This window comes from Pteronotus mesoamericanus, unplaced genomic scaffold, assembly GCF_021234165.1.
Source record: "Pteronotus mesoamericanus isolate MK-2021 breed Mesoamerican mustached bat unplaced genomic scaffold, CSHL_Meso_final contig_1193, whole genome shotgun sequence".
Taxonomy (NCBI): Eukaryota; Metazoa; Chordata; class Mammalia; order Chiroptera; family Mormoopidae; genus Pteronotus; species Pteronotus mesoamericanus.
The window spans coordinates 2,357,980-2,424,142 of NW_026555039.1; the positions used below are offsets into that span (position 1 = coordinate 2,357,980).

At 71.3% G+C, this 66,163-nt stretch overlaps 3 protein-coding genes across 3 annotated transcripts; 2 read left to right on the top strand and 1 right to left on the bottom strand.

Moving 5' to 3' along the window:
* The first annotated feature begins 5,543 nt into the window (after positions 1 to 5,543).
* HES5 (hes family bHLH transcription factor 5) lies at positions 5,544 to 6,179 on the top strand. The gene is made up of 3 exons (XM_054583407.1): positions 5,544 to 5,597; positions 5,677 to 5,842; positions 5,926 to 6,179. The coding sequence occupies exons 1-3, from the start codon at positions 5,544 to 5,546 to the stop codon at positions 6,177 to 6,179; spliced, it is 474 nt and encodes a 157-aa protein (XP_054439382.1).
* Positions 6,180 to 8,986: 2,807 nt separating this feature from the next.
* On the top strand, positions 8,987 to 22,065 carry PANK4 (pantothenate kinase 4 (inactive)). Its single transcript, XM_054583421.1, has 19 exons — positions 8,987 to 9,127; positions 12,397 to 12,479; positions 12,849 to 13,063; positions 13,558 to 13,741; positions 14,062 to 14,154; positions 14,452 to 14,605; positions 14,693 to 14,874; positions 15,418 to 15,499; positions 15,722 to 15,822; positions 17,089 to 17,244; positions 17,701 to 17,813; positions 18,146 to 18,233; positions 19,257 to 19,408; positions 19,843 to 19,898; positions 20,050 to 20,099; positions 20,448 to 20,552; positions 20,780 to 20,880; positions 20,983 to 21,051; positions 21,629 to 22,065. Exons 1-19 carry the CDS (start codon positions 9,004 to 9,006, stop codon positions 21,840 to 21,842), a joined length of 2,322 nt encoding a protein of 773 aa, XP_054439396.1. The 5' UTR covers positions 8,987 to 9,003; the 3' UTR covers positions 21,843 to 22,065.
* A 1,300-nt stretch (positions 22,066 to 23,365) lies between these two features.
* On the bottom strand, positions 23,366 to 44,823 carry PLCH2 (phospholipase C eta 2). Its single transcript, XM_054583432.1, has 22 exons — positions 44,700 to 44,823; positions 43,493 to 43,639; positions 41,583 to 41,836; positions 41,284 to 41,412; positions 40,118 to 40,288; positions 39,524 to 39,617; positions 39,181 to 39,384; positions 38,855 to 38,975; positions 36,911 to 37,082; positions 36,559 to 36,666; positions 35,134 to 35,292; positions 31,753 to 31,839; positions 31,343 to 31,425; positions 30,899 to 30,996; positions 30,633 to 30,815; positions 30,272 to 30,379; positions 29,731 to 29,855; positions 29,572 to 29,656; positions 29,213 to 29,359; positions 28,717 to 28,796; positions 26,502 to 26,796; positions 23,366 to 25,097 (listed from the first exon to the last, which is right to left on the bottom strand). Exons 1-22 carry the CDS (start codon positions 44,821 to 44,823, stop codon positions 23,842 to 23,844), a joined length of 4,230 nt encoding a protein of 1,409 aa, XP_054439407.1. The 3' UTR covers positions 23,366 to 23,841.
* Between the last annotated feature and the right edge of the window lie 21,340 nt (positions 44,824 to 66,163).

Genomic DNA, 66,163 nt, shown 5'->3' on the forward strand with positions numbered 1-66,163 from the left:
AGGCTGCGCTCCGGGCCCAGGCCTGGCGTTCCCAGAGCCCGGGGCGCACGCGAGGGCGCACCACACCGCACACCACACTGCGCAGACACGCTTATGAGCACACGCAGGCACACGTGGACACACGCATGGGCGCTCGTTCAGGAGCACACAGGCACACGCCCGGCCAGACTAGGAGGCCCTGGTGCCCACGTCAGCTCGCGCCAGGCCCGCACCCCAGTGTCCTGTCTGCTCTGGGGGCACGCCCCCTCCGTGCGACGACCTCCTCGGGCACCACCTCCGCCGGGGAGCCTCCCGCGGCAGCGCCGCCTTCGCTGTCACCCCCCAAATCCATGCTCTTCTGAAAAAGCATCGGTGCGCCCAGCGCCGGCGAGCCCTCTGGAAATTCCCCGGGGAAATCGGGAAAATCCAGGCAGGAGAGAAATGAACCGAATTCGCGCCCCCGAGACTGCGGGCATTTGGGGGTCCCCCCAACCTCGCCTGCCGATGTCAGGGGGGCATCCTGGTTGGGGTGGCGCCCGTCTTCAACATAACTCCACGACGGGCTCAATCTGTACCCCCAAATTCTCTCCTGCGGGTCAGGGTCTCCCCAGCCCCTATGTCAGCCTTGTCCTCAGTCCCCTCTCAGCCCAGGCCTCTGCCCCCGGGGACAGGGTCCCACAGTGCGGCAAATGGAGGTACGAGAGCCCCAGGTCTGGCTGAGGGGGTGCCGGGAGCTGAGGCGGGAGCTGGGTGGGGGGCGGAGGCCGGGGCTCCTCCTGGCCTCGACGGGCCGCCCCCAGCACCCTGCACTCCGCGTTCCCAGCCGCGGAGGCCGCCGCGGAGGCCGCGTGGAGCCGCTGGGCCCCCTGTCCCGCCTGGGGCCACTCCCACCCGCAACGCCGCCCGGGCCCGCCCTGCTGGGGAGAAGCAGCCGCCCTCCCCAGGTGCCCCAGCCCCGCCGCGCAGCCCCTCACGGGAGCACGCCAGGCCCCCGCCGGGGCTCGGCACCCCCCGCTGCCCCTGCCCCCAGCCCGCCTCTCTCTGGCTGCTCCCGAAGGAGGAAGGCAACCTCTGAGCCAAGTCCCAGCTCCGACCCCCACCCACCTGCCTGTGGCTTCAGCAGCCTCGCAGTGCCCGGGGCCGCCAGGCCCAGGGGACAACAAGCACCGCCACTCCCGGAGCGCTTGGTCCTCAAGTCCGCACTGGGGGTGCGCCTCACGCCTCACAGACGCTCACGGACGCCCGCTCCTCCTCCTCCTCCGCGTCATCCTCCTCCTCCTCATCACAGCAGCCGCTGTCCCCGCTCACAGCACCCCGGGCACGTCCGCTCGCCTCCGTGGCCCTCCGGGTCCTGTGTGTCCTTGCAGGGCTGCTCAGAGAAGTCGGACCGCGGGTCCCCACCTGGCGCCGCGTAGACGCTCAGGCACTCTGACCCCGTCCAGCTGCTGGCCGGTCGGTCCCCGAGGAGACCCCAGCCCCGCCTCCCCCGGGGCCCACCCAGCAGCCCTCCAGGAGCCCCCGCGGGGCCTGGCCCTTCGCCTCCCTGCAGGCCGGGTGCAGGCTGAGGCCGCAGGGGGCGGCCGGGCAGGGGGAGGGCGGCCTGGCGCCCTGCCGGGAGCCGCGGGAGGCCAGGAGGGGGCAGCATTGTGTGGACAGGTGCCCGGCGAGGGCCGTGGTGCCGAACAGCTGCCGGGGGTGCCTGTCCCTGTGTCACACACAGTCCGCGGCCCTAGGGCGGCCCTGGACTTGGGGCAGTGTGCCACTGCGGGTCACCCTGTCCCACCTCCCCCAGGAGGCTGCCCTCACCCGCGATCCTCCGCAACCTGCCCGTGCTCTGTGCCGGGAACCCTCTTGAGACCAGAAGCAGCCAAACAGGGGCCAACGGTGCTTCCAGGCACCTGCCGAGGGCACAGCCTCTTCCGGAGAACCTACCCCAGCTCCGGGGGCGGGCTGGGCATGGCCGCGCGCCCTTCAGACCAGCCCTGCTGGCGGGGCGCTGGGCAGCCCAGTGCCGATGGCCGCCACAGGCTGGGGCTGCCTGGCTGGGGAGGGGGTGTGTGGCTCGTCTCGGGGACACTAAGCACGGTCTCACTGTCCAGCAGCCGCCACCACCATCCTCTCCAGAACTTTCCACCTTCCTGATCGGGACCTCTGTCCCGATCAAACACTCCCCCCGCCCCTCCCCCAGCCCCCGCACCGCCATCTGCTCTCCGACCCCGCGGGTCTGACCCCTCCGGGGACCTCCTGTGAGTGGAGTGGCACGGTCCCTGTCCTCCTGTGACTGGCTCATGTCACTCAGCAGGACGTCCTCCACGCGGCACAGCTCCCTTCCTTTTTTAGGGCTGCGTAACGCTCCCCTGTGTGGACGGACCCCGCGTGTGTCCGTCCTCCACGGACACGGGGCCGCTGCGCACGCGGGGGCCAGCGTCTGTTCAAGCCCGTTTTGATTCCTTGGGGGACACACCCAGCCATGGGATTGCTGGTCCCGTGGTTGCTCCAGGTCTAAGTTTTGAGGGACCTCCGGGCTGGGTCCACAGCGGCCACACCACACGCAACCCGAAGTCCCCCTTCGGCCCCCGGAACGAACGCTGTGCTCCGCAGACGGCCCGGGGCGGGCGGTGCCGGGCCTTAGGGTTGTGTAGAGTCGGGCTCTGGCCCTGAGTCCCTGGATTCTAGCTCAGCGATGCCTCCCCGGCCGTCTCTAGGGGAGCATTCGCCCCAGCAACCCCCTCCCCCCGCCCGCCTCTCAGGCCTACGGAGCAAGGCGGGGGTGGGGGTGGCGGTGGAGGGCAAGCTCCCCTGGTCCTCAGAGCCTCAGCCGGAGGAAGGACCCCTCCCCAGCTGCCGGGGTAGCGGGCAGAGATCGGACCCCTCCCCCCCATTCCAGGCGCTGGCGCGCAAAGCCTGGCAGCCTGGGGCCGGCCCCCAGCGCCCTGCCCCTCGGCAGCCCCTCCCCCCAGCCGGCAGCCACTCACCTTGGGCGGCGTGAGCCAGGAGCCCGCGAGTTTCCCACACCTCGGCCCCATTCACGGTGCTAAGCGGCCCACAAAGGCCAGGCGTGTGCCTTGGAGGCCCGAGCTGCCATCTGGCCCACACTCGGGGCGGGAGCCAGCCTTTCATCAGCCGGGCAGGGATTTAACACCATTCATTTCATATTTCCCACAACCGAAAATTGGATCAAAGCTGCTCCGGCCTGGGGGGGGGGGCTGGGGGAGGGAGGAGGCAGCCGCCAGGCCCAGCCTTGCCTCGGGCCGGCCGCCCTGGCCGTGGCAGGGGGGCGAGCACTTGGGGTGCGTGGGGGCTGGACCGGGGCTCCGGGCACGTGTCTCCTTCGGGCCGGGAGCTGGCTCGGAAGAGGGGCCGGCGCAGGGCACGAGCGCCCGCCCATCGCCCTCTCCGCAGCTGGGGTGGCCGGGTGGAGGGCCCACCTGGGTGCCGCCCTGGGCCCTGACCGCCAGCAGCCAGGCCGCCTGGCCCCAGGGGGGCTCCGGCGGGGCTTCCTATGGGCGGAGGCCAACCTGCCCCGTGCTGCGCCCCCGCAGCCCTTGAGGAAGCGCCTCCCGGGTGCTAGGCCCCCAGCTGGCAGGACATGGCCCATAGGGACACAGCCACCTGAGTGATCCTGCCCGCCCACCCCCGGGGACATGCTGCGCACATGCTCCACGTTGGCTGCAAAAACGCCCCCTTGGGCACCGCTGCATTGGGGCCGCAGTCAGCCCACACCGACGGGGCAGCCCTGGCACCTGCTGCCCATTGCACCACACGAGGGCCCGCACCTGAGGGGGGGTCCCCACCGCTCAGGGAAGGGCCCCGCCCAGAGCAAGGCCGCCTCGGCGCCCAGTGTCACCTGCCTCCCTGCAGCCCTTCTGGGAACGTGTCCCTTTCAAGTGAGGCACAAGCGAGGGGCAGGAGCAGGAGGACCAGCCACCCGAGGGTGGAAAGGGGCTGCCTCTCCTCCTCCCCCAAAGCCACCTGAAGGTCCCACCCTGGGACCCCCCAACTCACCCCAGTGGGGACCAGCTGGCCTGCGGGGCCATGCGGTGCTGTCCCCGAGCCAAGCCTGTGCTGGCTGTCCTGCCACCGTCCTGCCTGCTTCCCGGGTGGGCCCTTCCCTGGTAACCAGAGGCTCCTTGTGTGCAGTGGGGGGCGGACTTCTGCGCGCGCCTGGGTCGCTGCCAAGGCCCCGGGGAGGGAGGGTCTGCCGCCCAGGGGCCGGCGCTCCTGGGTCCTGGGTCCAGTCTGGCGACAGCGCCCCGCTGCCAGCCGCGACTCCTGAGGCCCTGCCTGCGCCCCCCGGCCCCGTGGAGGTGCCCAGCCCCGGCTCCGCCCCTCCCTCGGTCCCGACCGGACAGCTGGGTTCCTGGCTCCAGAATCAGAGCACGGGGCTGCTCCAGGCACAGGAGCCGCCCAGAGGCGCTCTCCTAGGGGCCCAGGGTGGGGCTGGCCAGGTACCAGGATTGTCAATCTTTCCATTGGGTCCCCAGGGGGCCCGTCGGAGCTGGCACGGCCCTCCTGCCCTGCTCCAACCTGCAGGCCTGCTGCCTGACACCCCGCCCTCGAAACGTCCAAGGAAAGCAAACCCTGCGGGTGCCCGCCCGGCCAGGCATGCGTGAGCAGTGACCAAGAACCGGTGACCAAGTGACCAAGAACCGGTGCCCACCCGTGTGCTGTGGCCTCCCCGGGGGCAGACGCCCCACCAGGTGGGCTGGGCCGGGCCGGGCCAGGGGCCCAGGGGCACCCGCTGGCTGGGCGCACCAGGCCTCCTGCGGCCTCCCCAGGTGCATGGTCTCGGGGTGCAGCCTAGGGGCCGGTCCTGCAAAGCTCCCCCGGCCCAGCCGGGGAGGCATGGCCGCCCATCTCCTAGCTCTGGAGAAGGCACGTGTCCCAGGTGATATCCTGGGGACATGCCACAGAGGCCAGGAGGTGCGAGCCTAAGAGCGTGGGTCCCTCGGCCACCCCTGCACAGGGAGGTGGAGGTGCCTGAGCAGAAGCATGGCCTCGTCTGGTCCCCTGCCCCCAGGGGGCAGCGGGTCTGCAAGGGAGGGTGCCCACCGCCCTGGAAGCCACTGCATTTGCTCATCCTAAAGCTCCCCCTCACCGGCACTGCGGCCTCTGCCAGCCAGCAGCAGGGCGTCGCTGGGGAGGGGGAGGAGGGCGGGGGCGGGAGAAGGGGAGGGGAGAGGTCGTTCCTTCCTGCCCCCCTGGTCTCCACAGCCTGGGAAAAGGCGGCATATTGAGGCGCGGGGCTCCCAGCGTCAGGCCCGGGATGCTAATGAGGGCGAGCGCGTTCCCACAGCCCGGACATTGTGCCGCGCGGCCCACCTGCTCCTCGGGGAGCTCCCATTGTGCCCGCGCCAATTCACAGGCAATTTAGCGTGCGCTAATGGGCCGGCGCCTTTGTGCGGCCCGCGCCCCCATTGGCCGCCGAGTGTGGGAACGGCCGTGGCGCCCGGGCCCCAGGCGCCAGCCCGCCGCCCGCGCCTATATAGGGGCTGGCTCGCGCCGCCCGGACGCGCCGCCCGCCCGCCGCTGCCCGCTCGCCGACCGCCTCTCTCCGCGCAGGCATGGCCCCCAGCACCGTGGCCGTGGAGCTGCTCAGCCCCAAAGAGAAGAACCGAGTAAGTGCGCACCCCGCCGCGCGCCGCCCCCCGCGCCCCGCGCCGCCCGCGGCCGCCCCTGACGCCCCTGCCCCCGCAGCTGCGGAAGCCCGTGGTGGAGAAGATGCGCCGCGACCGCATCAACAGCAGCATCGAGCAGCTGAAGCTGCTGCTGGAGCAGGAGTTCGCGCGGCACCAGCCCAACTCCAAGCTGGAGAAGGCCGACATCCTGGAGATGGCTGTCAGCTACCTGAAGCACAGCAAAGGTGAGCCCGCCCGCGCGCCCCGGCCGCGCCCCGCGCGCCCCCGCCGCGCCCCGCCGCGCTCACGGCCGCCGGTCTCCCCACAGCCTTCGCCGCCGCCGGCCCCCAGAGCCTGCACCAGGACTACAGCGAGGGCTACTCGTGGTGCCTGCAAGAGGCTGTGCAGTTCCTGACGCTGCACGCGGCCAGCGACACGCAGATGAAGCTGCTCTGCCACTTCCAGCGACCGCCAGCCGCACCTGGCGCCGCCGCCAAGGAGCCCAAGGTGCCGGCGCCCGCCCCGGCCAAGGCCAGCGCCGCCGCGCACCAGTCCTCCTGCGGCCTCTGGAGGCCCTGGTGACCCGGCGGGAGGCGCGGGCTGCCGCCCGGGACGGAAGGCTGGCGACTCCTCCGGCGCCTGGGAAGAGCCTTCCCGTCCGCCTGTGCCACCCGGGACTTGGACGGCCCCTTCTCGCAAAGGCTCGCTCCAGGCTGGCAGGCCAGCGGTAGGGTCATTCTCAAAGAATGTGCGTGCAGAGTCCTCGTCATGTAGGACAATCAGGGCCCACCTTCTGCCAAGCGTCTGACCCCATGGGGTTGTTCCGTGTTTGCATTTCAGCAAGTGACTTCTGGGAAGTCCCCGCCGCCGGGGGTTCTATGACATTCGTAGGCATCAGGGGCTCCCCGCCCCTGCTAGTAGAGGACTTTCTTCAGGGCCCTTCGCTGCTGGGCCGGCGGGCCTGGTGGGCGGGCGTGCTCGCCGGCACATTTGCCTTTTGTGAAGGCGGAACTCTAGGTGCATCCTCATAGGAAAGTGTCAGCCTGGATGGGCGCGAGGGGACCACGCAGAGCCACGACCCGCGGGCCGCGGGGCGGGCGGGGTTGTCCGGTCAGGGCTCACAGGGGGCTGTGGGGGAGGGCGGGGGTCTCCACCGCGATCCTTGAAGGGTCCCTCTGCGGGGGAGCACGCGCGGGCTTGACTTTGTACTCAGAATCTGAACTCGGCCACGTGGGAGCCACGGGGCTGTTCTGCAGACTTCCAATAAAATATGACTGGTCAGTCCTCTGCTGTCCGTCTCTTGTGCCACCAGGCATGCGGGGCTCCAGGGGTGAGGGGGAGGCAGCACCACGGGGTGTGCCACCATGGGTGGGACTCTCGGAAGGGCTGGGGGCTGGGCGGGGAGGCAGGGTGAAGCTGGGAGCAGAGTGGAGAGGCAGGCGGGAAGGAGACAGCCTCGCGGCCCATGTTGGTCACCCCGTGTGCGGGGGCCAGGGGGGAGAGAACACACCAGAGACCTGGATTCCTGCCCCTGGACTCTCCCTAGTTCCCTGTAGGTGGGGTGAGAGCAAGGGGACAGCCACATGCCCTCCCAGTTCTGTCCTGCTGAGGGGACCTGAAGGCCACAGGCAGCCCTGGAGCTGTTGCAGCAACAAAAGGGGTCTAGCTGGGCCAAACACCCAGTAGAAAACGTCTGCCCCCACCCTGACCCTTCCCACATGGCCAGCAGCACTGACCCCTGGACGCGCCCGGGGGGCACCTGCTGGGCGAGCCCGCAGGCGGTTTCCTCGCCCTCCCTGCAGGCGGACCGCACGCCCGGGCTGGGGCCGGCAGTGCCGGCGCTGGACCTGCCAAGGGCGGCCCCTTGTCTCAGAAAGGGCGACTATTTTTAGGCAGGCTGCCGGGTGTTGGTCGAGTCTGCCAGGATCTAGAGGCACCCTGGCTTGCCAAGGGGCCGAGTCCACCCCACGGGGAGCGGAAAGAGGCGGACGTGGGGCCAGAAGGCGCTGTTTTCAGAGACGCGGGCCCCGCCGGCCCTTCCTCCTTCCTGCTCTGGCACTTCTCCCCGTCCTCTGTCCCTTTCCATCTGCTCGGGAAGGGCGTGTCCACTGGCGCCCCCTCCAGGCCAGCCCAGTGCCTGTCAGTGGTCTCTGGGGTGAGGCTGAGCAGAGCCCCCAGGGCAGGCGTGGTGAGCAAGGGGGCAGGAGCCTCCTCCTCCACCCCCAGCCTTTACTGCGTTCGGGACAGGAAGACAGACCAGTGGGGTCGGGTGTGCCTCCCGGCGAGGCTGGCCCACAGGTGTCCCACTGTCCAGGGTCCTGGATGTCTGGGAACCTCTAGGGAGCAGACCCTCTGCATACTTGCACCCCAGTTCCCCCCCCCACGCCCCCGCCCAGGGCCGCACACACCTCCACCCCCTTAGAAGGTGCCTACAAGGCTGCCTCCACCCCGCCTGATGCCCAGACGCACCGGCCCCTCCTGCGCACGGCCCCGGAGCTCTCTGCGCAGCTCCTGGGCCCCGGCTCCGGCAGCCCTGCCAGGCGCCTGGAAGCAGGCTCAGGAGGTGGCTGAGGTCCCGAGAAGGGACCTTACCGGCCTAGGGTCACCTAGGCGACAGGTGCCAAAGCCACTGATGGGCCCTCTGTCTCCTCCCAACACTGGGTTCCTTCCCAAAGCACCCAGTGTGGCTCAGGGGGACACATCTCTTTAGGGTCCCCAGGCCAGGGAGGGCGTCCCAGCAATGGGCCCGGGAACGCCGGCCGCACAGCCGCATGTGTCCCTGCTGCGGCTCTGGGAGCTTTCTCAGCTTGCTCCTTGCAGACTGCGTAGATTCCCCTGCTTGCCGGCAGGCAGCCTCCTCCAGGCGGGCTCCCCTGAACTCTCTGCGAACTGGCCACCAAAGCACACATCCTCCCCAGCTGCAGGTGCACCTCCCACCCTGGACTGGGGGCACCAGGAGGGCAGGGTCCCCAGTTCCCCGTCTGGCACGGACGACTCAGCATCCCTGGAGCCCCCGGCGATGGGTCACGTGTGCCTTCCCTCCCGTGCAGGCGCTGGGTTTACAGCCGTACTCGCAGGCGGAGGCAGGTCTCTGGTAGTCTGCAAGCCCCAGGTGCCCCCTCGGCCCTGCCTCAGAGCACTTGAGGTCAGTCCCGGCCAGCTCGGCGAAAAAACAAAAACAACAGTGCAGAGGCTCAGACGACAACAGTGCAGAGGGTTAGCGTTGGTTTCCCTTCCCGGCCGGGCAGGCCGCAATCGCCCTCCAGCCGCCCAGACCACGTAGGCGGGCGGGGCGGGGGGCGGGCCCGGCGCCTTATTAGCATAATTTATGCGCGGGAGGCGTTTATCAGTCAAATATATGCGCATATATCTCCATGGCTGATGAGGCTGGCCGGGCACATTCAAAATGGCGGAGCGTGGAGCGAGCGGCAGCGGGAGCAGCGGGGACAGCCTGGACAAGAGCATCACGCTGCCCCCCGACGAGATCTTCCGCAACCTGGAGAACGCCAAGCGCTTCGCCATAGACATCGGTAGTCGCGGGCGGACGCGGGGAGCGCGGCGGCGCGCCGCGGGCGTGGGCGCGGGCGGCGGGGTCGGCGGGCCGGGGGCGGTGGCAAGGACGAAGGGCGGGGCGCGGACCGCCGGCGCGCAGGGCCTGACGGGCTTCGTAGTCCGCGGGCCGCCGGCTCGCGCGCCCGCCGCGGAGACCGGACTACAGCTCCCGGCAGGCGCCGCGCGGCCGGAGCGAGGCAGGCCGGGCCTCGTAGTCCCGCCTGGGGAGGGTCGGCGGCGCCGTGGGGCCTCTCGGGGCGCGGGGGTGGCGGTCCCGGCCGGCAGCAGGGCCGGGCCCGATGGCCGGGGCCGTGAGACAGGCGGCGGCAGCCCCAGCAGTGGCCGCGGGAGTCCCCGGCGGCCGCCCGGAGCCCAGCCCAGCAGGCCCTGCTCTCGGGCGCTGGCCTTTTGGCGGGAGTTTCGACGGCCTGGACGTGGGACCTCGGAACCTCTGCCGGCCTCCAGTCAAAGCCTCCGGATCTGCGGCGGCCTGCGGGGGAGCCCCCAGGGACCGCTCTTGCCGCCCCGTTCCCCGCCGCTCTCAGGCCCTGCCCTGCTGCTTGCACCGGGCGCCTTCCCCGCACGCAGTCCGCCCCCTGTCACATATGAGGACACGAAGCGGGAGAGGTCACCTAGCTGGTAGGCGGCCAGCCCTCGGCCGCGCCGCCGCCCTGCCCGCGTACCAGGACGGAGGGCTTCCTGGGGGCGGGCTGCGTGCGGGGAGACCCGCTGTGTTGGCCGCAGCGACTCGGCACCTTCCCCTCGGCGGGACCTGGGCTGCAGCCCGAGCTGAGTCTGTGATTGTCCCCCTCCGCGCGGGCAGTGTCCGCTGTCCGGCCCTAGCACCCGCACCGCACCTGACTCATGGCTGCTGCTCAGTAGTTGCTGGACTGGACCTTCACGCCCAGAGAAGCTGGGCCATCGGGTAGAGCCAGCCGGGTTCTTGGAGGTCACTTGAGTCACAGGCCTGGGGGAAGATGCTCTCAAGGAAGCGGGGAGCGGCCAGTGGAAATGCGGCTGGGGCCAGCGCTCCCATCTTGCAAACCAGGGGGGGCTCCCAGGGGCCTGGGGGACTGGCCTGGTGGCAGGTGTGAGACTGCCTGGTGGGGGGGCGGGGGCGGGTGTCGGCGGCCAGCGCCGATCAGGGCGGAGGATCCGTCCGTGGAAACCTGGCAGAATGCCGCGCCCGCCTGGAGGGGGCGCTGGAGATGGTGGACGTGGGAGCCCCGCGGAGGGGGTCATCCAGGACGAGAGCTCTCCAAGGTTCCGGTCAGCCCCTCGGGGCCACGCTGGGACCTGACAGGTGGCCAGGCGGGAGTGAGTTGTGAGGTCTGGACTTTGCTCTGCCTCCCCGGGGGGTTCTGCTGCGAGGGAGCAAGTCAGCCTGTCTTGCTCCTGAGGCGCAGCTGAAAGGGCACTTGCCACGGGGCCCACCTGGGCCTTCGGTGTGACCCCCAGAGGAAGGCATGGCCCGGGAGGCCTGGAGCGGCCGTCGTCCGGGGCCAAGCCCAGGTGGGGTTCCTTGGCAGAGGACGCGCAAAGGGATATTTTTAGCGTCAGTGTTTATTTCCTCTCCTGGAGGTTTCTGTCCGGTCTGGGTCCCATGTCCTGTTCTTCAAAGGCGTGTCATCGTCAGCAAGGACGGGCCCCTTGTTTGTCAGTGCCACTCAGCCCGGTGTCCCGCGGCCTGTGCATGTGTCTGCAGTTTGGCTCCCAGACAGGCTCCTCTGCTTGCTCTGCCCCTGCCCGCGCCGCTCCACTGGGAACGCTCAGGGCCCTGTGCTCTCGGCCGGCCCTCGCCTCCCGACGGCCCCGGGGCAGTGGGATGCCAGGGACTCTCGCCCGTCCACACACACCTGACAGGCAGCAGAAGCGTCCCTCTGGTGAAGTGGCAGGGCCTGCTGGGCAGCGACGTGCGTCCCACGCCCCCCGTCAGAGAGGCGGCAGGCTGGACGGCGGTCTGCGGGAACCAGAGGTGCTGGCTCAGGCGCTGCAGCGAGCTGCGGGCAGGCCTGGCCTCGGTCGGAAGGCGGGCCCAGGGCGCAGGCTGGTGCCGGCACCGGTGGGCGTGTTGGCCCGGTACGGTCGGCACTCGCTCTGCTTGCCGGGGACCCCCAGCACCACTGAGCTCCTGCCCCCCAAAGGCCCCCAGAGCTCCCCCTGCCCCAGCCGAGTGGCCTGTGCCGCACGTCCCCGCTCGCACTCCGGCCCCATCTGCGCGCTCCTGGGGAGCGGGACGCAGTCGTGGCAGAGCCCGTGGTCGGGGCCGCACTGCTGGGCGCATCGTGGGCAGAAAGGGCGGCGCGTCTTGCGACCGGGAAGAGCGTGGCCCTCGCCGGCCTCGGTGTCCCCACGTCCGCGCGCTGGCTTGGGCGCTTCTCGCACCCTCACAGACAGCTGTCCGTCGGCCACGTCTGTCCGCCTCGCCTCATCACGGCAGCGTCTGCGTTACCTTTGCTGGGCCCCCAAAAACCCTCTGCTTCGAGTCATTTTGTGGCTGTGAGCGGTCGCTTCCCCTCGGGCCTGCCCCCTGCGGGCCGTCACAGCCGCGGCTGTCCCTGGAGCCCCGCGGGCGCCTCTGTCTGACCCAGAGGGTCCCCCAGAGCTGGGCCCTGGAAACAGTGCTGTGGGAGTGAGCCCTCTCCACCTGGTCTCTGGCTGTGTCCCAGGCCCGGCCGTGGGGACAAGGCCATGCTGCCCTCACTCGCCCGTGGCCCGGGCCCGTGGAGGGTGGTCCTGCCGCTCTCGGGCCGAGGCCGTGGGTGGTCCTGGCGGAAGCTGCCTGTTTGCACTGGGAAAGCCCTCCTGCCCTTCCCCGCGCGTGACCGCGGGCAGGTGAGCATGTGCTGACCCGCGGCAGCAGTGACTCCATCAGCTTTTCCTTCGGGTCATTTTCAAGATCAGAGCTTGAAACAGAATTTTCCTAAACTGCTACTGTGCACAGAGGCTGACACAGGACGGGTTGTCTCCTGTCTCCCCAGGATGCTCCGCGGTGGGCAGGCGAGCAGACAGCCTCCAGCCCAGCCTGGCCCGGGACTGGGAAGGGCGGGCCTGCTCAGAGGAGCGGAGCGTGCGGCCTTGGGGCCGTGCCTCCTCCACCTGGGCCCGCAGGGTCTCTCAGGGCCAGTGGCAGCAGGTGCCTTGGGCCCACCGCCCAGGTCTGGGGAAGGAGGGCCTGTGGAGGGCTGAGCTCCAGTCCCGTCCACCTGCTTCTCAACGGATGCCTTTGTGTCCCACCCACCCGCAGGTGGCTCGCTGACCAAGCTGGCCTACTACTCCACCGTCCAGCACAAAGTCGCCAGGGTGAGGTCCTTCGACCTCTCGGGCCAGGTGAGCCTCCCGGGCATCCAGGTTGGTGGGCTCCGGGGTCAGCCCCAGGGCGGCCACCGGTGCCAGCGGCCTGGGGTCTGGGCCTGGCACCCGTCTCGTCTCCAGCTGCTGACCCTATGCTGCCCTCACGGCAGCTCAGGTCCCAGCAGCCTCTGGTGCCGGCACCGCTGCCGCCCTCCTGGCACCCCCCAGGCCGCGTCCTCAGACACCCACCCGGCAGGAGCACCTCCCCCGCTGGCACGCGCTCCTTGCTGCTGCCCATCTCGGGGCGGAGAAGGTTGGCGCTGCTGGGTGGGTGCGTAGCGACCTCCTCTCAGCACCGCCCCCGCCCAGCGTGTGCCCACGCAGACCCCGTCGCTCTGACCCCAGGATGCGGAGCAGGACCGCGAGTCGCCCTATGAGATCTCCGTGCAGGAGGAGGTGACCGCCCGGCTGCACTTCGTCAAGTTTGAGAACACCTACATGGAAGCCTGCCTGGACTTCATCAAAGACCACCTCGTCAACACGGAGACCAAGGTCATCCAGGCGACCGGGGGCGGGGCGTACAAGTTCAAGGACCTCATCGAAGAGAAGCTGCGGCTGAAGTGAGCGGGGCCGCAGGCCCAGGGCTCTCAGTTCTCGGGGTCGGGCTCTGAAGCTGCATTAGCCGAGGGAGACCCCGCTCCTGCACCCGTCCACTCTGGGGGCTGCTGATACCCCACAACTGTAGTGAGGTTTTGGGAGGCTGGTGCACCCGGCCACAGCAGGATCCCGGTGGTGGGTACGTGGGAAGAGGCAAGGAAGGAAGTGAGCCCCAAGAAGTCACGTGCCTGCTGTGCCAGCGATGCCCCCCATCCCACTGGGCAGAGGTTCCCAAGGCCACAGCCCGCCGTGGGGGCGGAGCCATGTGTAGGGGGAAGTGCCGGGGCTTCAGGAGGCTGGAGGTGCTGGCCCAGCCACCATGAGTCTCCGTGAGTGCACAGGGGCCTCGGCGCTTCAGCCTGTGCATCTTTGGGGTCAGGAGCGGAGCGTGGCCCGGCAGAGCGGCGGGGCCCTCCCTGTGGCCTGCTGGTCCAGCGCCCGGCTCCTCCCCTCACAGAGTCGACAAGGAGGACGTGATGACATGCTTGATAAAGGGCTGCAACTTTGTGTTAAAGAACATCCCACACGAGGCCTTCGTGTATCAGAAGGATTCCGACCCCGAATTCCGATTTCAGACGAATCACCCCAACATTTTCCCGTATCTTTTAGTCAACATCGGCTCTGGGGTGTCTATCGTGAAGGTGAGGCGGGGCTTTGTGGCGCCAGGCGGTTCAGCGCAGGCTTGTCCGGCACTCGCTGTGCGTCTGAGCGGGGCTGGGCGCGGGGACATGGAGACCGGACGCTGGCCTGGCTCCAGCGCTCACGGCAGGAGCCGCGCACAGAACGCCCCGTGGGCCGTCCATGGGGAGGGGCCCTGGCTCCCAACATCAGCTTCTGCCAAGCCCGTTCAGACGTGGCCTTCAGAGCATTGTCACAGGTCTGGGGAGACCCCTGGGCATCGTGTGCCCAGGAGGGCCCTGCGGGGGGGTGGCCGGTGCACCCGCCTGCCTTCTGTCCCCAGGTGGAGACTGAGGACAGGTTCGAGTGGATCGGCGGCAGCTCCATCGGAGGCGGCACCTTCTGGGGACTCGGGGCTCTGCTCACCAAAACGAAGGTACCCGGCGGCGTCCCTGACTCCTCTCAGGGAAGCGTTGCCGCTTGGGGGACGCTAGGCTGCGCTGGGCTGGGGCTGTCATGAAAGGGGCTCCTTCGTAGCTCGCTGACTCTCTCCGGGGTCCCTGAAGGACAGCGCCTGGCCGGCTGAGCACAGCTCGGCCGCGATCCCAGCGCGCTGCCTGCCCACCGCCCCTGCCCCCCCCCCCCCCCCGCACGGCTCCTCCCTCCATGGGCTTGGCGTCGGCACGGGGTCCGCTCCCTCGCCTCACCTGCCCCTGCCTGGCCGCCCCTGCAGAAGTTCGACGAGCTGCTGCTCCTGGCCTCCAGGGGCCAGCACGCCAACGTGGACATGCTGGTGCAGGACATCTACGGCGGGGCCCACCAGACCCTGGGGCTCAGCGGCAACCTCATCGCCAGCAGCTTCGGGAAGTCGGCCACCACTGACCAAGGTACTGTCCCTTCCCGGCTCCCTCCCGTCGCCCACCGCTGCTCAGGCGGCTCCTGGCCCAGCAGCCCGGCCTCTGCCCCTCCCCCAGAGTTCTCCCAGGAGGACATGGCCAAGAGCTTGCTGCACATGATCAGCAACGACATCGGGCAGCTCGCCTGCCTCTACGCCAGGCTGCACGGCCTGGACCGCGTGTACTTCGGCGGCTTCTTCATCCGCGGCCACCCCGTCACCATGCGCACCATCACCTACAGCATCAACTTCTTCTCCAAGGTACCAGACGCGCTGCCGCCGCCCGCCGCCACCAAGGCTCTGCGCCTCCCGGGCGCTCCAGTGTGGACCCGCGGTGTCCTCAAAACCCACCCACCCACGGGGCGGGGGCCTGAAGGCGGGCGGACGGGCCGCAGGCCGCTGGCCGCCTGGCCTCTGCCCCTGCCCTCTGGCGAGGTCCTGCACTTGCAGCACATGGCGGTGTCTGAGTTTGGGCCACAGTGAGCCTTCTGGGGACCGCCTGCCGCTGTGGGAGCGCTCCACAGGAGCTTGGGGGGCCGTCCTGTGGGGCCGGGCCGTGGGCCCCACCCCTGGCAGGCGGGGGCAGACGTGCAGGTGTTCATTTTGTCAAAGTTGTTCACCTCAGTCATTTCCAAATGACAGGCTTCTAAACCCTGCACTTGAGTGCACCTGTGCTGAGCAGTCACAGGGGACCCCAGGGGACCCTCCAGCCACCAGGGGAGCTGCTGTGGGGAGACGGGAGAGCTGGTCGGCCGGAGCCGTGCACATGGTCAGGCCGCTTCAGCTGCAGTTTCGTGGCCACAGGGGGAGGTCCAGGCGCTGTTCCTGAGGCACGAGGGCTACCTGGGAGCCATTGGCGCGTTCCTGAAAGGGGCGGAGCAGGACAGTGAGTGGGCGGGGCCCGGGGCGGGAGGCGGGGAGGGGGGCCTGGAGGTCACGGGGTGGGTGCTGACCACTGAACCATCGAGCCCGCCCCCTCAGCTTCCGCAGGGGGACACAGTGGCCCTGCTGGGTCCTGCCCTCGGCCGGGACTCGCCCCCGGGGTGGGGAAGAGGGCGTGTGTGAGGCGCCCGTTCGGGGTCCTTGCTGACGGCAGCCCCGTCTGCAGACCCGAACCAGTACAGCTGGGGGGAGAACTACGCAGGCAGCTCCGGGCTGAGGGGCTCGTCCCCCGAGCTCTGCCCCGCACAGCGGACGACGAGCGGCACCGTGAGTACGGGGTCTGGGCCTGCCGGTCCCGCGCGGGCGCCCGCGGCCTGGCTCCCTCCCGTGGTCCCCGAGGGGTGGCCCCCGTTGCCGGGGTGGACCGGCCTGCTGGGCGGCAGCAGCGGCGCCTCACGCACAGACGCCGACGCCGCCGCCGCCGCGCCGTCCTGGCCAACACCGTGTCACGGGCCGTTGCGGGCTCACTGGCAACAGACCCCAAAGGGCACGTCGCCTGTGACCCCATGAGTGATGCGGGCGAACAGGGCGCACAGTTCAGGCGGCGGGTCTGGGCACCAGACAGGGCACCGCGTCCCGAGCAGCCTGCTGGCCTTGGCCGTGGACAGGGGCACCCCGAGGCAGCGCGCCCGCTCGGCCGGCTCCCGGGAGGCAGAGCCCCGTGCAGTGCCCTCCAGCTCGCGGCCCCGCCGGGCTTTCCCAAGGGCAGGCGGCCCCGGGCCGGCTCAGCAACAACGGCGCACGGTGCTGACCTGTCGGAGGTGGTACTAGTCCTGCTCCACGGGCTCCCGCATGGGGACCAGACTGGAGTGCGGGCCCAGCCACCGGAATGGGGCACCCAGGCGGGCGCTGCCGTCTGGCAGGGCAGCGGGAGCCCCAGAGCCTGTGGAGAGAGCGGCCACTCATTCCAAACACGCGGAGCCCAGTGGGGGCCCGCAGCACAGGAGGCACGTCGGGTACGGGGGCCCGGCCCTCTCTGCGTGTGGCAGGGGGAGGCGGTGTCGGACGCCGGTGTGTGGTCAGCAAACGTGCTGTGGAGAGAAAGGAGTCAGGGCTGCCTGGCCCCACAGGGCCGCTGTGGCCCTGCCCTGGACCTGACACAGGGCAGGGACCGCGGGACGAGGGCTGAGTGTGGACAGCGTGGGGGGAGCCCTGCAGCGGAGGACACCCAGGGAAGCCACCGGCACGTCTGGGGCCGTGAGTGCGGGGGAGGGGCCCGGGCTGGCCGGACGGCAGTGCTGGTGTGGGGCAGGCAACGCTGGAGCCGGCGGGGGTGTGCCCTTGCGTGGGTGCAGACCCCAGACCCAGGCGTGTGCCGGGCCACCAGACGTGACAGCTGGGCTCCGCGGGCCAGGCGGGGCGCAGCGGGGCGAGGCCCCGAGACAGGAAGGGTGGCACACCCGTTCTCTGCAAGACCAACCTCTGACCAACCTCTCAGCGCCTCACAGGAAAGTTGGGTCTGAAATTGGACAGCTCATTTTGGTGTTCGAGGGAAACCGCAGCCGACGTGCCCGCCTGCCTCTCGCCCCGCAGTTTGACCTGCTGGAGATGGACCGGCTGGAGAGGCCGCTGGTCAACCTGCCGCTGCTCCTGGACCCGCCCTCCTACGTGCCCGACACAGTTGACCTCACGGACGACGCCCTGGCCCGCAAGTACTGGCTCACCTGCTTCGAGGAGGCGCTGGACGGGGTGAGGGAGGTTGTGCGCGGGCTCCGGGGCTCCTGCCGGGTTGGGGGGGGCGTGAGTGTGGAGACAGGGGCGGGGTTCCAGCTGCCGGCCTGGCTGGGAGGCTGGGCCGCTGGCTCGCGCTCCCCAGGCCGCAGCGGGGCTCCTGGTGGTCGGTCAGGACGGGCACCGGGACCCGGAGCCGGCGAGGCTCCCTGTCGACGAGCCGCCCAGCTGCAGGTCCTGGCCCTGACCCTCCCGAGAGGCCCCCGTGGTCTGATTTCAGGGGAGGGCCCTGCCCTGCCCTGGCCGAGCCTGCGTTCTGAAGTTGGCCCTGGGCCGGGGCAGCCGCGACCCCTGCTTCCCCATCGCAGAGAATGCCCAGTGGACAGGCCCACTGGGCAGACAGGCCTGTGGCAGCCGCTACGCCTGCGTGCACGGTGCCACCACGGGGCCTGGCTGACCGCCCTGCCCCGGCAGGTGGTGAAGCGCGCAGTGGCCAGCCAGCCGGGGTCCGTGGACGCGGCTGAAAGGGCAGAGAAGTTCCGGCACAAGTACTGGGATAAGCTGCAGACGCTGCGGCGCCAGCCGTTGTGAGTGTCCTGCCCCCCCAGGGGGACTGATGCACGTGGCCGCCCGGCGCCGGTGCCAGCGGCGCCCCCAGGTGGGCCGTGGGCGGCCCTGCAGGGGAGCACGCCCATGCGGGGCCCGGGGTCCCTCCGAGAGCGCCCATGATGCCCCGGCACAGGTCCCTGAACTCGCGCCCGGGACACCCTGTGAGGCCGGGGTCCACCAGGTGTCACCCCTGCTGCCCAGGGCGCCTCGGTGCTGTGACGCTGTCCCTGGGAGCAGAGGGGGTGGCGGCCGCTGCCACCAGGCAGTGTGTCCACCTGCTCAGCTGCCTCCTGCCTGGCTCTGTCCGCAGTGCTTACGGGACCCTGACTGTGCGCAGCCTCTTGGACACGAGGGAGCACTGTTTGAATGAGTTCAACTTCCCAGACCCCTACTCCCAGGTGAGCACCACCCTCCTGGGCCTCCTGTGTCCCTGTGTGCAAGGGACACAGGCCTCCTGTCTGGCAAGCCCCAGCTGCCACCCTGGCCCGAGCCCACCCCCTGGGACCCTTGGCGGTCCCTTGGCGGGCAGCCTCTGCAGAAGAGCCGTGGGTCGGGGGCCCTTGGAGACCCAGGGCAGAGAAGTCTCCTGGGGGCTCTGCGCAGCGGCCAGTCAGGGTGGGGCCACGGCCAGGGGGGTTTTGTAGGGCCGCAGGTTGGGTCGTGGGAATTTGGGGTAGGCCGCCTGGGTTCTGATGGAGGGGGTGCCTAGCCTTGGCCCCGCCTCTGCCCCCACCTCCTGGGCTGCCCAGAGTCTCGCAGCGGGTGGTCCTGGGCACCAGGCTGCTCCCAGGAGGAGCTGCTCTGGCCCGGAGGCCCCGTGCGGGGGAGCCGCAGGCGGGGTCTGGGCCCCCCGGGGCGCGGCGATTCCCATCCTCGGGCAGGGGGCCGGAGGGTCTCGTGCAGGACCACCCGTCGGTGCATCGGGTGCCGGGGGTCCTGCCCTTCTCTGCCTGCCCTCAGTCACGCGGGTCTGTGCCCCAGAACCCCCGCGCAGCTTCAGCATGCTGGGTGTCGGCACCTGCAGCCCACATGTACGCTGGCATGGGGCATCGGCAGCATTTTTAACCCGGCCCGACCTTGGCTTATGGTTTTGTTTATTTTTAGAGAGGGGAAGGGAGAGAGAAAGAGAGGAAGAGAAACATCCACATGTGGGTGCCTCTCACACGCCCCTTGTTGGGGACCTGGCCCGCAACCCGGGCCTGTGCCCTGACTGGGAATTGAACCTGCGACCTCTCGGTTCGCAGGCCGGCGCTCCGTCCACTGGGCCGCACCGGCCAGGGCTTGGCCTGTTTGAACTAGTGCCACGGTGTCACTCGAGCGTTTCCCCCCCCGCCCCCCGAGCGGCCCACAGGCGGGAGCGTCTGCAGCCCGGGGAGGCGCGGCCCGTGTCACTCACAGCACAGGTCTCGCGTCCCCGGCAGGTGAAGCAGAAGGAGAACGGCGTGGCGCTGAGGTGCTTCCAGCGGGTGGTCCACGCCCTGGACGCGCTGGGCTGGGAGGAGCGGCAGCTGGCCCTGGTGACGGGACTGCTGGCTGGGAACGTCTTCGACTGGGGAGCCAAGGCCGTGTCTAAGTAGGTGCCCGCGGCCCCGCCCCTTCCTTCTGGGTCCTGCTCGCCCGCACAGCGCCTCTGTCGGCGCTCCGCGGGCAGCCCGGCCCTCGGCCGCTCCAGCCCATCCGGTGGCAGTGAGGGGCCGGGGTCCCGGCAGACTCGCAGCTGCTTGGGACTTTGGGGCACAGGCGCCATTGGAGTGGACGCGGCAGCCACCTGCCCATCCCCAGAGCAGCGCCTGGCGGACGAGGGTATGGATTTGGGGCTGCGGCATCCAGTGGCAAAAGTCCGATTTGGTCACCACGGGGCGCGGGCAGGACACGATCCTGGGTCTGAAATGAGCGCGCCCCACCCCCGCCCCGCGGCCTTGTGGGCCTGCCTGCGCTCGGGGGCGCGCAGTAAGCTGTCAGCTGCGGTGCTGGGGTTTCGTGACCTGGTTTTCTTTCCTTGTGCAGTGTCCTGGAGTCTGACCCCCAGTTCGGGTTTGAGGAGGCAAAGAGGAAGCTGGAAGGTAGGGACACCCAGGGCGGCCTCCGTGGGACTCGGCTCGGCGGGGCGGGGGGCGGGGAGCCGGGGCCCGCCCCCACAGCGCAGGGCGGGGGGCGGGGGCAGGGCCACTCCGGCCGGCCGGGGGCGCGGCTGACAGCGTGCCGTGTCCCCAGGGCGGCCCTGGCTGGTGGACTGCTACGACGGGTGGCTGCAGAGGCTGAAGGTACAGGCCGCACCCCCGCCCTCCCGGGACCACAGCCCGCACGCGGGCCTGGGGCGGGGGGCGGGGGCGCCCCGGGGTCCCCGAGGGTCTTGCCGGCGCCCCCAGCTGCTCGTCGGGGCTGGCTGTCCCCTGTCCCAAGCCTGACTCTTGCGGGGACCGTCGAGTGGGCCAGCCAACCTCCGATCAGAGGTCGTCGGGGCCGCCGCTCTGGAGGAAGCCCAGGCAGCCCCGCCCGGTGCCCGCAGGACCCGGCAGCCAGGGCCCGGCCGCGGGGAGCGAGGAGTGCGGAGGGTCTGAAACGCTTGGACGCGCCTGTTCCCAACTGAACGTCCTGGTTTTGTCTTGCAGGGGCCCCCTCACAAATGTGCCTTAATTTTCGCAGATAACAGTGGAGTAGACGTCATTTTGGGAGTCTTCCCCTTTGTCAGGGAGCTTCTGTCTAGAGGGACGGAGGTGAGTGTGGGGGCTGCACGCGGGACCCTTGCCCGCTCCTCTGCTCTCGGTGGGGTTGGCGCCGCTCCTCGGGGCACGGCAGGTAGGTGCAGCATCGGGGCTCGGGCTGGCCTGGCCCCGTGTTCCGGGCCACCCGGCCGCGACCGGCGGCGGGGAGCTGGGCGGCGGGCAGCGGGGCTTGGTGCCGGGGCAGCTGCGGCCCCTCCAACGCCGGCCGTCTGCCGCAGGTCGTCCTGGCGTGCAACTCGGGGCCCGCGCTGAATGACGTGACCTACAGCGAGTCCCTCATCGTGGCCGAGCACATCGCGGCCATGGACCCCATCATCCAGTAAGCTCGGCGGGTGGCCCAGGGGCCCTCGACGGAGGTGGAGGCGGGCGGGGGACTCCCGGGGCCGCCCTCACAGGCGACCCCTTGCCCTTCTGCTCACAGTGCGGCGCTGCGGGAAGACAGGCTGCTGCTGACGCAGACGGGCGGCAGCTCCCCGTGCCTGGACCTCAGGTACCTCTTCCCGGGCCCCGGGCCCCGGGCCCCTGCACGGCCCACCCTCTTTTCTCGGGGACCCCGTCAGGCGCCGCGAGCCGGGTCTGGCTCACGTGGGGTGGGAGGGACAGACACGCATGCCACCTGGCTTGGAGGCCAAGAGCAGGCCCACCCGTAGCTGGCGGGGGCTGCCCCGCCGTGACCCTCTGCAGGTGACGAGCCCCTCCCTGTTGTGCTGCCTGCCCCGGGGGCTCCGAGACCCAAGGCCCCGGCCCCCTGAGCCAGAGCGTGAAGATGGCTGTCGGTCTCCCCGCCTGATGCTGCCGGTCTGGTGTTGCCTGAGCCCTTCGCCAGGCCCGGGGGCGACCAGCAAGGCGGCGGGAGGGTGGCCCACGGATGGGGCTGGCCCTTGCGCAGTCCCGGGGCCTGGTGTTCAGAGCCAGCCGCCTGCTCGTGAGGGAGGCGCCGCTTCAGCTCGGCTGCAGGCTGGGAGCCCACGGAGTCGGGACGGGGTGTCTGTGCCCTCGGGCAGGCAGGGTGTGGCTCGCTCCCCAGGAGGCGCCTGGGCCGCTCACTGTCCTCTTCCTCCCCGAAGCCGCCTGGACGAGGGGCTGGCCGTGCTGGTGCGGGAGCGCGGCACGGACCTGGTGGTCATCGAGGGCATGGGCCGTGCCGTGCACACCAACTACTACGCGGCCCTGCGCTGCGAGTGCCTGAAGCTGGCCGTCATCAAGAACTCCTGGCTGGCCGAGCGGCTGGGTGGCCGGCTCTTCAGCGTCATCTTCAAGTACGAGGTCCCGGCCGAGTGAGGCGCCCGACGCGCCAGCTGTGCTGCTTGTCACCGGTCAGGAAGCGCACTCCCACCACCGTGCGGCGCCGCCTGCCAGCCGGACTGTTTCTGTTGTGCTTCTGCGGCTCGGCCAAGCCCCGCGGCCTGGGCTCCCTTGCGTGCCGCCGCGGCCATGGTGGCGTACACGGCCCGTCCCGCAGGACATTCGCAGCGGAATGTATTTAACTGTTAAATAATCTTTATATATATATATATATATATACATTTATATATATATATATATACACATATATATATATATATATATAGACTACACTACACACCTGCCTCTCTGACAGAGGACGCAGGCTGCAGGCACGCACCAAATAGAGTTTCGAGAGCGAGACCAGAGCCGTGTGTGCGTGGCTGTGTGGCCGCCGGGAGCCCTGCTGCCCCTCCCCAGGCAAGGTGGGAGCCGGTCCTTCCCTGCCGGTGCCGCTGGCTTCCAGGGTCCCGGCACGGCCCCCGGCCAGGCAGGAGGGGCTCTGAGCGGCAGTTCTGGCTCAAGGGCCGGCCGAGTGCAGGCCGCCGGCCCGAGGATGCCTTAGGGCTCGCAGGTTGGCAGCAGGTATGCTCCTGCTCAGGGCCAGCGGGGCTGTATGGGAGTTGTCACGGTGGCTGCAAACCTGTGCCACAGCCCTGCCATGGCGGGTGGTGGGCCTCCCGGGGCGGCCCCCCCGCCGGACACTCCCCTTGGGCGCAGACCGGAGCACAGACGCCGTGCCTGCAGGGCCAGCGCTGGGGTGCCAAGCGGATGGCGCACGCTGCCTGGTAGTGGGGGTCCTGCCCAGGTGGGCCGGCTGCGGTTCCTGCCACCGGGGCCACCTGGGCCTTGGAGAACGGCTGCAGCGTGGACGGCCGGAAAGCCCCTGGCCCTGAGCGGGCCGAGCTGCACCGGCTCCGGTGGGACCCCCAGCCCCGGAGGACCCAGAACCAGGGGCTCGGGTGGGCGCAAGGGCAAGCTCACCTGGCGTCTCCTCTCTGAGACCCCCACCCCGTGACTGTCCTGCTGGGCTCCTGGAGCCCAGCACCCTGGACCACCTTCCGGGGCCTCTGCTTGGGGTCTGGCACCTGCTCTGTCCCCAGGAACAGGGCTGGCAGCGAGATCCATCAGCCCCTCCTGGCCACCCTCCCGTCGCACCCTGTGCCACCGTGCTCCCGGCCCTGCCTGCCAACCGCGCCCACCGCAGCGGCCCCGGCCGCAGGCCGGGCTGGCCCGCCTCAGGCGGCCACCAGGGGGCGCAGGCAGCGCGAGAGCCCGGGCCAGCCTGCTCGGCCTTTCAGGCCAGAGGAACGGACACCAGCGTGCGCGCGCGCCCACGTTCACAAGCACAGTACCGCGGGGCGGGGGCCAGGGGCCCCGCTCAAACTGTGAGCATGTTTATTGGAGGCGTGTTAGGGAACTTATTTTTTTAAGTTTTTATTTTTAATGAGAGGAGAAGGGAGGAAGGGAGAGGGAAACTTCAATGTGTGGTTGCCTCTCGTGTGCCCCCTCCTGGGGGCCTGGCCCTCAACCCCGGCACGTGCCCTGACCGGGAACTGAATGTTGGTCATTCGGTTCGCAGGCTGGCGCTCAGTCCACTGAGCCACACCAGCCGGGGCGGGAATCTACAGAGTCTAAAATGTCCGTGCAGAGCAGGGTTCGTGCAGAACAAGCCAAGGGCAGCTGGGGCGGGGCTGGGCAGGCGCACCCACGCGGCTGGAGACCAGGGGAATGTGAGGAAGGACTCGGCACCATTTCGATGTTGTGGAAGCTTTGCCTCTAACAATTTGAACCTCTCTGCGTCGTTTAAAACATGAAGCTTGGCCCAGGGTGGGCTCCCTTCCTCCTCGGGAGGAGGGAGGGGCGGGGCAGAGAGCAAGTCCGCCAAGGGGCACACAGTTCTGGGGACAGCCCACTCCTAGTCCCCAGCGAGCGCTGGACCCTGCCCTGGCCGCCGACTGCCAGGAGGGCGGCCGAAGCCCGTCTTGGGGGCAGGTCAGAGCCTGAGCGGGAGGCCCGTGGCGCCCCGGGGGGCCAGCGCGTCGCCAAAGCCCTCCATGGAGCTGCCCGTGGAGCAGGCACCCTCAGGGGCACCCCGCTCCTCCCCAGGGAGTCCCCGCGGGCCCTGCAGCCGCTGCTGGCGCTCCTGCGCCCGGCGGGCCCGGCTGGCGATGGCGCGCACCCGGCTCTGGCTGCGAGAGGAGCGGCGCTGGAAGCCCGAGCCGCCCACCAGCCCCTCCCCAGCGGCACCCAGGCTGGTGGGCGACATGATGTCCCCCGCCTGCTGGAACCCCGTGAGCCAGCGCAGCTGCTCCGTCAGGGGGTCCCGCCGCGGCCCCCGCCCCGCCGGCCCCTCCCCAGCGGCACCCAGGCTGCGGCCCAGGCTTCTGCCCAGGCCCTCCACGCGGGGGACAAAGTCATCGGCAGTCAGGTCCCCCAGGCTCTTGGACTTGGCAGACACAGGGCAGTCCCTGAGGCCTTCCAGGGGGAGGCAGCCCCAGGGCGGCCGAGGGGCCAGGGGCCGGGGCCGGGGCTCGCCCGGGGCTGCAGGGAACTGGCCTGCAGCCCACAGGTTGGGGTTGGATTTGCTCTTGGTCCCGGAGAGGAAGTCCAGGTGGGCAGCCGAGGCCGAGCAGGACCCCAAGGGCCAGCGCCCGGCCAGGGCCGCCAACACGGCCTCTCGGCCCAGGCCCAGGCCCGGCAGTGAGACGTTGATGACCGTGTCGCTGGACGACAGGCTGGAGGACGAGGACACGCTGTCGCTGTGGCTGCCCCGCTCCAGCCGCTGCCACAGCCGGTCTCCGCCCGTGGCATCTGAGTGCACGGCCGGCGAGGCCAGGGGCTGCCGTCCACTCAGCAGCTCCGAGGGCACCTGCCCCTCGCTTTTGGCCCTTTGGGCCACGGTCCGATGGCCCAGGGGCCGGGGTTGGCCCCTGCTGTCCGCCCGGCGGCTGGGGGCCCCCTCGCACGCCCCACCAGGGCCCCCGCCGTTGCGTGCCTGCGGCCCGCTCTCGGGGGCCGGCTCCGTGTCCCTGTGGCTCCCGGCCCCGAGCTGGAGGGGCATGGAGGCTCCCGGAGCCGCCCCTGGGGGGCTCTCTGCTTTGGCTCCGGGTCCTGCGGAGGCCCAGTGCCCTCCCGTGGGGGCGCGGGGCAGGGCGGCCCGCAGAGGCGGGGGGCCGGGGCCCGGGGCTGGCTCCTCCGCGATGGCTTCCAGGGAGGAGGCCGCCCTCTGCACAGAGAAGGCGCGGGCGTCTGCGGGGGAGGAAGAGGCGGTGTCAGGGCGGGCCCCAGGCCGTGCCCGCGGCATCCCCAGTGGCCGGGCCCTGCACCCTGCCCTCTGTGCACTGCGGCCGGGCCCTTCTGGGCTGGGGCAGCTCAGGGCACACTGGGGGCCGGCCCGTTACCTGGCGCTCGGCTGCTCTCAGTTCCTAACTACGGAGGCAGCGTGGGGACAGAAAGGAGAACAGGGCGGTCAGCGTGCGGTGGCGCCGGCGGGGGACGGACAGACAGCCAGGGTGCGGAGCAGGAAGGGGAGCAGGGTGGGGAGCGGGCTGACTCAGCTCCCCCCACCAGTCTGGGCCCCCGCATGACAAAGTGCTGTCACCAGCCGTGGGCGGGGACTGCTCCGGGCAGGTCCGGCCACGCTGGGAATCCAGGGCACGAGTCTCGCCCCCTGCGCCACCTGGCCCTTCGCAAACTCGGAGCCCAGCCTCAGGGCTCTAAGCCCGGCCTGGAGTCTCGGGGCTTCGGGGCCAACTTCCCAGAGGACTGGAGAGCAGGGTCAGGGCCCAGCACACCTGCAGCCTGGCCGGGAGGGAGGCCAGCGTGGGGCTGGACGCTGCCCCGGGACCCAGGAAGGCCGGGGAGGGAGGGAGGGAGGGAGGGCCGGGGGGCGCTGATCCGGGCTGCAGGCCTCAGGCTTCTGTCCCCAGCGGGGCGGGGCGCTCAGGGGGGAGGGTGGCTGTGGCTGGCCCCTCTGCCCCTCGGGGAAGGAGGGAGGCCTCCAAGGGCAAGAGGCCCTGGGGTCAGCCTTGGCCAGGCAGGAGCTGGGGGCTGGGGGCCACAGGGTAAGCCAGCAGGACCAAGGAAAACGCAGGTGCCAGCACACGACACAGCAGTTCTGGACGCAGAAGCACAGCAGGGTCGCCAGCCAGGCCATGCCGAGGGGCTGGGGACGCCACAGGGGGCGGGAGGCGCTCCTGGTCTTACCCGTGGAGAACATTGGGGATTTACTCCTAATCTCCTCCAGCTTTTGAACGAACAAGGCATTCATCTCCCTCTGCAGGGCCCCGGCCTGTCTGCGGGAGCCCTCGGGCCCGCGGGGGGCCCCGTCGGGGCTGCCGGGGCTGCTGGAGCGGGAGGTCGCGGGGCGGCCGCCGCCCGGACCCTCGGGGGCCCCTCTGCTGCTTCCACCTGGGGCCGCGTCGGGGGCCCCCAGCGAGTCTGCCCAAGCCCGGGGCTGCTGGCGGATGGCCACAGGCCCACCCGCGGGCGCCGGGCTGGGCGGCCGCCCCCTCCGCAGGCTGTCGGCGTCCTCGCCGGTGCAGGAGCCCACCACGCACTTCATGCAAGAGGCGGCCACCCCGGCTGGCCCGGGGCCTTCAGGGGCGCACAGAGGCCGCCCCTGCCGGGGGCTCCTCTCCGCCGGTGCCTTACCTCGCGGGCTGCCGCCTCCGGGCTCCGGGGCCAGGGCCTGCAGAGCCGGGCGGGGGCTGGGAGGCGCCGCGGCGAGGGCCGCCTGCTCGGAGCCTGCGTCCTGAGCGCCCAGGGCCAGCTCCGGAAAGGCCCTGGGGCCTGGCTTCTGGCTCTTGGTTGGGGCGCTGGCCGTGCGCCTCAGGAGCCGCTGGCTAACAGAGGGCCGGGCCAGTGGTCGCCCAGCAGCATGACTGTCCAGAGAGCCGGGCTTTGGGCCTCGGAGGAAAAGGCCTTTTAGGCCCAGAGCCTGCTTGACCTGCAAGAGAAGGAGCCCACATAGGCGGTGGCCAGGCACTGGGGGCCAGGGCCCGCCCGGCCCGGCCCGGCCGGCGACGCCCTGGCAGGTGGTGGCCTCGTGGAGCCCACGCTGCAGCCCAGGGGTGAGCTAGCAGGCATGTCGGGACGGGGCTGCGCGGGCCACGGGCAGGGAGGGGCCCCGGGCACCTCCCCCAGCAGCTGCGGCTGCTCCGGCCTCGCGCCGACCTGGAGAGCGCGGGTGCTGGGAGGGTCCGTGGGCCTTGGGGCGGGCGGGGCCCTGGGTTCCCCCAAGCGGAGACCCCAGCTCCGGGCCCTGTGCCCCCAGACTGCACGCCTGCCGCGGGCCCCGTGGCCCCTGGCTCTGGCAGGTGGTGCCCGCGGGGCAGTGCTGAGGTGCAGAGAAGGTGGACAGAGAGCCAGCTGGCAGCAGGCACTGCCCAGCACGTCGGGCCCCGCCCCGGCGCTGCGGGCCCCGGAAGCAAGCACAGCCAGGCACAGGCCAACGGTCTGCTCTCCATGCCCCTGCCTGGCCCACTGCCCTGGAGGTGTTTCCTCCTCCAGGAAGCCTTCCTGGACTCCTGCCAGGCGGTCTCTCCCGGCCTCACCCTGCTCTCTGCGCACGCGGCCCCGGGGGCCGTGCTCACGCCGGCTTGGTGCCCCCTGAACAGCCACCGGCCCAGGGCCCTCCTGGCAGCTCCCTGCCAGAGAGGTCGGCCACCGCGTCATGAGTGTCCCCGCATGCAGAGGCCCCACCAGCAGCCACGCTCCCCAGTGCAACGGGGCGCTTCCAGGCAGAGGCGTTCCAGGGGCCAGTGCTTGAATCCGTTCCCAGATTCAAGACCGCAAATGCAGAGCGATTTGGTCAGAGTTGGTTGGAAAGTCATTTAGAAGAAGGTCCAGGATTCAAGCTCGGAGCTCCTGGTCCCTGGGACCTCTCCACCTGGCAGGGGGCGTCGAGGGCACCGGCGGGGTCAGGGGCACATGGGGGGGGGGCGCAGAGAGGGCTGCGAGGTGCGGCCGGGAGAGCGCATAGCTGGGACCGGGCTCAGGGCGGGGCGGGGAGCACGCACAGGAGGCCTGGCCGAAGTCCTGGACCTGCTTCGTAAATGCTGCCCTGCGGCTGAGGACAGCCCGAGGGCCCCAGAACCCCCGGGACCACGTCACGATCCGTGTCCCATGAGCCGACAGTCCCCACAATGTTACCGGGGTCATGGATGCTACTGGGCCGGCCTGAGCATGCAGGGGGGGCGGCGCGGCCCGGCACCGGGGTACCTGCGCCTCCTAACGGGGCTGTGCTCCTAAAGGTGAACTTGGGACATAGAGAGCCCACTGCAAGACCAAAGAGACAGAGCGGAGGCCATGAGGCTCGGACAGCGGGGGCACAGAGCCCGTGGAGGCCGCAGGCACACGACAGACAGACGGACGGAGGGGCGGACGGACGGACGACAGGCGACGGAGAGCTGGGAGGCCCGCAGAGCCCAGTCTGGCCGGCAGCGCGGCCCCCGGAGCGTGGCAGGAGAGAGACAGTTAGCGATGGGACCTGCGGGGGACCCCGTGTGTGCCTGCCTGGGCTCGGGCGCGGGGCCAGGGAGCCCTGGGCTCTGCAGACTGGGAAAGGGCCCCGAGGCCCAGGCCAGGGCAGGGGCAGCTGTGCTGGGGAGCGGGCGGGGGCGGGGGCGGGCGCAGAGCCAGGCCCGTGTCTTCCGGGGAGGGATAGAGGACCGGGGACCCTGAGAAGCAGAGGGGAGGCTCGGCAGGCGGACAGGCGGGTGGCCGGGGGCGCTCAGCAAGGGCCTGGACACTGGCTTCCGGGTGCCCCGCCCCCTGCATGGGTGGAGAAGCAGGCCCAGCGAGGCACCCCCAGGCCCGTGGCCCCGGGTCACGGCAGGGCTGGTGCTGGCGGCTGCAGGGCACGCACCTTACCGCTGACATCGCTGATGGCCACGTGGACAAAGATGGAGGCTTCCTCCATTCCCTCCAGGTACACGTGGCGGTATCCTGCAATGCCGGAGCCGCGGCTCAGCCCACCCACCCTCTCAACTCTGAGGTCCCAAGTCCTGAATACAGCCCGAGCACCCAGGCCCGGGGCTGCCTTCTCCAGGGAGCCTGCCGGTGATGCCCTGACCCACAGGGACCTCTTCCCGTTCCTCGGGGCTGGGCGGGGCAGCTCCCCAGCCTGAGCAGCCCTCCCTGCCCACACAGTGCCCGCTGTGCCCCCAGGCCTGCCCAGAGCAGAAGCCAGCTCATGGGAGAAAACAGCCCACCCTGCCCCGGGCCCCTTGCTGGCCCACATGGACGCCAGTGTCCATAGGGTACACGCGTCAGTGTGGAGATGCTGGCTTGGGCAGGAGAGGCCGGCGTCTGCAGCCACCTGGGCCCAGGGCTCCGCCCCCCACCCTGCCGGCCCCTCCCACCTGGCATCATGCTGCTGAAGGCCAGGGTCCTCTGGCCGATGAAGTCGCGCCCGATGGGGTCATGGTCCCAGACGAGGAAGCGCACCAGTGCGATTTCGGGCATGTGCACCACGAACACCAGGGTCTCCTCCCACACGGGGTTGAAGCCTGCGGGCCACCAGGGGGCGGGGCTCTCACCTCCCGCCCTGCCCCACTCTCCTCCCGGGCTGCCTGCCTGGCCAGGGAAGCAGCCCCCAGGGTCCGGGGGCTATTCCTGGGCGCCCTGCCGAGGGCCCATCCTGGCCGGTTGCTTGGGTCACAGGAGGTGGTCCGGGCCCCCTTCCGCACCCAGCACGGGGGTGCCACGGGCAAGCCCTTACCATTGTCGTCCACCACGCGGGTCTGCTCCTTGCTGCAATCCACGGGGAGCCCGATGACCTCCACCTCCACGTAGGGGTCAATGATCTGCAGGGACTGGGGGTGATGCCGGGCTGCGGGTGCTCGGCCGCCTCCCGCCCCTGCCTGGGCAGCCCGCCTACCTCCCCCCGGTCCCCCAGCATCGAGTCCCGTGGCTTGGGGAGCTGCTGCCCGCTGATGATCCGAAGCACCAGCTGCTTCTTGAGCTGCCCGGGCAGAGGGTCCTCGGAGTTGGGGTTGAAGACGCCTGAGGGTGCAGGGTGCAGGGCTGACCAGGCGGGACGAGCCCCCCACTGGCATGTCTGCACCACATGTACCCCCTTTACTGGACGCGAGCCCCAGCCTGGGGCCCTGGGACCCATACGCTGGCCGCCTCTGTGCCACCCTGTGACCTGGCACAGCTCATTCCCTCTGGGTGGGCAGGCAGCCAGGAGCATGGTGGGTGGGGGGCCGGGAGCAGGTGGCAGAGCAGCTGGAGCTTGGGCTACACAGGAGAAGCTGAGGGGGTGTGGCCAGGAGGAGGGGTGGGGCGCCTTACCAAGGCCCCTCCCAGGCCCAGCGGGGAGCGTGGGTGGGGCTCCCTCCCTCAGCCCCCGCAGACCTCAGCGGGACCCTCTGCCACGTGGTACGGCCCCGGCCGTCCCCGGCTCCCCGGGGCCTCACCCTCACACATGCACGGGGGCTTCAGCACGTAGCCACAGTTGCCGTTGGCACTGAACTTGGCCCGGTTCAGCTGCAGCATCCGCCCCTCTGACTGGTAGTTCAGGGCCACTGTAGGCAATGAGGTGAAGTGGCCGGTCAGCCCCCGGCCGTGACCTCCCGCCCACCCTGCCCTGCTGCCCATGAGCCCGGCGATCGCCAGCAGGAGCGGGGGCCCTGGGGCTCACAGCCGTGCCCCATCAGGGCCGCGCCAGGCTAGTGAGTCAGCGGGACGCGGGCAGGCCCAAAGCCGCGCGGGGAAGCAGGCACGGGTGAGTGCCGGCTGCGCCCCCCGGTCCCGGCGCCACGCACGGCGGCCACACACCCATCTGGCAGCCGGCGTTCCAGAAGGGCTGCGGGTTGTAGTTGCTGGAGTCCACGCGGTAGGAGGACGGGTAGATGCGGGAGAGCTGGTGCTGGTTGAAGCGCAGGTACTGCGCCGGCTTCTGCTGCAGGATCTGCTGGGCCTTCGTCTCGCTGAAGGACGACACCTGCCAGCTGGATGCCACTGCGGGCGCGGCCGGCGGCGTCAGGGGCGCTCGGGGCGTGGCCCGGCCCTCCCCTCGGCCCCGAGCCCGGGCCGCCCCTCACCCTCCGCGTCCACATCGTGGGCGCCCACGGACTTCGTGTACTTCACCAGGTCCGACAGGGCCCGAGAGAGCTGCATGGTCTTCTTCTGCCGGGTGGCCCTGCGTGGGGTGGGGGCAGGACCCTCAGGCCCAAGAGGCGGGGTCCCGGTTTGGCCAAGTGCATTGGTAACATAGAACGTCCATCAGGCGTCTGCTTGGCCCCGTGTTCCAGGGGCCAGGGCAAGCAGTGGACGCTCAGTGGGTGAACTGAGGGGGCCCCTGGCGGGGGTGGGGGGCAGTGCCGAGCCCACCAGCCCGGGAACTAGCCCATGATCCGGCCCGGGCCCCGGCCCACCCCGCGGCCCTGCGCCCGAGCCGCCTCCGGGCTGCGTCTGCCCATGGCTGCGGCTGGACAGCGGCCTTAGCACCTGCCCCTGCCGCTCCAGGGACTGGGGGTGGCCCTGACCCTCGGCTCTGGCCGCTCTGCGAGTCCAGCTCTTCATCCACCTCGTCCACACTGGCTGCCTTCTTCAGCTTGCTGCTCTTTTTCTGGGAGCAAGGAGGCGGAGTCAGGGCCCCAGCCAGGCCCAGCCGGTGGCGGGGCCAGGGGGTTGTCCCGGGGCCCCGGGGCCCACACTGCCCGTGGGCTGTCCTCTGCCGCGCCCCTCAGCGGGGGCCCCAGGGGCCCGAGCTCGCGACACCGGCCAGTGTGGGTCAGGGATGGCCGCTGGGGCCCTACTTCATCTGACTGGGGCTCCGACCCCACCCTGGGAGGTGGGTCTGGGGCCCTGGGACGTGGAAGGCCCCCCTCTGGCGGGCACAGGGACAGCAGGGCCCGTGGGTGCAGGGAGGACCCCAGCCCAGGAGCCCCCAGACCTTGCGCTTGGAGAAGCTGCTCACGAGAAGCCGGCCATTCCGCCTGCTGGCCCCAGGGTCCTCCCCGGACTCCAGGTCCTGCTCAACCTGGGAGCAGGGACAGACAGGGGACCCGGTGAGCCCAGCATCAGACCAGGCAGGAGGGGGCAGGAGGCCCCGGGTGGCCCGGGCAGCCTTCGTGGAAGAGCGGAAACGAGCGGGGCTGGAGGGGGTGCGGGCGGGCTGGCCGCTGCCCCAGGCCCCCCGGGAGGCGCCTCCCCCGGAGAAGGGCACGGAGGGCCCTGCGGAAGCCCCGCATCAGCTGCTGTTTCCGCTCCCCACGGTCCCGGCTCTGAGACGTTGCCACAGACAGTGGCTGCTTGGCGGGTGCCGTTTGTGAGTTGGGGACAGTCCTCAGCCAGGCACTTACATTCTCTTTATGGGGGCGGGGGGGCTCGCTCTCCCTGGTGCCGCCTGCTCCCCCCAGCAGCCAGGCTATTACCCACTTAGAAATGGCCCTGCCTCCCCCCAGCCAAGGGCGGCTCCCTGCTCCCCCTTGGGCCACAGTGCACCCCACTTCCCCGTTCACAGAACTTACGCATTTGGGCTCCGCCCACGCCGAAGCTCATTCACACGCCCGGGCCGCTGCAGCTGCCCCCGCCCGCCCCCCCGGCCCCTTCGGGCATCACCAAAACATGCCCAGCTCGTTCAGGACGCGAGGGGCCTATCCCAGGACTCGTCCCCTTCCAGGCCGGGGGCTGGGTCTGCCAGGCTCAGAAGGGCCGTGCACCCGCGGGGCAGAGACAGACCCGGGCACGCCACGCACGCCGCTCACGCATACATGCCACGCCCGAATGCACCCACGCGCTCCACGCACACGCCCCTGGGAGCACCCCAGCTCGCCAGCCCCCGCCCGGCACACCAGCCCCTCACCCAGGAGGTGAGCGGGCACCGCAGGTGGGCACTCTGGTCTCTTGGTGGACGTGGCCTGGAGCTCAAGCCGCAGGGAGGTGAGGCCCGTTGTACCCAGCAGGGAGGGGGCTGCAGGACGTCCAGCATGGGTCCCATGGGCAGAGGGGTAGGGAGAAGACCCCAAGAGCTCCCTGTGGGCATCTGCCGGCCACCTCGCCTGGACACCGCCCACCACGGCTCGCGCGTTAGGAACGGGATGGCAGCCTGGCCTGTCCGCGGCCCTGAGCCCCAGCGGCTCCCTGGCCTCCTCCCACTTGGTCCCAAGCAGCTCGGCCACCCCTGCACCCACTGGCTCCGGCCCTCACCCAGGCGTGCCCTCCAGAGCCCCAGAGGGCCTGGCTGTGCCCCCCCGGGCCTTCTGCCCCATGGAGACCGGCCAGGCAGGAACGCCGGGCCCCCCGCTGCCCCTAGGCGCCTCTCTGGTGCCCCCAGCAGCACCAGCCTGCCCCCCTCGCGGGCTGACCGTCTCGTGCTGGCCGAGGTGTTCACAGACGCTGAGCCCACCACACTCACAGCCCTTCAAACATGGCTCCAAACCCGCACAGACCTGTGAACCAGGGCCCCGCCGAGGGGAGGCTCTCGCTGGCCCAGTGTCCCGGGGAAGTGGCTGCAGCCAGAACCCACTGTCACCCCGGCCCCCTGTGCACCCCAAGCCTGGCAGGGGGGCAGCCCCCACCCCCAGGGCAGCCACAGGCAGCAGGGCCAGGCAGCGGAGGACCCACACCAGCCCGCCGGCCCTGGGAGGGCTTGGCGGGTGGAGGCACGTCCGCACTGGGACGGAGCACAGCCGGCAGGCCATGCCCCTCCTGAGAGAGAGGCCCCGTCCCCGCCACGCTGGGGGCTGGGGGCGGGGTCTCCTGCAGAGGGCAGGACCGGCCTGGGCAGCGCCAGTGCCCACAGACGTGCCCAGCACACGGGGCGGGGGGTCCCCAGCCTCAGCCCCCCAGCAGCAGACAGGACAGACCGTCACCTCGAGGCGTGTCCGTGACCCCCCACCCAGGTGCTCCCTGCCCCCCTGGGCCCCCCTCAGGTTGCTCTGTGGCTGCACCCGGTCACCGGTCACCCCGGCAGCAGGAGAGGGCAGCTGCTGCTGGTGGGGGTGGAGCTCACACCTGGCCGTTCAGCCTGCGCTTCCCCCTTCCCCTCCAAGAAGCTTCCCTGAGAGCCCCTCCCCCGCACCCTGTGGGGGCTGCTCGGACCCTTGGCCCAGGGACCGGCTGGGCTGCCTGGCTGAGAAAAGGCAGGCTCCACGTGGGCTCTGCCTGGCTGGGCGCCCGCCCGCTGGAGCCTCCGCGCGCTGTGCTGTCCCCACCTAGGCGTCTTTGAGACAGAAAACAAACAGCCACTTGTCAGCTCGGGACCTGCGGGAGCCGCCTGCCTGCTTGGAGCGACTGGCGAGCCGGCAGGGAGTTGACCTGAGTCGGGAAGCGCCACAGGGGCCGCAGCAGCCGGGGAGGCGGAGCAGGCCCTGCCGAGCCCCGCCTTCCCGGGCCAGCCTCCCTGCCCCCCACTGGCCGAGGACCCGCTAGCGCTCAAGCCCCTTGGCTGGCAGGCCTGTCCCTCGAGGTTCACTGCCCCACCCCGGGAAGGGACCCCGACTGCTCGGCCCTGCCCCTCACGCCGCCCCGCGGCTGAGACTCCGGACCTGGGACCCACCGGTGGACCCAAGGAGACGGGAGGGGGCGTGGCAGGCCCGCTGTGCCTTTGTCCGCTGGGCACTTCCCAGAGCTCAGCTGCACTTTCCCACGGGGCTGCGGGGGACTCTGGGCGGCCACCCAGGACAGGCTGAGACCCTGGGTGCCCCCCACCGGCCACTAAGGAGGCCTTTCTGTGGAAGGACCTGCCTCCCGCTCCATCACCTTTGCCTGTGGCAGGAGCTGTGGGTCACCGGGGTAGGTCCCAGGCCTCCAGGAGACAGACCGGGGGTGCCAGCCACACCGGAGCGGCCACACACACTGGGCAAACCATCGCCGGGGTGGCCCTGGGACTCGGCAAGGGCCGCGGGGCCCAGGCAGCTGTGTGTGCCGGGGTGTGCACAGGTTTGTGTGTGTGCGCAGGTGTGAGTGCGAGTGGTGTGCACGTGTGCGCACAGGTGTGAATGTTTGCACAGGTCTGTGTGTGCAGGTGTGAGCACAGGTGGTGTCCAGGTGTGTGTGTGCAGGTGCGTGCATGCGAACACAGGCTTGTGTGCAGGAGTGCTGAGACGTGCACACAAGGTCACATGTGCACAAGTTGGTGTGCATGGGTTCACATGTACAGGTGTGTGCGTGTGTGTATAGCTATGTGCCGGTATGCAGGCGCACACAGGTTCATGTGCAGGTGTGTGGGTGGGTGCACACAGGTGCGTGTGAGTGCACACGTGGGTTTCTGTGTGCGCACATGTGTACAGGCGTGCGCTGACCGCATGCCCCCGGCCCTGCAGGCGCTCACCCTTCTGCTCTCGGCCTTGGGCCCGGGCTTCCCTGGCGGAGGCAGCGCAGACACGGCGAAGGCATTCGGGTCCTCGCGGTCGCGGATCTTCGACTCCTTGATCAGGGAGTCCAGCTTCCTCTTGGCGATGTTTTCCACCCGCTTCCGATTAGTGGAGGCCTGCAACAGCCGGGCCGCGCTGGCATCGGTCCCTGCCCTGCGGGCGGCTTCCCGGCGGGACCCCGGGTCTCAGGCAGAGCCCCTGGGGCTGCTGGGAGCTGAGCCGGCCCTGCCCTGTCCCATCGGCCGCAGGGACTCCTGCGTCCCAGCGCTGGCCTCCACAACCCCCCCCCGCCCACCCCAGGGGCAAACAGCAGGGCGCGATTTGCCCCAGGCTGCAGACAGTGCAGAGCAGGCCTGGCCCCGATTCTAACACCACCGCCTCAGCTGCCCGGGGCTGCCTGCGGGGCCCCAGCCCACGGCTCACTGGGCCTCAGGGAGGTCAGTGCTCACGGCGGCAGCCACTGGCTCAGCAGCTCTGGACCCAGGACCCACCAGTGGACCCAAGAAGATGGACGGGGGGGAGCAGACTCCCTGCCTGCAGCAGCCCCCGGGGCGGCCCTGGTGAACTGGGACCCCTCCAGGGCAGGGCCTGGGCCTTGGGCGACGGAGCGGGCGCTAGCGTGTCCTCAGGAGCTGGGTTCACCATCCCCTCGGGCCAAGCCCAGGTGCCCAAAGCAGGAAGAGTTCCGCGGCCGCAGGGCTTTCTGCAGCCATTACCGGTAGGGCTGGGCAGCTCCTGTGCCCCATTCCCCGGGCCCCGCGGGAGGAACAGGGCCTCCCTGCCCAGAAGCAGCGCCCACAGCGGGGCCCAGAGGACGCGGATCCTGGGCCTCCAGCCCTGCCGCGCGAGCCTCTGGCTCCTCCGCCCCAGCGCTGCCAGGAGCCGGACAGCAGAGCTGCCAGGAAGAGGGGCTGGGCTCTGCGGGGCTGGTCCCTGGACTTTTGGAGCTGCCTGGAGGCGGGGCAGGGCCACTGGGCACCCAGGGCGGGAGCCGGGGTGGGCCAGAGAGAGGCCAGGGAGGGGGCGTTCTGGTGGGAGCCGGGCAGGTATGGGCATGGGTGGGAGTGACATGGGCGGCCACGTGGCCCTCGCCGGCTGAGGGCAGCTCGGGGACCGGGCAAGCCGAGCAAACAGCGCCCTGAGAGCTGGCTCAGAAACGGGAACCAAAACAGGCCGGCGGCAGGCGAGCAGCCCACAGCACCAGAGGGTCACACGCTGGCCGGGAACACGGGGTGCGTGTGCAGTGTGGAGGGGCCCCCGTGGCCGCAGGCCGCAGGTGTGCCCAGCAGCCTGGTGGCTGGCCCACGACCCTGGACACCCGCCGAGTCGCTCTTCGCTGGCCGCCTTCCTTCCTTCCTCCCCCCGCCCCCGCCCCAACTCACATCCCAGTTGAGGATCTTGCAGTCCTCGTCCATCTCGTCCGCGCTGTCCTCGTCGGACACCTCGCCCTCCTCCGCGTCCTCGCTGATGTTGGCCGGGAGCTTCTTGCCCTGGGGGACGTGGGGACCATGGGAAGCGCCCGCAGGGAGTGCGGGGCGGCTGGTTTGGCCGCAGAGGGAGGACCTTCAGCCTGCTCGAGGGAGGGACCCGCGCGGGACAGCAGTGCGGGAGGGGACGCTGGGTGGCTGCGGAGGTTCCCAGGCCGTGCGGCCGCCGCGGGGAGGCGGAGGCCAGGGCAGGTGGCCACGGGCGGCCCAGAGCCCCGGCCCGGGCGGGGGGCAGGCGAGGGCTCACCTTCACAAGGATCTTGCCCTTGAGCATCTGCGGGGAGGGCAGCACGGTGGTGTCCTCGCTGCTCACCGACGACAGGTCCAGCTTGTCCCCAAGGATGTCAATCAGATACTGAGCCATCTTTTTCTGCTGGGCGACGCTGCAGTGGTTCTCAAGGGACAGGACCACCGGGTACCTGCGCTCCCCGGCGGGGAGGGGAGTGGGTGAGGCCGGGGTGGGGCCCGCGCCACTCAACACTGAACGGCCGGCCGAGGGTCTGTGCTCCAGCCAGCGGGGCCCAGCGGGGGTCCTCCCGCTGAGGGAAAGGTTGCTGGTTCGATCCCGGGCCAGGGCACACGCCTGGGTTGCGGGTTCGGTCCCTGGTCATGGCATGTATAACCAACTGGTTGATGTTTCTCTCTCACATCGATGTTTCTTTCCCTCTCTTTTGCCCTCCCATCCTCTCTCTCTAAAAATGAATAAATAAAATCTTTTTTAAAAAGCCCTGGCTGGTGGGGCTCAGCGGATCGAGCGCCGGCCTGCAAACCAAAGGGTCACCCGTTCGATTCCTGGTCGGAGCACATGCCTGGGTTTCAGGCCAGGTCCCCAGCTTGGGGTGCACGAGAGGCAGCCACACATTGATGTTTCTCTCCCTCTCTTTCTCCCTCTCTTCCCCTCTCTCTAAAAGTAGATAAATAAAATCTTTTAAAAAGGGGGGTCTCCACCAGGGGCCCAGGACAGACGGGGCTGCTGGCCGCTCCGGGAGGGGGCCATCAACAGCCCTGACAGGCAGCGGAGCCGGAGGGACGGGGGCTGGGAGACCTTAGTAAGGAAGGCATGCGCTTCCGCCCCGTGAGGCAACAAAGGTGACTGGGAACCCCAGGAAAACAGAAGGAGAAGTTCGAGCATGTCCCAAGCCATGACTCATAGGGGACGGGAGCGAAACGGGCGCGGTGCGTCCGTGAGACGGTGAGAAGGGCCACCCCCGGCGGAGATACCGGAGACACCGCCGCCCTGTGGATGGCCCGGGGCCGCGGCGCAGCCCGGCGCGCACCGTCTGCGGGCGCGTGGTCGCCTGCGTGGCGCAGCGTGGGGCTTTTCACTGTGCGTTCTTCAGTTGTTGGATTTTTTTTAACCCTGTGCACATTTCTCTTGGATTTTTGCCAAATAGCAACGCGATTCTTTCAGAAAATGTCGGCCGCCCAGACCCACGAGCCAGGACCAGGAGCCAGAGACCAGGGACGGGGAAAGCCTGTGGGCGGGGACAGCCAGCAGGCCGCGGGGCCGCGGGGCCGCGGGGCCGCGGGGCGAGGCCCGAGCCTGTGTCTGCGCAGCCCCGTCCGGAGACCCCGGCGGGCACCTGGCCACCTCAGGGGACCCAAGGGACGCAGCCTGCGCCCTGAGACGCCCCTCCCCCGCCATCCCAGAGCCAGGCCGCCTCCCGCAGCCCCCAGCAGGGCTGCGCCTCCGGCAGCGGCCACCGCACGTCCGCGTCCTCAGTCGGTCCCGCTTGTCCCCCTTCCTCCACTAATCAGCTCCTTCCACGCCTGCCGGCCTCCTTTAGCTCAAGCTGCAAGGTAACTCCAGGGGCACAGGGAGGCGTCTTCTATTTCCAGAAGCTAAATTGGGTTTTGTCAACAGTGTCTGTAGGCACGGCCAAGTGACAGCAAATTGCGTCGGGACACGACTCGCTTCTCAGGGGTGACGCGTGCCGGGCCCCGGCGGCTGCGGGCACTGCCACGGGCTGCCACTGAGCGTGCGTGGACACGGGCTCCCACGGAGCCCCGCACAACGGGCTGCCCCTCCCGCGCCCGCCCCCGCCCTCGAGAGCTCCGCTCCTTCCTGGGCCCCGTCCTCAGCCGGGGACCCCGAGTCCAGCGCCTCGGCCGCTCCGACCACTGCCCCAGAAACGGCGCGGGGCAAGGCCCCCGCCCCGGGCGGGCCAGCCCCCCAATCTCCGCCACTCACTCGTTCTTGATGAAGGCATGTTTGTTGATGGTCTCAATGACGTCTTTGAAGAGGATCTTGGAGGTCAGCGTGTAGCCGTGGTGCACGACGGGCTCCCCGTCAGACCCGTCCCAGCAGTCCACTGCGGCGGGCGACCTGGGTCGGGGCCAGGGCCGAGGCGCCCGGGCCCCGCCAGCCCACCCGCTCCGACCACGGCGCCAGCCCCGCCTCCCCACCGCTGCCCGGCAGAGAGCAGGCTCCCGGCCCGGAGACCCCAGAGGGCTCCTGGGGGCCACCCCGCGTAGGACGCGCCGGCCGGCGGCCAGGCCGGGCCCGGGGGCACTCACCCTCCACGCAGCGGCAGCCCGCCTGCAGCACCCAGGCGTACATGTCCGCCCGCGACTGGGACATGAGCTGGTCGCCCACAAGGTAGGTGTTGTGGGAGGAGGTGACGAAGTAGTGGCTCAGCGGCCGGGTCATGTCCTGGTGCACACGGTGGTGCTCGGGGTTGAAGATGTCCCCGGCGGGGCTCCGCATGTAGTTGGTGAAGCCTGCGGGGCGTGGCGTGGGAGGGGCTCGGGCCGCCGCCGCCGGCCGACCTGGGACCCGCGGCCACGGGCTCCGGCTGCCCCTCGGCAACCCCCCCGCCAGCCTCCCGGGGCCCTGGGGCAGAGGGGGCACCCCACTCACCGTCGATGCCCAGCACCCCCTTGCTCTTGTTCTCTGGGCAGGGCTCGAACTGCTCGATGGTGTCCCGGCAGCTCTGAAGCGTCACACCGGTCATCTAGGCCAGGGAAGGGGGAGAGCCCAGGCCGGCCCAGCCGTCACCAGGGCGGGCGGCCTCGGGGCCCCCCCGGTCCTCCGCCCCCGAGGCCCCTGCCCCCGCTCGGCTCCGATCGCCCCGCCAGGGCCGACGGCAGCCGGGCAGGCTCTGGCGCCTGTGACGCGCTCCCCGACCTTGGACTTCCAGCCTCCTGCCCACGGGAGCCAGCGGCACCTGGGGTCCAGACCCTGAGTCTCTGGACTCTGGGCCACCAGCCAGCACGCAGCCCCGCAGGGTGGACGGGGCTTCCTCGGGTGAAGGGAGAGGGATGGACAAGGCCCACGGGAACCCAGAGGCAGCTGGGTGTCTGCGGGAGAAATGGGCGAAGGCGGCAGCAGTGGCCCAGGGCTCGGGGGTTGCAGACGGGAAGACTGGGCCCGGGGCCCTCGCCTCACGAGGTGTCCAGCCGATGCCGTGGGCCAGCGCAGCCCCCTGGCCCCCCGGCCCCGCCGGGACCTCACCTTCTGCTCCACCTCCAGGAAGCGCTGCAGGTCGGCGGCGTCCAGGTGGTCCTTGTGGTCACTGTAGGTCAGCATGAGCAGGTAGAGGTCCCGGCGGGTGGACATCATCTTGTAGAAGGCGCAGAACTCCTCAAAGCCCAGCGTGCCCTGCTGGTCATCCGTGTCCGCCTCCTGCGGCACAAGGCCTGTGGGTCCCCCTGCGTCCCGCCCTGAGCCGCACCCACACAGGGCCCTCCAGGCCCACCCCGCTCCCCAGTCGCCCCCGCAGACCCTCTCCCCCGCGAGTCTCCTGCCAAGACCACCGAGCGACCTTTAGCACAGACTGGCCGCACTCGTCCACGCCTGTCGAGGTCAGCCAGCAGCTGCCACCCCCCTGTGCCCGTCCCCAGCGACAGAGGGGCTCCGGGAAAGCCGAGTCCTGGTCTGCGCTCCTGGCTGCTGCCGTCCCCGGCGCTGCGGCGGGCGCCCAGCGGGGCCCCATGGGCTCGCTCCAGGACCCACGTGCCCAAGCTGGGGACCCAGGCCAAGGCTTGGACAAGGTCCCCATGTTCAGATATGCGCACCCACATGTGTACATGTGTGCATTCAAATGTGTGGACATGTGTGTTCAGGTGTGCGAGTGCGTGTACACGTGTGTTTATGCATGTGTTCAGGTGTGCGTGTGTTCAGGTGTGTGCACATGCACGCGCACATGCCGGTGCATGCGCGTGTGTGGGCGTGGACCTGGCTCAGGCCCTCGGAACCCGCTCCCCTGGCCGCAGCTGGACAGCAGGGCCCTAACTGCCGACAACAAAGGCCGCTGCTCAGCCGGGGGGCGCGCTGTGCAAGCCGGTGGGGCCAGGCCACTGGCCGCGCGGGGCAGGTCCCCAGACCCGCTGCCCACGTGGGGCGTGTGGGCACCAGGACCCTGGCGACCAGCGCGCACCCATTGGCGCGGCGGAGCTACGGGGAGGGCGGGAAGGGACTGCGGCATCCCTTGGGTGGTTTTCCTCTCGGACCAGCGCCCGCCCCGAGGGCCCAGGCCACCAGCCTGGGGGCGCCCAGCTCAGCCGCAGAGGCGGCCACGGGCCCGGCCGGCAGCCAGACCACGCCCCTGGCACCTGTTGCAAAAGCCCGGGGCCGCTCCCTCGCACACGCCCGTGGCTCCAGGGCCCCACCCTGCTCACCCGGAACATCTGCTTCACCCGCTGCCGAGGCAGGTTCACGTTCAGCTTGTGCAGCAGCTGCAGAACCTCGCCGACGCTCAGGCTGCCGTCCCCGTTCTTGTCAGCCTCGTCGAACGTCTGCTTCAGCCACTTTGGGGCTGTGTTAGGGACCAGCACGGGTCTCGCAGGGGCCGGGGCCCCCGCCTTCCGCCCCCAGCCTGAGCGTCCCTTCCCCCACCCGTCCCCAAATGTGCGGCCCAGCCCAGGGCAGGGGCCCCCACTCAGGGTGGCCACTGGGTCCCCCCATCCTGCCCCTGTGCCTGAGGATATTGGTCCCTGGTGCGCTGGCGGCGGGCCAAGCTGTCCTCGTCGCTGATGCCGGCCATGAGGTAGCGCAGGCCGGTGACCCAGGTGCGCGCCTCGTCGCCGCTGGGCGAGACCAGGTCCAGCGACTGGCGGTGGCTGCCGTGGTAGATGCTGAAGCAACAGTTGGGGTCGAAGCTGCTGTCCGGGTAGCGCTGGAAGATCTCCGACTGCCGGCCCTCGCTCACCTCCTGGATGGAGTCGATGGAGACTGCGGAGCGGGAGAGGGGGGGCCGGGGGGGGGCGGTGCACCAGTCACAGCCCTGCCCAGGGCAGGGCCCCGGCCGAGCCTGGAGTGCTCCCCTCGACAGCCCAGCCCACGCACGGGACGCCCCTCCCATCTGGGGCTGGGGGCAGTGGGGAGGGGATGCGTTGAGACCCTTGAGGCCGGGAGAGCAGGGAAATGCGAATGCGCGAGCAGGCAAGACGCTGCCCCGCTCTAACCCTGAGGCCTGCTCCCCTCCCTCTGCCGTGGAGAGGCACCCCCCAGAGAGGGAGAGGGGCTGCGCCCCCCACTTAGCAAGCCGGGCGTCTGGCCTCTGCATCTGGCTGGGGCTGCAGAGCGAGGGGGCCAAGCCGGCCCAGTCCATCCGGCAGCTCCGCCAGCCCATCCCTGCGCGGGGAAGCCTTCCCAGCGCCACCTGCTCCTCCCGCGCAGGCTCCAGCCCCTCTGGGGCTGTGTGTCCAGAGCAACAGCTTCCCCGTTGTGCCCTGAGGGGCGGCCTCACTCCTCTCCTCTCTACCCCCACCCTGTCCCCTTCCTGGGAGCCCCCCATCCCTGCCTCCCCAGGTGTGCCGAGCCCCCCTGCCCGCTCTAGGTACTGGTGTACGTGCGGGGCAGTGGGCAGGGCGGTTCTGGGCCTCCCAACAAGGGGGCCGACCGTCCGGGGACAGCTGCCCCCTCCGCTCTTCCCTCCCGGGCACCCCTCCTGGCCGCAGTCTGCTCTGAACACCCGCCTGGGCCCAGGCCGCACCCTTGCTCCCCAAGGCGCCTCCATGAGCCCCCGCCCTCCACGCCCCTCCACCCCTGTCCTGCGCTTTCCTCGTCACTTGGCAGGGCATGGGGCTGCCCCGCACTCAGAGGCAGCTTCTTGTTGGCCACGTTCCCACTGCCAGGAACGGCGCCTGGAACAGAGCGAGCGCTCAGACCGAGTGCAGGGCCCCTCCTGCCTGCGCAGCCCACGGGGTGGCTCCGCCCCCGGGTCCAGGGCAGGTCCAGGCCCCCGACCGGATGCCTCCCAGGGGCCCCCAGTGTGGCTCCCCGCTGGGCCCCGAGGGGGAGGCAGTGCCCAGCACGCCTGGCCTCTCCCACTGGCAGAGCCAGAGGAAGGGCCTCCCCGCTCCCCCCGGCCCAGGGGGCTCTTCTCCCTTCTCGGCCCAGACCCCCCGCCCAGCTCCCACAGTGCCCCGCGCAGAAGCGAGCCGCCTTCCGCCCCCGCGCAGCCCCTCCCAGCGCAGGACCCCTCCTCACTGCAGGCAGCCCCACAGCCCCCACACTCACGCCAGCTGCTCCCGCCCCAGGCTGCCTGGGGGACGCTGGCGCCCACCCAAGTCCTGCCCTCCGTGTGCCCAGCCAGGGCTGCCGCCGTTTACGGGAGGTCTTATCTACCCGGCTTCGCTAAAGAGCCTTTGGCCGCTCAGCCCATCCCAGCGTCTGGCACAGGGCTGGGCACTGGGGCCGCTCGGTCCCCGCCGCGTCCTAGAGGGTCCGGGGCCCCGGGGCCCCCCCCACCTGCATCCACAGGTCGCCTCAGACTCCGAGGCCAGCTGGGCCCACGTGCCAGGCCTGGAGCCCCTTGCGACACTGGGGGCTCAGGGCCCGCTGCCCCCGCCCCAGGCCGCTCTGAGGCCCCCTCACCCCACTCACTCTTGGCTTTCTCGTTCTTGCGGGACGGCCGCCATCGGATGCAGGAGCGGTGCTCGTCCAGGAAGTAGAAGCGCGCCAGGCCCTTGGAGCCGCCGCGGAGCTTCACCATCTGCGTCCCGGCCTGCATGGCGCTCATGCATCGCTCCACTGGGTGCACCGGCCGCCAGAGGCCGAGGACGGGCAGGGGACAGACGGACGGACGGACAGAGAGACGGCAGCGCCCGTGAGCGCCACGGCATGCCAACCTCCCGCAGCCTGCCCTGCCCCCCCATGGGCAGAGGGGCTGTGGAGGCCCCTCATCCCCCTGCCTCCTGCCCGTGAGGGGCCCAGCTCAGACCCCCAGGGCTGCCCAGGACCCGGGTGCAGGCCCAGGCTGCACATCCAAGCCGGGATCCGGCTCAAGGGCCAGAGGCCCCCAGAGAAACGGCCGCTCTGCCCTCCCCACGGTCCTGGGGCCGACCGAGGCCTCAGACAGGACCAGCCACCCGCCCACTCTGCTGTCCACCTCCTGGACAGCCCCAGCGGCCACCGTGACCTGCCCCCGCAGCTACTACACAGGAGAGGACACAGGGACACCCTCAGGCTCGGGCAGGCAGCTGCCCACGAGGCCCAGCCTGGCTCCCAACCACCTGCACCCCACGCGCGGCGGGTCCAGGGAAGCACAGGTGGAGGCCCGTCCCCCGAGCATGCGGCTCTGGGAAGGTACACACAGTCGGGGCTCCGAACTGGAACCCTTCCCCCGCCCGGGCCCACCTTTCTCTCCCTCGCCACCCTGTACCCCATGCACCCAGCTGGCCGTTGGCCGCCAGCACCTCCCAGGTCCCGGGCAGGGCAGAGGGCTCCTGGGCCTGCGGGTGCTGCCGGCAGCGAGGGCGCCTGGAGGGCCATTGGGCTCGCCGCCGGCACTCTGGGCTGAAGGCGCTGCTGCCCCCGCAGTGCCAGGCCCCCCTCAGCCAAAGCTTTGGGGCCGCCGAGTGCCCGCCCGCATGTCCACCAGGTCCACGTCCTCAGCCCCACCTGGGACCCACCCGTGGGTCAGCCTCCAGCCCTGAGCGGGATCAGCAGAAGGCGATGCTGTGGGAGCCATGACCCGAAGGACCTGGGCTGGGCAAGCCCCGGCCCGTCACGCCCTCCTGACCCCGCTGGCCCTGGAGCTGGGCGGGGCTCTGGCCAGGGAGGAGCAAGCCGGACGTCCCTGCCCCGTTACCTAGTGGGCCAAGCTGCCACCGCAGCGACATGTCCACGCTCCCTCCGACCCAGAGGAGGGCCTCCACCAGGCAGGCCACTGTCCCCTTGGTCTGGCTGGAGGCAGGTGGCCAGGGGAAGGACATCCCCGGACAGCGGCCGGGGTGGGCGCACAGAGGCCAGAGAGGCCAGCGCCCCAGCGCGCCTCGGCCGTGGGGCCGGCGGCGGTGGGTGGGCGGCCGGTGGCGCCGCGCGGGCCCCTCCTCTCCCCTGCTTCTTCCCCCTCCCTGCCGGAGTCCCCAAGGCCCCGCAAGGCTGCTCCCAGGCCCCTCTGGCATCGGCCTGCCTGTCACCTGCTGTCCTAGGTGGCCTGCAGGCCAGGCCCCCACGCAGCAGGACTGCGGACAGGTCCCCAGAGGAACAGCACCCTTTGGGGGGTGTGGGCAGGGAAGCTCTCGCCTGCCCGCCCCGCCCACCTCCTGCCCAATCCCCTGCGCTAATCTGAGCCGGGAGCCAGCCCAGCTGGCCAGAGGGTTTAAGCCCCGGGAGCTCCCAGCCGGGGGCCAGGAGGGGACCGGACAGGCAGCCCCTGTGTTCGGGCTGTGTGAGCAGGCGGGACAGGCCGGCAGCCGCCCTGGAAGCCCGGAGAACGCAGCCGTGAGGCCTGAGGCGGCGGTCCTCGTGGTGCCGTCTCTGGGGCACAGTCGCAGGCCCTGCTGGGGCCAGGCCCCCCACTGCCTCCTCCGCACCAGACACGCAAGGCTCCGCCCACTCCCGCCCCAGCCTGAGCCTCCCAGCCCCGAAGCTGCCAAGCGCCCCCTGCCCTCCCCAGGCCTCGCCCTGGGCTGTCAGCCACTAGCTGATCGGTGGCCTCCCGCCGCCATGCGCGGGGCTTGGCTGCCCCGTCTGCCCGGGCAGGTGCTGGGCGCCGCTGACCGGGCGGCCCGGCCCCCGCGCCCCGCGCTCCCTGAGGCCTCCTCGGCGGCCCAGGGCCATGGCCCTCCGCTGACCAGGCAGGCGAAGGGCAGCTGATCCGGCCGGACGGCAGGGAGGACCCAGGGCACCTCCCCCCGCCCCTGCCGGCCACGGACCGGCAGCCCCAGGACTGCAGCCGCTGCCCACAGCTGGGGCCCCAGGGCCCGCAGGACCCCGGAGGCAGCGCCGCCCCGCCCTCCGACTGCCTGCACCCGGGGGCGCACCCCGTCCCCTCGGGGCTGCCTGACAGGCCCCGCACGCCTGCAGCGCGTGGCCCCCAGGCACCCGGCAGGGCCTCCGCTCCTGTCCAGCTCCGCCCCTCCTCTGGCCCGGACTGGCCCTCACAGGCACCCCGGCGCAGGTGAGCGCAGGCTGGGCCCCAGCGCCAGGGCCACCAAGCCAGACGGGGCTGGCAACACGGAGCCAGCGCCGGGCACACCGTCACTGGAACAGTCACGCCGTCCAGCTCCGTGGGGCTCGGCCACACGCCGGTCCTGGGGGAGCCTGGTGCACAGACGTGCCAGCCCAGATGGACGGACGGACGGGCAGGGCCGGCCACGCGGACACAGCAGCGGAGGGCGCCCCCTCGGCCGGGACGCCTGGCCCTGGCAGCTCCCGGGCAGGGGAGGCCCCACCTGAGCTCCGACGCCGGCCGGCCCCCCGCCCGCCGTCCTCGAGCCCCACAGGGCGGGCAGCAGCCTCGGGAGCTGCGGCTGCAGCAGCGCCCGGGAAGGGCCCTCGCTGTCAGGAGCAGGCGTCGGCTTCGTTTCGTCTCCACGGCGCAGACGGGTCTCGCCCTCACGCGGCAGGGACAGGAGGCTAGCGGCGGTCCACGCGGCGCCTCTCCCCGGGGAGGCCGGAAAAGCGATTCAGTCTTCCAACAAAACGCAGGGGGCACACCCACAGGCTTCCCGGCGGGGCTCACGCTCGCGCGGGCAGACCCTCCCCGGCAGGGCGCGGGCGCGTGCACGCACTCCGCACGCTTCTCCCGTGCCGCCGTGGGGCGAGCGTGCTCCAGCGGCCTGGGGGCGTCGTCCGGGGCCCCGTCGGGGCACACACCCCGCCGGCCCCCCGCCGGCCCTGCTCACCATCTCCGGCCCCTTCCGCCCTCAGACTTCTTTGCCTTTAAAGGGGCCTTCCAGCGGGCACTTCCCGTGTCTGCTGTACTTAGGGGGTCAGCCACCATGGGACACACGGGGCCGGGGCTCCCTGGCAGCCCCGAGGCCCCTCGCTCCTCTTGTTCTCTCTAATCTGCTGCCCCTTCAGCACACAGGAGGCGCTTAGACTGTGCTCGGAAAGACAAAGGCGGCGAAGAGCACGCAGCAACCAGCCAGCCCCTGGCCAGACCTCTCCGGAGCGGGGACCGGCCGCACACAGGGGGCCGGGATGGGTTACGCATCTGAGACGCAGCTGGGGGGACTGCCAGTGTCTGGGTGCCTCCTTCCTCCAACTATTATTTTATGAGAGAGTGCAAGTCGGCTCCTCACGCCGGCCCCCTGCAGGGTGGCTGTGCCCAGGCCTGGGGACGTGGGGGCCGGGCTGGCCTGAGGATCACTTGGCAGGGTCAGCACAGTGTCCACTGGTCCCAGACAAGAGGGGGACAGCGGGGGCGGGAGGGTCATGCTGGCCAGGCTGTGCCCTTTCCCCCCGCAAAGCCCCTCGAGAGGCAGGCGGCGCAGGCCAGCAGCAGGGGAGACGAGTGTTGTGGGCAGGGGCCCGGCCCCACCGCGCCGAACTCGGCGTCGAGGAGGCCAACGGAGCCAGCCCCTGGACACCCACCCCCTCCTGGCCGGAGCTCCAGAGCCCGGGAGCCAGGGCCGGCCAGGGTGCCGGGGGTGGGAGCCCGCTCCAAGGGCCGGCCACGGCCTGATCTCCCGCCAAGGGACCGGCCCTGGGTCTGGGCCTGTGCCTCCAGCTCCCAAGGAGACGTCTGAGCGCGGGAGCTCGGGGCAGCGACGGCAGCAGCCTGGTGCCTTCCTAGCCCCAGGGAGGGCCAGCGGGACCGTCCTGCCCTGTCGCCCGGCAAGGAGTAAATCGCCCGTGACGGGCACAGCTGTCCCGGCTCCTGTGGCCCTGGGCCTGAGTCGACAGGGCGAAGTGGCAGGCGGAAGTGCTCTGTGCCCGAGGCAGCCCCTCCGGAAGCCCCTTCCAATGCCGCGAGGGACCTGGGGTGTCCGCGCAGCAGGCTCCCAGCCCCGGCCCCCCTCTGCCTGCCGGGCAGGCCCCGGGGCCGCCCTGCCCCTGCCAGGCCACCCCACCTCAGAGAGGGCCCCTCCCAGGGCAGCTCCCCCGCCCCTGTGGCCGAGGTGGTCCCCACCCCAGCGACTTTGGCGGCAGCAATCACACGCGGCAGTCCTGTGGAGAGGGCGCTGTTAATAGCCGCCCTCAGCCTCCTGCCCTCGCAGGTGCCTGGTTCCTGCGCTCGGGGGCCCCTGGCCGGGCTGCAGGGCGGAGGCTGGGAGGGGCCGGGGCGAGGGCCACGGCGCCCACCCCGGTCAGAGCTCCTGGGCGGGGGGACGGGCCCAGGGGCCCTCGGGGAGCAGCTTGAAAGGAAGAGAGGCGCACAGCGGCACCCGGGGTGGGGGCTCTTTCCTGAAAAGTCACCAGATGGAGCCCGGCCCGCCTGTCGGGAGGAGAGGAAACTCCCGCAGGGTCGGGGGCGCAGCTCCCAGGGAGGGGTCCTGGAGGCTTTGGTGGAGCCAGCCCTGCCCCACCACACACCCGCCGGGTGGCAGGGGGGCCGGGCAGCCGCTGGCAGGGCTGGACAGCCACCGGGCAGCGCGGGCCCAGAGCCACAGAGGAGACAGGGAACGGGAAGGCCGAACCCGGGCTGCCCCCAGCTGCTGGCCCGCCGGCCAGGGCAGCCGGCCGCCAGGGGCGCCCCGGGGACTCAGCACAGAGGCGCGCCGGCCCCCCAACGTTGCCGCACCTCAGGCAGGTCCCCTCCCCGCTCCCCTGTCCCGGGCTGGGCCAGCGGCCAGCGGCCAGCCCCTCCCTCCTGCCCCAAGGCGCCCCCTCCCTGGGCTCCCTTGACTCTCCTCTGGGCTGTTCCCCCAGCGCACCCTGCTGGCTGGGAGGGGGCTCATCAGCCCTTCATGGCCGGACCCTGAACTCCGGGGAGAATTGCCACAGCACACAGCAGCGCAGCTGATGGGCAGGCACGCGGGCCGGGCCGGCTGCCGATCGGCATGGAGCCGCCTCCCTGGGTCACTTGGAGGTGTGTCTGCAGGTCCCTGATCCGAGCAGCCCGGGGGGGCTCCCGGGATGGTGTGCCCCAGCGTCCCCGAGTCGGGGGCTCTGCGGTGGCTCCTAAGGACACGCCTGCTGATGGGGTCTTCCTTGGGCACCCAGTCTGGGTCCACCACCCTCGGGTCCCCAGGGCTGCTCGAGCCGGGGACCTGTCAGTGCAGCTCACTGCTCCCTTCGGCCTGACGCGGGGACACCCAGCTCGGAGACCCCGCCCCCCGCCCCCCAGGGCCAGAGAAGACCTCCCGTCCACGTGCTGGGGGGGGCGGCTGCTTCCCCACCCCAGGCCCACACCCACAGCTTCACCCACACAGGAAGCCGGTCCAGCCAGCGGGAGCCCACGTTTCCCGAGCTGGGGACGAGGTCCCAAGAAGACACTGGCACTTCGGATTACTCAGCCCCTCCTGGCCACCCGCCGCCCCCCCCCCCCCGCGTCCCCTGTGACACACACGCTGCCCGGGAGAGGAGCGCTTCCGCGCACAGGCTTTCCGGGAGAAAGGTGCCAGGAGGGGGGGACCATCGTCACCGGCGCGTGAGCCGCGCAGATGGAGGGCCGGACAAGACTCCAGCCATCTGCTCCGTCCTCTGCCGCACATTTGAGCGCGTCTCTCCCCGGGAGCAGGGCGCCCGCACGCTCCCCGCACACGCAGCCAAGCCGGGAGCGTCCGCACCAGCCGCCCACCAGCACCTGCCACACCGTCCTGCAGCCACAGAGGGCCTCTCAGCCGGGGCCGGGGGCCCGGAGGGGGCAGCGCGGGGGCCAGGCGCACAGCCGCCCCAGGAGGCAGCCCCACGCTGCCCCTCTTCCAGAGAGGCCCAGAGAGGGTCGGCGCCTTGCTTGGGGCCACACAGCCCATCAGAGGCACCGCCCAGAAGGCACAGTCCCTGGCGTGCCCGGCGATGACACCCCTGCGCCCCACACACGCTCTTCAAGTGTCCCCGGCCCCTCCCCTGAGGCCACGCCAATCAGGGGGCAGTGGAAATTAGGTCCAGGACAACCAGGATCCATACAGGTCACCAGAAGGCAAGCTCCCACTCCCCTGGGACCCCAGCCCTTAAGCAGGAAGTTCTTCAGTGTCCAGCCCAAGTCGCTCCTGCGGCGGCCGTGATGCCGGCCCTGCCCTCACTGCCTCGACCCACCGCTGCCCGGGGGGCAGACAAGACCCTGCCCCGGGGAGCCCTGTCCCGTCGGGTCCCTGCCGGACCAGCCCTGACACCGCACACCGGCCCCTCCTTGTCCCCGAGCGCCGGCGGCCCTGCTGACCCTGCTGACCCTGCTGTCCGTGCAGGGTGGCCACAGACACAGGGCGGATCTGAGCACGAAGCCTCCCTCCCAGAGCCCGCACCGCCCGCGGTCCCCTCCGGGAAGGGCGGCCGCTGCCCTGTCCAGGGTGCTGACCGCGTGCGCCCCCGCCTGCCCCCAGCCCTGGAGGGGAGGCGGCGAGGAGGCGGGCGTCCGCGGGGGCCGGGCTGGAGGTCTGGGGGCGCCTCCCCGGGCTGCCTGTCAGGAACGCCTCCCCCTCCACAGGGAGGCGCGAGCACAGGGGCAACCGGATGCCCCCAGAGACCCCTGGGGGAGGGGTCCAGCCCTGCTCCTGTGGGGTCGGCGGGTCACCGAGGGGCAGCCCAGCAGCCGCCCTGGGCTCCCTGCTGGGTGGCCGCAGCCCCCTTCTTTGACCCCCCGCCCCGTCCCCCTCACCTTGGTCCTGGCTGATCCCGCCAGAGTCGCCCGGCTCTCCCATGGCTGGCGGGCGCTGCCCCCACGGCTCCTAGCACTGCCCGAGGGGTCCCGGGCGGCAGGCTGGCCCTGCCGGTCCCTGCGCCCATGCCCGTCAACATCCACCGCGCGGAGCTGCCGGTCCGCCCTCCCTGGGGAGCCCCGCCCGCCTTAACCCTTCCCAGCCCGCAGGCAGCTGGGGCTGGCGGGGGGCGGGGGGGTGCTGTCAGGGGGCAGCTGGGGGAGGGGCTGTGCCACACTCTCCACCCCACCCCCGCCCTCCTGACTCCGGTCTTCCTACCTGCGGCACCTCCCCCACCGCGGAGCTGCATGTCCCCCAGCCGGCAGCCTCATCAACCACCGGGCCCCTCTGCCGTCCCACACAGCCCCCCCAGAGTCCCCCCCCGGGCCGAGGGGCTGCCCGCCACTCCTCGAGGTCCAAATCCCTCCTGGGCTCCCCCTCCCCGCCTCCCCGCCACGCCCCTCAGGGAGGGCAGGGGGACAGTGGGGTCATCAGGGGTGCAGGGGTGTAGCCCCCCGGCTGCTGCCAGGCCAGGTGGCGGGGGCCACGTGTGGAGTGCCCCCACCCCAACACCTGCCTCTGTGAGAGGCGTGCAGAGGTTTGACCCGCTGCCGTGGCATCCGAGGGGAGGACGTTTCCAGATCAAGGAAAGAGCACCTCCACCCGCAGGCCGTTTGGAGAGCTGATCGCTCCGCTGGGCCCCGCACAGCGGACACGGACCTGCAGCCCAGAGGGCAGAGGGCAGAGGGCAGAGGGCGGCCTGGGGAGGGCAGGGGACCGAGTGTGAGGTGGGCAGGCAGCCCCCTCACCCCCAGGAGCGACTGCTTCCTGCCAGGCGAGGCGCCAGGTGTGGAGGGGCACAGGGACGGAACGCCCTCCCGGCCACCAGCTGGGTCCCGCCCGGGGAATGCCCCCCGGGCTCGCGGCCGGCGCCCGTAGGCGGGCCACTGTCCTCCATCTACCGCTGCTTACGGAGCCCCGGCCGTTCGGTCAGAACATCCACCGCCTGGGCCCGGGGGCCCTGCCCTCGCGAGCTGACACCGAGACTCCCACGTCCACACTGGTCACATCTGGGCTCAGGAGGCAGGGCCCCGGGCCTGCGTGGGCGGTGCAGGCAGAGGTCTCAGCAGGGAGGGGCTCCCCTGCGGGCCGGGGCCCGGGGGTCCCGGCTGAGCAGGAAGGCGGAGGTGGGGTCTGCCGGGCCAGGAGGGGCCAGCCCCAGCACTGGCACGGCGTGCAAAGCGTCAGAGTAGGCCAGAGGCCCGGGAGCAACGGAGCGGGGGGCTCCGTAAGTCCCCTCGCGCAGTCCCCTCTGGGAAAGGGCCCGCAGCCCCCAGGTCTCAGGAGAGGAGAAACTGAGGCAGGGGGCGAGGAGGGGAAGGTGACGCAGGGCGAGCGCAGGCAGACCCAGGAGAGCGGGGCCTGGCAGAGTGGGGCTCAGGGCCCAGCCTGCGGCCCCCGGAGCGGCCGGCAGGCTCCCGGCCACCCCTCTGCGGTAACTCAAGTCCAAGTTCCGATGAATAATCCATGGTGTCGCCAGCCCCGCCCCACGCCCGGGGCCCAGCCAGGGGACTTCCGTTACCACAGCCGGCGATGAAAGGCGGTGATTAAAAGCCGCCTGCTGCACGCGTTAATTTGCTTAAGAGTCTCATCTCCTAAATCTCCTTTCTGGGCATTTAAGCAAAATTCTATCTTTGAGAGCGTTGGGCCCGGCTGGCGGTGGGGGGGAGGGGGCGGGGCTCGTCCCTGCAGGGCCCAGGGAGGGAGTTCGGTTCTTGTGTTGATTGAAGAGGGGACTGGAATAAACCAGGCCTGAGCACCTCCCTGGGAGGTGCACCTCGGGCCCTGGCGCCCCCACTCTGCCCTCCCAGGCCCTGGTCTGCTCGCCAGGCACACGTCCGTGCGGGGGAGCCCCCGCGCCCCCGCACCTGCGTCCCAGGTGCTGGCGCCGCTGCCGGGGCTGTGCTGAGCAGGCTGGGCCCGCCTGGCGGCTGACAGGGCAGAGGGCTTCCGAAGGAGAGGCCCCGCACCCCAGGGACAGAGCCCAGCCCAGGGACGCCCGGGGCGGGGGGCGGCTGTGGCCGAGGAGAGGTCCCCCAGCGCTGCATCCCTGCTCCCCTGCTCCTGGGACCGGCCATCACCTTCCGAGTCTCAGACTCCGCGTGGGCAGGACCGGCCTGAGGCCTCCTCGGGCCCTGCGCCCGCTGGGTCTGTCCTTGGGATCCTGAGCGTCAGGAGGAGGCGGCCAGGGGAGGTAGAGCCCTAAGACGCGGGGCCAGCCCAGGCCTCGGGCCTGTGGCCGGGCTCCCGGCCAGGCCTGCAGGTGGGCAAAGCTCGCCCCCCACCCCCGACCTGTGCCTCCGTTTGCTCGCCCGGGCAATGGGAACGCCGCTCCCAGCAGCCAGGAGCCTGCTCCTCCTCACCGAGAGCCGCCCGGCCCAGAGCTGACCGGGGGGGGGGGGGATCCGGCCCCTCTATCCTCACGCAGCTCACGCGCAGCAACACCCCAGACCCTGCCGCGCCCCCTACAGCTCTGCCTCAGCCGGGGGGCTTCCTGCTCGGCGGCCTGGAAGGAGGCTGCCCAGGGTCTCGGCAGGTAGAACGCTGGCCCCTGGCCTCGGCCGCCGCCAGCGCCCCACCCCCGCCATGCCTGCCGTCCCCACGTCGTTCCACGGGTTACTTGGGAGGCTACGCCGCGGCACCGGGGGCCCGGCAGGAAGCGAGCTCGTCTCCCCGACCTGCCCAGGCAGCCCCAATGGGGCAGGGGCTGCGGACAGGGCGAGGAGGCTGGAACGCTGGGCCATGACCAGGCCGGGCCACGTGGGGCCGCCGAAGGCCTGCGTGGGGCCGGGGGCTGGCGGGAGGCCGCCCCACACGGCCTGCCTCAGGATGAACACACACACTGCTTGAAAGGGAAAACCAGCCCCCAAGGGAGCCAGGGACGAGAGACCCGGAGGGAGAGCAGAAACAGGGCCACCAGCCGCGAGGGGCAGGGGAGGCGCCCAGCCCGTGCCTGACCCTGCTCCTCCAAGGCTGCCCCCAACGAATGCTGGCGGGAGGCCACCGGGTCCAACCTCCTGGCTTTTCAAGTAGGGAAACCGAGGCAGGGGGCCTCTCCCAGGGCTCAAGCCGCAGCAGAGCCAGGACGGGACCCAGACCCTGACTCCAGGCCCCCAACACCGCAGAACCCGCGCCGGGAGGGCTGCCGGGGGCCGCGCCGGCCTCGGCGGGCCCCTCCCCTCCATGTGGGTCCATGGCACATCTTGATCACCTCGCGATCGCGTGGAGCGTGCGTTTAAGGATGGAAGGGCAGCCCCTCTGGCGACAAGACGACACCAACAGCATCGCACCCCCGCCCCCCCGCTGCCACGGGGAGGACAGGGCCCGGAAGGCATGCCTGGGAGATTTATTAATTATTCAGCATCAGAGCCGACTCAGCGTTGCTTTCCTGCTCGGTACAAAGGTTCCGTAATGCATGGCTCCTGAGAAGAACTTCAGCTGCTCCGGGGTCCTTGCCCCACACCTCCCACCCGCTCAACAGGCCCGTGTGGCCTCGCAGCCTCCTGCCGCGGGCAGTTTCTGGGAAGGGGACAGCAACACAGGGAGGCAGGGGACGCAGCCTCGAGCCCAGGTCCCCACGCAGAGTTGCCCCCAGAGACGAGATGCGCCCAGGGCTCGGTCCAGGGGCCGAGGTCCCCGAAGAGCCACGGCCTGGCCGGGGAGAGGGGCAGACCAGGGGGAACCTGCCTGGCCGCAGCCGCCCCAAGTGCCCACCGCCCAGGGCAGCAGCGAGTTCCCACCACGGGCACAGGGCCGGCGCAGCTTGAGCCACAGAGGGGGGCGTCCGTGAAGATCCCCGAGAAAGTGGGGCCTACACCGACCCCAGGGACGAGGCAGACACAGGGTGCCGGGCAAGCGGCCAAGGGAACCCCAGGCAGATCCCGGGGCAAGAGGGCATTGCTCTGGGCCTGGCCTGCCCACCTGCCCCCGCCCACCCCCCGCCAGCTTCAGGCAGGACAGCGCCTGCCTCCCCGTCCCGCGACACCCCACAGAGCCAGCAGGCAGCTTCGGGAAAAGTGGCTAAATCCCCCAGCGGAAGAACAGAATAAAGACAGACACAACAGCGGGAACGGTCGGAGGTGGGGTCCGTGGAGCCGGGGCAGCAGAGGTGCAGTCCCGCCGGCCGGGTGGGCACCGAGCCCACGGCTTCCCGAGGGGTTTCCCAGGGCTGGAGGGCAGCTGCGGCTGGGCCGGTGGCGACAGCTCGAGCCCCAGGAGGCCGGGCCGCAGCCGGGCTGCCGGGAGGGGCCGGGCGAATGGGCCAATTCAGGACAAAGGGGTGGGCAGGCAGGGAGTGGGGGCCACAGTCAGCCGGAGGGGCTGCCGGAAGGTTCTACCTGGATGGGCACAGCCACGCCCACACGTCCCGTCCCCTGGTGCCCAGGGGCCAGGTCCCCAGGGGGACAGACCACGCTTGCCCCGGCCAGCGGCGCTGGCCGCCACGGCGCCTGCCCACTGGCCTCCCTCCTTCCCCCCAGCACAGCCTGGAGCCTGCTCAGGCCCAGGCGCCTGGCCAAGGGCCCCGGGTCAGGCCCCGCGCTGGTCTGCACGGCCCGTTGCTGGGAGGCCTCGGGAGCAGGCCCTGCCCTGGCCGCCCGGCCGCGCCGCCCTGCGCCAGCCTGACCTAGATTCCGCGCCCGCGGGCGGCAGCCGGGCAGAGCCACCGCCAGCCTGGCACTGAGACAGACAGGCCGCTTCCAGGGCGAGCGCAGCCGCGCAGCCACCAGCCCGGCTCCCCGGAGCTCCCTCCCCGAAGCCCCGGCACAGTCTGTCCGGCTGCCCGTGCGCAGGCCGCGCCGCGCACCACCCCCCACCCCGGGCCCACAGCAGCCCCGGCTGGCCCAGGACCTGCGCAGCCCAGCGGACGCGGTGCCATGCCCCTGGGCGGGGGCGGGGGACCCCTGGGACACTTGCACTGATTAAAAATGCAGAATCCTGGAAATTAGAAAGACGTGCATGCAAATGTCCGCAAACCGGCCCCTGCCTCTGGCTCTAGGAGCCCCGGGCGGGGGCAGGGACAGGCAGAGGACTGTGCGGAGGGTCCCAGCACTTGCGAAGCCCAGGCGAAACCAGGCCACTTTGCTGGAGGGCAGGGCCTCTGGGGGCTGGGGGCCTCGGGCCAGGGTGTAGAGCCCTTCCTCTGGCTGGGCCCGGAGTGAGGGGGCAGGGGGGCCGCGGCTGAGGGCGCCGAGGGGCCCGGGCAGGGTCGGAGAGCGCCAGCTGGGGCCAGTCTGCCGGGCCAGGGAGGAGCGCGGAGGAGAGGAGAGCAGTGTCGGCGGCGGCCCACCGGACCCCTCCCTGGACCCTCTCACTGTGCCAGTGACGGACTGACAGACGGCCCCGTCCCACGGTGCTCGCCCGGCACCACCCGCCACGGCGCCGCGATCTCGTGTAATGTTATTCCTAAACGTGCTCCACGCAGACACCCCTCCCTTGGTGTTCGCTGGTAGAATGGCGCCCCCACGTGCGACTCCGACAGCAAAACTGTGCACACGGGCACACGGGGCTTGTGGTTATGTGGAACCTGTCACCAGGACTCCGCGGGGGACGGCCCGGCCGCCCTGCGAGGGGTCCCGGGGGTGCGGCCCACGGCTTGACAGGGGCAGCCCTAAGTGGCTGGCACTCGCGAGGCTCCAAAAACTGCCCGCCAGAGGGCGTCAGGCTGACGCTACAGAGAGGGGCCGGGGGCCGGGGGCAGGGGCACGCCGGGCAGCCCAGACCCCCTGGGGGACGCGTAACCCTGCCGGGTGACCCAGGCGCAGCGGCCCCGGCCGGGGCGGCCAGGGCCGAGAGGCCGGCACACGCCACCGCACGCCGCCTCGTCCCCAGACTTAATCACTTTTGCGCCGGAGGGACGGCGGTTGCGTAAGCTCGGATATTAAACGCCAGCAAGACTCAGAACTCAAGAGGCTGACGAGGGGAATTAAACTCGGCCTCACACCGTCCGCCTGGAGCCGGCTCTGTGGGGACAGGTCTGGGCTGGGGCCTCGCCGGGGCAGGGCTGTGCCGCCCACCGCCGCCCGGCGCCCAGAGTCCCACCAGGCACACAGCTTGCTCCTGTGAGGTGCTTCCCGCGTGGCCCCCAGGTGGGGAGGGCCGGCTCGGGGGCGGGGCACTGCCCTGGTGACGCCCCCGCCCAAGCCACCTTCCTGAGGTTCGGCGGCCGACGGGCCGACCGGCCAGAGGTCTGCCCGTGAGGCTCGGCCAGCCCCTGGGTTCGGGGCCGGTCCCCCCACCCCCGGCCGTGGGTGCAGGCCCGGCTCGGCTCCTTCTAAGACCTGGGCCTCCATGGGCCGCGGCAGCGTCTGCAACGTGGGGCCGGAGCCGGAGCTCAGGGCAGGGGCTCCGGGGCCGCTCTCCCCTTCACGGCACAGAGGCCCGAGGGACTGCCGGGCCAGAGCGTCCGCCCGCCAGGGGAGGGTCATCGGGGCCTGTCGGGCGGCAGAGGGGAGCCCCTGCCGCTGCCCCATTCAGCGCCCAGCACGGGGGCTCGGCCCCGAGCGGCTGCCAGGGCGGGCATAGGCGCGACCCCCAGGCGGCCGCCCCGGGCGCCTCGTTTCTGTGGCCCTCGCTCAGCTTCCCCGCGGCCCCGCCCCAGCCAGTCTCCTTTCCTTTGCTCTCAGGGTCCCCGCGGACGCCGGACCGGGGTGGGGGGGCAGTGGGTCACGCTCCCGGCCACAGGGCGACTTGCACGCGTGCGCCTCTGACACACGCCTCCGCCGGGGCCTGGGGAGAGCGAAGCCCGGGAGGACACGGCACAGGCGCCCTCGGCCGGCCCGCCTCTCTCCTCACCCAGCGCCCAGGCACGCCAGCCCCCACCCCGGGATCACGTGGACCACGTGGGCCCCAGCAGCCATCAAGGGCTGCATACGCAAATGTTTATTTTTTCCTTAGTGCAAAAAAAGAAGAGAAAAGAAGAAAGGGGGTGAGTCATGAGGATTTGAGCCAACAGCGGGGGAGCAGCCCCCCACCTGCAGCAGGACCCCACCCCGCCGCGGCTGCAGGCGCCCCCCAGCCCTGGCCGGGGCGAGTGCTGGCCAGTCTCCCGGACACGGCCCCCCTCTGGCCAGGCGCCCCGAGGGACGCCCCCTCTTCCAGGGAGCCCTTGCTGAGCACCTCCGTGGTCCCGAGGGCGGGAGGCTGTCCAAGGGGCTGGGCCCCCGGCACACACCTGGGGGGGCGCCTCCCCATGCCAGGTCCCCAGGGAGCCTGCCCATTCACTCGGGGTGACGGTGCCCAGGAGACAGACGCCCCGGAGAGCAGGCGCTGGGGCTGAAACCGTGGCTGAGGGCACAGCAACCTGCACCACAATCCACAGACCGCTGAGGGGCACAGGTCCCCCCAAACCTCAGAGAGCGCAGGGGCGAGCGGGGGTCCCGGGAGCGGGGAAGCCTGGCCCAGAACGGCCACTCGGGGCCAGGGCTGGGCCCAGGGTGGAGCACCAGCCAGTCACTGCAGGCTGGCTCCCCGAGAACGGCACCCCGCGTCTCGGCCCACGATGAGTGCCCCAAACCCCAGGCCACCCTCAGGAAGGGCGGGCCAGACGACAGCCATCAGGGCAGGACCGAAGGCCACCGCAGCCGCAGGGGCCGTCAGGGACCGGGATGGCCAGGCCAGGGACCCAGGCTGGGCAGGGCAGGCCTGAACCAAAGGCCCGGGGAGATGCAGGCGGCCCCCGTGGGGCCCGGTCGTGGGAGCGAGTCCTGGGGTCCCTGCTGCCCGGAGCCCCACTGGCTCTCAGCCCACCGGGCGCAAGCCCTTCCTTGGGCCTGGAAGGCGGGGGGGGCCCTGCGCAGGCGAGGGGAGGGCTGGTCCCTGGGAGGCGGGCTGGGCTGCGGCCCTGGGGGTCCTACGGGAGAGCAGGCGCCTCTCCCTGCTCCCACTGAGAAGCCCAGACACTCACAGGAAGGCCCAGCTGCCCGATTTCAGAAAGGGAAACTGAGGCCAGGGCAGGCAGGGCCACCTGAGGCGCTGGGAGCGTGGAGCCCAGCGCCCCGCGTGGGCCAGGACCCTGCCTCTCCGTCCACCCAGCCCGGCCAGGGCCCCCGGGGGCCCCAGCCTGGCCGAACCACCCCAGTGACCTCGGGTGCCTCGAGAGCAGCCTCCTGTGGTGATGGTGGCAGCTGAGTCACCACCGGGGTTTTTTAAGGCACAGCTGGGTCCAAGGAGCCGTTTTGGTCTTTTTGATGACACGGGAGAGCGCAGGGCGGAGAACACGGGTACCGGCGGGGCGCAGGTCTCCCGCTGAGCTCCCGGGAAAGGACCTGGCCTCGCATCTGCTGGCTCAGTGACCCCATGTGCAGCCAGCGGCCAGGGGGTGCCAATGGGGGGCTCCCTGTGCCCGATGTCCCCACGTGGGCGTGCCTGACTCTCCCTAGGCCTCTGTTGGTCCCCATCTGTCCGCCTCTCCGCCGCTCCGCTCTCCTGAGGGAGCTCAGGGGCGCGCACGGCCCAGAGCTGTCCTGGCCCAGCTCCTCGGCCGGTCAGCCGGCTCAAGCCGCAGGCCTCTGTGGGGCACCCTGCACGTCGGGGCGGGCGGGAGGGGGTGCCCCAGGGAGGGACAGCCCCCCCCCCCACCGCCCCAACCCTGGACCCAGCTTCCCGGCCATGTGCCATGCCCCTGACTCAGCCTGCCGGTCCCAGGGCTGGTGCCCTGGCTCACAGACACGGCACGCGCCAAGCCCGCAACAATCCCGCACGGCGCCCACCGGAGAGCGTAGCCGAGGCCGACGCAGCTGCAGAGTTGCTTTAAAAATACACTAAACACACAAACAGTCCCGCCTGCCCACGGGGAGACGTGCCCCCGCCCACAGCTGCTCACAGGTGCCGGGTGAAGGGGGTGCAGGGTGAAGGGGACACGGGGTGAAGGGGGGTGCGGGGTGAAGGTGGGGTGCGGGGTGAAGGGGGCGCGGGGTGAAGGGGGCGCGGGGTGAAGGGGGGCGCGGGGGTGAAGGGGGGCGCGGGGTGAAGGGGGGCGCGGGGTGAAGGTGGGGTGCGGGGGTGAAGGTGGGGTGCGGGGGTGAAGGGGGGCGCGGGGGTGAAGGGGGCGCGGGGTGAAGAGGGCGCGGGGTGAAGGGGGGTGCGGGGTAAAGGGGGCGCGGGGTGAAGGGGGCGCGGGGTGAAGGGGGGCGCGGGGTGAAGGGGGTGCGGGGTGAAGGTGGGGTGCGGGGTGAAGGGGGGCGCGGGGGTAAAGGGGGCGCGGGGTGAAGGGGGCGCGGGGTGAAGGGGGGTGCGGGGTGAAGGTGGAGTGCGGGGTGAAGGGGGTGCGGGGTGAAGGTGGGGTGCGGGGTGAAGGGGGTGCGGGGTGAAGGTGGGGTGCGGGGTGAAGGGGACGCGGGGTGAAGGGGGGTGCGGGGTGAAGGGGGTGCGGGGTGAAGGTGGGGTGCGGGGTGAAGGGGGTGCGGGGTGAAGGGGACACGGGGTGAAGGGGGGTGCGGGGTGAAGAGGGCGCGGGGTGAAGTTGGGTACGAGGGGAGGTGGCAGGGCAGGGGAGGGACCAGTAGTTCCTTGCCCTTTGCATCCCACCCCCGTCTGCAGTGAAGTCCTCCCAGTCCCACCCCCAAACCCTCTGGGGGAAGTCGGGGACCCACCCCTCCAGCACAGGGCGCTCCCCAAGAACAGCCACGTGGCAACGGGCCCGGTCTCCACTCTCCAAAGGCCGGGTGTGCCCCCCCCATGTGCCGAAGCGCCTGGAGGCCTGTTCCCGCCGGAGCCCCACCTCTGGCCAGTCTGCGCTTTCCAAACTCCGAGCCCTCGACCGGCAGCTCAGCGGCTCAGGGCCACCCGGCCAGCGAGGGGCACCGGGCCCTGCGCCCCAGGGCTGTGGGGCCCTGGCTCCAGGGAAACGCGCAGGGCTCTCAGCCCAGGCTGCTGCGGGGCTCCCCCCGCCGGGGGCCGCTTTCACGAGAGGGGCCCTGGGGAGACCCCGCCCAACTCCCCGGGGGGTGGCTGCCACCAGCAGTGGGCAGGGTCTGGGAGCGGACCTTGCTGAGCGAGAGGTGGCCCCCCAGGACCTGCCTGGCCCCCACATACCCCGGGAGCCTCGGGAGCCTCGAGAGCCGGTGCCCCAGAGGAGAGGCCGCAGCAGCCGGAACTGGGAGGCGGCCGGTCCTGGCCCCCTCCGGGCAGTGCTCCTGGCAGGCAGCACATCTCGGCCCGGGGGCCCGGGGGGCAGACGGGCGCCTCCAGACCGAGACCGTGCATGTCAGGCTCGCTCGCTCCGGCAGCCCCAGGACACTAAGGCAGGGCATGCGGGGTCAGGCGGGGCTCACCCTCCTGAGAAGGTGGCTGCCCAGGATGGGCTGCCAGCCCCACGGGCCCCTCAGAGCACCGCACACTCTCAGGAAGGACAGCCGGGGCCCCCGCGCGCCAGCCAGCTCCCCGCTTCCCCCAGCTGGGGGCAAGCATGTGAGCCCACGTGTGCCCGCGCCTGCACTAGTGTGCATGGGTGCCGGGTCGGGGAGGTGGGGGGGTGATGAAGTGGGTGCTGACCCTGTGGACACAGGGGAGTGGGGTGCTCAGGGGCCCCGCCCTCCCCGTCCATGGGGCTGGGTGGTGGGCCTCTCCCGGCGCCCCAGGTCCAGCGCGGCCCCGGCCCAGCCTCCTGGAGCCGACCCTCCCCCAGGTCTCGCTGCGCAGCAGCAGGAGCTGCAAAAACAGGTGTGAAGAGTCTGCTCTGGTCTGCGGGGGTGGAGACCCCTGAATCAACGCAGGAGGCTGCTGGGAGGGGGAAGGAGGGCCGTGGGGGCCGGGATGGGGCCACCTTGCATGGAGGGGACGTGCGCGCGCGCGCACACACACTGCAGAGCCGGAGGTCACAGGAACCGCCCCCCCCCCACTGGACACGGCCCCTGGGAGCCCGTGCCAGGGACCCCACGGGCCCCGGCCGGGCAGCGCTCTGCGGGGCTGGGACCAGGCGGCCTCCTTTGTCGCTTTGTGCTGGGCACTGGCAGGGACAAAGCCCCGCTCCGGCCGCTGCCGCTGCTGCTGGAGACGTCTCCCGGGAGCGTTGCCTCCCCGGGCGAGGACACGGGGCTGTTACACAACAGCCTTGAGTGTAATCCGAGGGCGGACAGTGCAGGGGCGACGGTGTCCTGCCTCCTGGGACCCCTCGGGAGGGGATGGGGGCACCCACGGCGCCCAGGTCCCGCTTCACCCCAGGCCTGGGGCCCAGGGGACCCCGGGGGCACCCGCCCCCAGCACCTGGAAGACCGGTCTGCTGAGCCCTGATTCCCGCCCCTCCCTGGCTCCCAGGGGCTGGCCTGGTGGCTGGGAGTGGCAGGCAGGACCCCGGAAGGTCCTGGGCCCTCTCTGCCCAGTGGCCCTGGGGGCCAAAGTCCTGCCTGGGCCTTTCACGGCCCGAGAGCAGGCAGCCACGGAAGCTGGAGTTGTGGTGGGCGCGACGCCTGAGCCCCCAGGGGGTGCCCCTTCCCAGGGGTCGCCCAGCACGGGCCGGCTGCGTGGCCGAGGGGGGAGGCGGGGGAGGGGAAGGCTGGCCCGGCAGTAAGGGGAGTGCCGCTGGCAGCCCCCTGGCCCTGCCCCCCCAGCAGGTGGCAGGCAGACTGCGCTCCCTTCGGGCCGGAGGCTGCCGGGCGGGCGGGCGCGAGAGTTTCCAGCTAATGAAGTAGTCCTGTTAGGCGCGGCGTAACAGAAGATATACAAATTGGCCCATAGCTCTTTATCTGTTGCAGACATTAAAAATTAAAATCCAGTTACAACTCGTATTGTCAGACCTGGCTGCTGCTGCTTACGCTGGCAATCGCGCGGGGCGGGGATTACATAACCCGAACGCTCCGCTGCGGAGCCCCTGGGCCTCCTGCCCCTCACCGCCCCCTGCAGGGTCTGCAGCGGGGCCTCTCCCACCCACACGACCCTCTGGCCCCTGGGGGCCCCCCAGACCTGCCCAAGGCGCCCGCAGAGGGGGTCCGGCCCGGCCGCCCACGGAGGGACCACTGCAGGCCTTCGGGACACCCTCCTGGTGCCCCAGCGGCTCTGCGGGCGGCCGGGCGACCTGTGTGGCCCCCGCAGGTCCCGCCTGAGCCTCCTGCCCGCCGCACGCCGTGGGGGGACCCGGGTCCAAGGCGGCCAGGCCAACAGGCCGACGCCCTGGGAAGGCCCGGGAGCAGGGTCCGCCCTCACCCCCTGGGGGCAGGGTGACGGCCAGGCCAGGGCCACAGCGTTGGGGCCTTCAGGAGGCGCTACGGGGACCCCTCAGGCATGGATGGCCAGCCACACACACTCCGCCTCCCGCAAGCCACCCTTTCTGGGACCCCCAGGCCCTCCCCGCGGGGCCCCACAGACGACACAGCTACGGGGTTCGTACAGGCAGGTGTGGCGGGGAGGGGCTGCCGGGGACCTGGAGAGTCCATTTCTCCTGTCGTCCCAGGCAAGGGCCAAGGCCCAGGGACACACAAGCTGGCTGTGTCCCCACCAACCACAAGGAGTGACGATGATCCCCGACCTCTGATCTGCCCTCCCCGCAGTCCCACGGCGCCTGAACTCCCCCCCGCGGCCGCAGCTCCCCGGCTGAGCCTGAGGGCTCAGAAGACCCCGACAAGACACGAGGGGACTCCTCGCGGCAGAAGCTTTGGGCGCCAGGACCCAGGCACCAGGGCAGCTGAGCACCACCTCTCAGACCCCGGGACGTCCAGGGTTAGAGAGAGCGCAGACCAGGGCCGTGTTCATGGGCGAAAGGTAGAGAGGTTGCTCGCAGGAGGAAGGCCAGCCCTGGGGGAGCCAGTGGTCACTCTGTCTGCCGCTGGGGTCGCGGAGCAGGGTGGGGCGGGCAAGGGACCCCTGTGTCCATGGCGCCACCTCTGACAGGTCTGGCAGTGCCCGGGGGCCCTACGGGATGCCCATCGCACGCTCGGGGGCCCAGGGCCCGGAAGCGGCACCCCCCCAGCCCCCTCAGAGCCCACCGGTCCCACCGCCGCGCGTGGCCCACCGTGTGCCACCTGCTCACGCTGCAGGAGGCTGGCCCACGGCCAGGAGTGGCACTGCTGCCCAGGCAGATGTGCCCAGCCCGGGGGCGGCCACACGCCCACCCAGCACCTCCCCGCAGACCCCAGCAGCTGGGCCCCTTAGGCACCATCCACACCAGGCCGGGGACTGGGTGTCCCATCCTAGGCTCAGCAGGGCTCAGTCTCAGGACAGTTGCCACCGGTGGGAGAGCCACCCTCCACCAGGGGAGAGGAGTTGGCAGGAGCGTGGCCCGCAGATCCCTTCGCCCGCACCTGCAGCCTCCGTGCACCTGCAACCCCTGGCGTGCCCACCACCCGCGCCCGCATGCCCGCTGCCCCTCGGCCGCTGGGGCCCCCCGTGGGTCTGGACCCACGGAGCCGTCAGCCCGCCTGGCGGCCCAGCCGCCGGCGCGAGGGGAGCAGTGCGCGCCCCCTCCCCGCTCCACCCCAACCCGCCACCCAGGGCAGCGGCGCCCCCGCGCGTCCGCGAGCCCGGGCGCAGCAACAGGAGCCGCGCGGCACCTACTGTGCTTCCGCGGGGCGGCTCCCGCGTCCATTGTCTCCGCCGCGGCGGCGGCAGCGGCCGGGGCAGGTGGGGCGGGGGTGCCGTCAGCGGCCGACCTCAGGCTGGGGCTCCGGCCCCCGCTCCCGCTGGCGCGGCATCGCCCCGCTGGCTCGGGTGGCCCGCGGCAGGCGGTGCGCGGCGGGCTCAGGCGCGCTGACACTGCGCCCGCCGTGCAGGCGCCGCGCGCGAGCGCTGTCACTCGTGCAGCCCGCACCACACCCCCTGCCCGCCCCGCGCAGGGAGGGGGCCGGGGGCGCGGGCTCCGCGGCGGGCGCGGAGCCGGGGCACGGCGCGCAGAGCGGGGCACAGAGCCCCGGCACCATCCGGGGGGGCGCGCGGCGCGCAGCGGGGCCAGAAGGCCCACCCAGCGCCGGCCACGGCCGAAGTGTTTTTCCCGCAAAGACGCACCCGCGGCTTCCCTGTTCCCCCCACTCCCCTTCCGCCCCTGCGCCGCACGGCCCTGAGCAGCGGCCGGGGAGAGGGCGGGGAGAACAGCGTCCCCATCCCGAGGCCCCTCTGGTGCCTGGGCCACCCGGACCCACAAGTGCCTGGAGCTGGTGTGGGAGGGGGACAGCCCAGCGGGGGGCAGCCCGCCCAGCGGGGGAAGGGACGCGTAGCGCTGCTGCGTGGCCAGCGTGACCCCCCTGGTGATGGTCCACAGTCACGCTGGTCCGCGGCCTCCTCTCCCCAAACCAGCGCTGGCACAAGCCCCCCTCCTGCAGCTCCGGGTCCTGGATGCCCCCAAAGCAGCTGCAGGGACAGGCCCTGGATCCTACAGACCCTCCTTCCGGGAGCCCCCGACCTTGGGCAGCAGCAGAGAGCTGGGGCCCAGGAGTCTGCAGAGGCAAAGACCTCCACCGCTGGCCTGGGTCTCGGGGCTTGACAGGCGGGCGGCCGCTGGCACACAGCCCAGTCCCTGCAGAAGGGCGGGCCTCGTTTCCCCAGGTGTAAGACCTGCTGACCTCCCAGGTCCCCGCCAGATCCCTGCAGCCCAGAGAGGTCCTGACTTTCCGCAGGCCGCTTGGCACATTCCTTGGCCGGGTCTCAGGACGCCGCCCAGAGCCAAGCTGACCCACGGGAGATGCCATCCGGGCAACTGCTGGGACCGGCCGGGCTCACGGGCTTTCTGTTCTCCAGGCGCCCAGACGGGGGCCCCGCCCCGGCTCCCAGCCCTGTGCCGGGCTGTGCGCTCCGGGACGCTGTCCTGCGAGGCCGGGCTAACTCGGGCGGCGTCAGCCGTCCACCGGGCGGCAAGCTGGCGGCGAAGACCCCGCGTCAGGACTGCGAGGGGCTGTCAGAGCCAGAAGGCAATCAGGGCAGCCGTCCCCCGCCCTCCCAGGCCACTGCCCCAGCTCGGGGGCCCCACGCGTTCTGTGGTCGTGCGGGCTTCAGGGACGTCCCGGCAGGCGCCCCCTCCGGCAGGGGCAGGGGCTCCCTCGGACCGTCCCCAGGCCTTCGCTGGCTCTCCTCGGTGACAGCCCCGAGTGTCCACTCCCTGGGTCCCGCGCGGGCAGCTCCCCACCTGTGCCCACTGCGGGCGGCCGGGTGCTCGGCGGGCAGGGGGGCCCTCGCCCTGGGCTGGAGATGCCAGGCCCGGGGGCAGGGTCACCTCGACACAGTGAGAGCCCAGGAGCCCCTGGGGATGCGGGCCCAGGAGAAAGGGCCCTCTGTGCCTGGGGACGTGGCCAAGAGCCTAGGACCGGAGACAGAGAGAGAGGAAGCGCGGCGGCCCTGAGGCGCAGAGCCCGGCGGCCTCCTGTGTGAGGCCAAGACTGAACTGCAAACCGGAAGCCACGCAAGAAGTCCCGCTCTGAGCCGGAGACTCCAGGAGCCCGCAGGCCAGCGGGGGCGTCCGGACGGGCCCGCGGCCGTCAGCGGCCGGGCAGGCAGCCTTCCCTGCAGCCCACGGCCGCCCCTCAGAGCCACGCCGGCCTTGCCCTCG

Coding starts and splice junctions, on each gene's coding strand:
- PANK4 (XM_054583421.1), top strand. CDS start 9,004: ATGGCGGAGCGTGGAGCGAGCGGCAGCGGGAGCAGCGGGGACAGCCTG. Junction 14,606..14,692: donor GTCGGCCACCACTGACCAAG/GTACTGTCCCTT, acceptor CCCCTCCCCCAG/AGTTCTCCCAGGAGGACATG. Junction 20,881..20,982: donor GCCATGGACCCCATCATCCA/GTAAGCTCGGCG, acceptor TTCTGCTCACAG/TGCGGCGCTGCGGGAAGACA.
- HES5 (XM_054583407.1), top strand. CDS start 5,544: ATGGCCCCCAGCACCGTGGCCGTGGAGCTGCTCAGCCCCAAAGAGAAG. Junction 5,598..5,676: donor GCCCCAAAGAGAAGAACCGA/GTAAGTGCGCAC, acceptor CTGCCCCCGCAG/CTGCGGAAGCCCGTGGTGGA. Junction 5,843..5,925: donor CTACCTGAAGCACAGCAAAG/GTGAGCCCGCCC, acceptor GTCTCCCCACAG/CCTTCGCCGCCGCCGGCCCC.
- PLCH2 (XM_054583432.1), bottom strand. CDS start 44,823: ATGTCCTTCCCCTGGCCACCTGCCTCCAGCCAGACCAAGGGGACAGTG. Junction 36,667..36,910: donor AGGGCAAGATCCTTGTGAAG/GTGAGCCCTCGC, acceptor CACGTCCCCCAG/GGCAAGAAGCTCCCGGCCAA. Junction 28,797..29,212: donor CTTCAGCAGCATGATGCCAG/GTGGGAGGGGCC, acceptor CCGGCATTGCAG/GATACCGCCACGTGTACCTG.